Here is a 72089-nt window from a genome sequence, read left to right on the forward strand (position 1 = left end):
TCGAGGACGACCTCGACCGCGAGGGGCAGGACGTTCTGGGTGGCTCTGGTGGAAGTCCGTCAGAAGTTGAGGATCGAGGATATCGTCTCTGGCCACCCATGATCTTTCCTCCGGTCCGTACCCCTCCCAGTCGATCAGATATTCCAGGCGGTTGCCCCGACGTCGGGAATCCAGGATCTCACTCACGGTGTAGATGGAAGGTTGATCCAGGATCTCCGGAGGAGGGGTATCAGCTTCAGCTCCAGGATTATCTGTGGCAGAGGGAAAGTACGGTTTAAGGAGTGACACATGAAAGGTGGGATGGATTCTGTACCTGGGTGGGAGCTGAAGCTGATATGTCACTTCGTTGATCTGCCTCAGGACCTCGAATGGACCGATGTAGCGGGGACTCAGCTTTTTGCACGGTAACCTCAACCTGATGTCTCTCGTAGATAACCACACCTTGTCTCCAGGTTGGTATAATGGGGTGGGTCTTCTACGAACATCGGCGAATTCCTTGTGGCGTCGGATGGCTCGTTGTAGATGTTGATGAGCTGAGTCCCACACTCTCTCGCTCTCTCGGAACCAGTAGTCTACAGCTGGAACATTCGTGGGTTCCTCCGTCCAGGGAAACAGCGGCGGCTGAAAACCGAGTATGCACTGGAAGGGAGTTAGTCCGGTGGTCTCTTGGCGTAGTGAGTTCTGTGCATACTCGGCCCACGGGAGGAACCTGCTCCAGCTGTGTTGGTCAGTGGAACAGTATGACCGGAGGTAACGTCCAAGCTCCTGGATCTTCCTCTCAGTCTGGCCGTTGGTCTGTGGGTGGTATCCTGATGAGAGATTAACAGAAACACCAAGTGACTTGAAGAATGATTTCCATACATGCGAGATGAATTGTGGACCCCGGTCCGACACAATCTCCTCGGGGAGACCAAAGTGACGGAATACGTGCTGGAAGAGTAACTCGGCGGTGTTCATAGCCGTAGGTAGGCCTGCCAAGGGTAGAAATTTGCAGGCCTTGGAGAAACGGTCCACTACAACCAGCACGCAGGTGTTACCTTCAGATTCTGGGAGGTCCGTCACAAAGTCAACCCCGAGATGGGACCAGGGTCTCTGCGGGATGGGTAGTGGTACCAGCTTTCCTGTGGGCAGATGACGAGGAGTATTAGAGGTGGCACAGACTGAGCAGCTTTGGACGTACCTGAAGATATCCCGGGTCATACTGGACCACCAGTACCGAGATTGGATGAGCGAGAGGGTCCGTCTGCTACCTGGGTGTCCAGAGCCCGGAGACTGGTGAACTGTGTCCAGAAGGTGTTGACGCTGGGAGCTGGGTACGTAGATTTTACCTTCTGGACATTCCGGCGGAGCAGGCTCTTGGAGAGTGGCTTCGTGGATCCAGGTGTCAATGTCCCACTGGATGGGGCTAACGATGAGATCTGAGGGAATGATGTTTTCAGGCTCTACCACGGCATCGTGGGAGAATAGTCTGGAGAGAGCATCAGCAGGAATGTTCTTGGATCCGGGACGGTAGGTTATCTTGAACTGGAAACGTGTGAAGAACAATGCCCAATGCGGGGGTTGAGTCGTTTGGCTTCTCGAAGGTATTGAAGATTTTTATGGTCCGTGATGATGGTAAACGGATGGTTAGCCCCTTCCAGCCAATGACGCCACTCCTCCAAGGCGAGTTTGATGGCAAGTAACTCACGATTGCCTACATCGTAGTTTTGCTCCGCCGGAGACAGTTTCTTGGAATAGTAGGCACAGGGATGGAGGAGAGTGGACTCACCAGCTGCTTGCGACAGCACTGCTCCGACGCCGATGGTGGATGCATCTACCTCAACTACGAACGGGAGATCGGGGTTGGGATGGTGTAGGAGAGGAGCAGTGCTGAAAATCTTCTTAAGTTGCTGGAATGCTTCGTGGGCAGAGGTGGTCCAGACCAGATGTTTGGGTCGACCACGTAGGAGGGAGGTCAGAGGTGCAGTGATGAGACTGTAATCCTTTATGAATCGGCGGTAGAAGTTGGAAAACCCCAGGAAGCGTTGAAGTTCCTTGACTGTACTGGGTTTGGGCCATTTCAGGATGGACTGCACCTTCTCCAGGTTCATTTGCACACCCTCAGGGCTGATGTTATAACCCAGGAACTGAATCTTAGTCTGGTGGAACTCACACTTCTCAAGCTTGAGATACAGCTGATGTTGGCGCAAGACTTGAAGGACCTGACGGACGTGCTGGCGATGTTCGGCCTGGTTCCGGGAATAAATCAAAATGTCGTCAATATAGACGACCACAAACTTATGTAGAAATTCCCGGAACACCTCGTTCATAAAAGTTTGGAAGACAGAGGGACTGATGGACAAACCGTAGGGCATAACCAGGTATTCATAGTGGCCAGCAGGTGTTATGAATGCTGTTTTCCACTCGTCTCCCTCACGAATACGAACGAGGTTATAAGCACTCCGCAGGTCCAGCTTGGAGAAGATGTGAGCCCCACGGAGTTCCTCGAGGGTGGCAGGAACGAGTGGAAGAGGGTATGGTTGTTGGAGGATGTTGGCATTAAGTTGACGGTAATCAATGCAGGGACGGAGACCTCCATCCTTCTTACCCACGAAGAAGAAGCTTGAGGCAGCTGGTGAGGTGGATGATCGAATGAATCCTTGCTTCAAAGCTTCCTGGATGTACTCCTCCATCGCCTGGCGCTCCGGGTTGGACAAAGGGTAGACGCGTCCTTTAGGTAATTGAGCCCCAGGTAGCAGGTCGATGGAACAGTCCCATGGCCGGTGAGGAGGAAGTTGGGTGGCAGCTTGCTTGCTGAAGACGTCCTCGTAATCCTCATACTCCGCTGGGATCTCCACATTACAGTCAGTCTCGGGACTTTCAATCTTGGTTGATGCGACGGTCAGTGGAGCAGAAGCTGGAGAGGGTAAACGGGTAAAACAGTTCTTCAGGCAATGTTTACTCCACCCGATGATATCACATGGATCCCAGCGGAGTTCTGGATGATGACGATGGAGCCAAGGACGTCCCAGAATGATGTCAACCGTGGAGTTCTCCAGTACCAGAAACTTGATTTGTTCTTGATGAAATAGACCAACTTGCAGAGTGATGTATGGTGAAGAATACCGGATCCGCCCACGTCCGAGTGGTTTTCCTTGGATGGTCTTGACAGAAAGTGCAGGGCTATGGCGGTGACGTGGCAAGCGTAAGAGATCTATGCATTCTTGTGAGATGAAGTTTCCCGATGAGCCTGAGTCAAGGAGAGCAGAAACACAAAGATCTTGTTCAGCAGTATGCAGTGTCACAGGTATAAGAGTCAGGTGAGCAGTTTCAATGTCTGATTGAATAGTACTCACCACCGGACGTGGGGGTCTAACAGGACAGGTTCGTAGAAGATGACCAGGTTGTCCACAGTATAAGCAGAGTCTTTCCTTGATGCGGCGTTGACGTTCTGACCATGAGAGACGTGTTGAATCGATTTGCATGGGTTCTGGTACTGGAGAGCAAGCTGCCACCATAGCAGACTGAGGAGCGGTTTCAGGCGGCTGGCAGGTGGCTAGGCGCTGGGATACCCTCGTAGCTCGCTGTAGAAAGGTCTCCAACCCGATGTTGTCGTCATAGATGGCCATAGCGGCGCGAATATCCGGGTGGAGACCATGACGATAGGCACCCAGCAGCGATGTCTCATTCCAGCCACTAGCCGCCGCCAGCGTCCGGAAATAAAGGGTGTACTCGTGGATGGAAGAAGAACCTTGTTGCAGTCGGAAGAGCTGATCAGAAACGGTGAGTACATCTGTGTTTGAACTGAAAACCTCAGAGAAATGACAGGTGAATTGCTCAAAAGACTGAATTATAGGAGTTTTAGCTTGCCATATTGACTTCGCCCATTGTAGAGCTTTTCCGGTGAGTAGGGAAATGAGAAACGCTACCTTCGATTCATCCGTAGAAAATTGCTGTGGTTGCATCTTGATGGATAGTTGGACTTGCAGTAGGAAACCGCTACACTCAGCCGCTTCACCCGAATATGTGTTTGGTAAAGCCATGGGACTTCCTGAGGCAGATGGCGGCGCAGGAGATGGTGTTAGCGCCGCTTTGAAGGCTTTGATGAGTTCGGTGAGTTGATCTGGTGCAGGTGTTTCCTCGTTGTCCATTATGTTGTTGGTCTGATCTTCTGTCACAGCACAGAGGGAGGCAGAGACGGAGGTGAGTGTATAAGATAAAAGGTAAGTTTATTAACAGGTTTGGTAAGTATATTGAAGCAGGTATTGAGGTGATAGTTCTTATCTGAGATGTCCAGCGTTCAGGCAAGTAAATCCAGCTATGGAACCAGGAAACCATAGAGTCCACGGGAAGAGCATACAGGGGTGTGATCGGTAGATCAGACAACGAGGAATGAATCTGTCCGGGTATATAAAGGGGAGCTGATTGGATCCAGGTGAGTAATTAGTAATCAGGTGACAGTGAACGTGTGTGTGTGTCTTCAGGGGGCGTGGTTAGTGGATCTTGCTGTGGTAGAACTCAAATGTATTCTGTTCTGTTTTTAAAGAAATTAATACTTTTATTCAGCATGGTTGCATTAAATTAATCAAAAGTGACAGTAAAGACATTTACATTGTTACAAAAGAAAACTAAAATAAATGCTGTTTTTTTTTTTTTTTACTTAACATTCATCAAATAATACTGAAAGAAAATGTATTACTGTTTCCACAAAAATATTGCCCAAGAACTCTGTTCAACCAAAACTGTGAGCACCAAATGATTTCTGAAGACGAGAGTAATGGTTTTGCCATCACAGGAATAAATAACATTTTAAAAAATAATTTCAAATAAAAAACAGTCTAGATTGGAATAACTTTTTTACATTGATTTTAGTGTATTAGTTTATAAAATAAATACATCCTTGGTGAGCATAAGAAACATCTTTGAATTTTTTTTTAAAAATCTTACCGACCCAAACTTTTGAGAAGTACTCTTAAGTAGCTGTGTTCTTAAGTTTGCCCACTCAAAAATGCAGTGTGAACTTTTTTCTTGTTTATGTAATTTAATTTATATTTCATGTAATTTGTCTTCAATTGGCTGACTGAAAAATAAATAAGAAAAAGAATCAAATAAGCTAAATTAAAGACCAAAAATGAATTAATACAGCCTAAAACACATACTGTCATAGTGCTGGTCCATTTCAGTTTGGCCTGCTGATGTGCTTGTGTTTAGCTGCAGGCCTGGCTTCATCCCAGACCGAGATGACTAATTAGTCTCTTACATTAGACATTAGAAATTCGTCAAAGAAAGTCTCACTGAGCTATTAGAGGGGCTCATTTTAATTCATTAGATGTCTTTTTGGCGGAGAATAAACGATAATTAGCCCAATGATCATCCTCCTCTGTCTGTGGAGACTATATATGTGCCTTTAAGGAAGAAAAAGGACCGGCTATGAGTATGTATTCAGTTTCATAAGAACAGATGGGCATCAATCTTCCCCTGCTGGGCTGTGCATGAACCTGATCTCTGTCAGATTCTGTTACGAACTCTTGACAGTACAGGTGAGCCGCCTCTGTATGCTCTGGACACACTTCATTTCTGACAAGGAGGATTTTAAGGTTGGCTGCTGCTACTCCCAAATGATGTGTTTGGTGCCTCACATGAACTCGTATATCCACACTATTCCGCAGTGAAATCAAACTCAAGGTAGAAACATAAGTGGACCAAAAAATAGGCCTTGTTTGATTATTTTTGTGCAAACCAATTTGTAATATTGAGTGTTTGTAATGAACAGACCGTTGCACACCAAAATCACTGCACCACAAATACAACATAATGAAGTTGTCATTGATTTGTGTGTATCTCTTTGTGTGCTTTCACAGATTTCATTTAAGACTCTGTCGTTTTCTAAAGAAGCTCTCAAAAAATTTCTGAAGGACAGAAATACTGTGTGAATTTACGAGTTACAATAAGAAAGTGTTTTCTGTTCTGGAACGCTTGCCATTCAGTTGAATGAACGGTTGTGTCTCAATAGCATTTACAACAAAAGCATCTTAATTTAAGTTTGTTCTTTCTCCTTTTAAGTTAACCATCACATTTTTAATCATCTATCTCTAAATATGACACATCTAATAATTTAAGTTTACAAACAGTCAAAAGTTTTCAATGTTTTAAATATATATATATATTTGAGTCCAGCAAAAATGGTACAATTTTAACATATTTTGACTATTTAAAATAACTGTTTCTATTTTATTATATTTTAAAATGTAATTTATTCCTGTGATTTCAAAGCTGATTTTTTTGCATCATTACTCCAGTCACATGATCCTTCAGTAATCATTTTAATATTCTGATTTGCTGTTCAAAAAATATTTATTATTAGAATTTTAAAAAGAAAAGTATTGATTTCTAGAAATATGTATAATACAGGCTCCAAGCTTTTTAATGGTATAGCATTACAAAAGCTATTTATTTCAGTTAAATGCTGGTCTTTGGATCTTTCTATTCATCAAAGAATCCTGAAAAAATGTACTCAACTGTTTTAAATATTGATTTTTAAAAAAAAAAAATCATTATAATAATAATACATGCTTATTGAACAGCAAATCAGCATATTAGAATGATTTATGAAGGATCATGTGACACTCAAGGCTAGAGGAATGATGCTGAAAATTTTGCTTTGATCAGAGGAATAAATTATATCTTAAAATATATTCAAATATAAAAAAAATACTGTTTTTGCTTACTATGGATAAAATAAATGCAGGCTTGGTGAGCAGACTTTAAAAAAACATAAAAAACTGGTAGTGTATTTGTATAAAACAGGATTCTGTTTACATGAGCTGTCCATGGTGCTGATTTTGGTCCATTTTTTTCTTGTGAATAATATGCCTTTCTGTCTCCTTTTAAGTTGTTGTTGTTCTTCTTTGTTGTATTAGTACTTGAGAATTAGACTTTGTAACATCCAAGTACAACAACACACCTACAGTATATACATCAGAGACTAAGAACTAGGCACATTCTAATGAGGGAGAAAATGCATTCAGACTACTTCCAAACAGAGACATTCAAAGAATGAAAAAAGATCCTGCCGTTGTTTCTAAAAAGTTCACCTTCAGGATAATTAATGATTGTTTGCAACCTTGTTGCATGGAGACTTTTGGATGCGCACGGCAGCGCTCATTTGCTGGAATAAATAAATTCTTGACATATCATTTGGAAAAATGGCCCTGGTACCTGGCGGCGGGTGTTCATGCGTGTTTGATCTATTCAAATGCCAGGTCTTATTTACTCTCTCCAAGAAACCTTGAGAGCTTGAAATGACAGTCTCTCTTCATCTAAATCACGACTTCACGCTAGCGTTTGAAGAAGAGACGAAGAGGAACTATGCATTCTCTCTCAAACAGCTGCTGGAGTGCTGAACGGTCATTGACTGGAGCACATGTGACAACGATCTCTGCTCTGCTCACGCACTCCACCGGCTCGCCTTGTTCATGGATGAACCACTGCGCTGGTGCGGTTAGTATCCTAACAAGAGCTGACAGGCTTACTGTTAAACAGACTCTGCAGAACTCAAGTGTGTTTGGAATTGCTTAATCTTGGTTGTCTGTTGCCTACCCCCCGTTACTGATTACTAATTTGTCTTTTAGCAGTTGATTTTATTCAGTGCGACATGTAGTCCTAGTCTAACAGAAATCAAATAATGGCCATCAATGACATTTATCTGTGAATTAGACTCTCATTACATAGGTATTGATTCGAACCTTACTTGAAACCGTGTTTCTTTACTTAAAGATGTATTTTTACTCATTTGAAATCAGAAAATGTGTTATTTTTGAGGAAAACATTCCAAGATTTTTTTCCATATAATAAACTTCAATGGGAATCAGCTTCAAAGGGCTCTACATGATCCCAGCTGAAGAATAAGGGTCTTATGTAGCAAAGTGATCGCTCATTTTCTATAAATACAAATTTATATACTTTTTAACCACAAATGTTTGTCTTACACAGACGTAGGTGGAAGTAACAACGTTACAAAGTAGACGTGCAAAGAAAGTCAAACGTTCTTTACAAAAAAAAAAAAGGCAAAACAATGATGTCGGACGATTTTGAAGTTGGAGGAGAAAATGAAAAATGAAAATGAATTTTTCCAACCTGATCTCATGACAAAAAAGTACCTGTGGAAACTCTTTCGCAAGACACAAATTACATACCGCCATGTACGTTTCATGACATTTGATGTGAAATGTACATTGAGTGGCTCTAAAAGAGTGTTCATTTTTCCCACTGAACAGATGAACGTACAGTACACTTGGTACATTTTATGTGGCTTTGGTTTTGTACGTGTCACTGTAGTTATGACTTGAAATGTCTGTAGAGTGGCTCTATAACTCTAATACTCCATGATGTTTTAAAATAAGCAACCCGATAGTATAAACAAAACCGAATGTTACGTAAAAACGCAATCGCAAACATGGCATTTTAGCTTGTTTTTCAACCTAAAATCTTTCAGGTCTTTCATTGAGTCTTTTTTTTCACGGGATTTGTACCAAAGGATTCTGCATCTGAAGTCCAATTCCATGCCACCAGAGCTATCAAACAAGCTTGTTATGTCTGGAAAGCGAAAGATATGGAGCTGTGATCATAACTCTGTTCGAAAATGATTACAAGTGCTTGCTTTTTTATAATTTCTATTATTAATTTCAGTTGGAAACTGCAGTGATATGTACTTATTGGTACGTATTCCGCGTCTTGTGAAAAAGTTCCCATAGGTACGTTTTCATTATGAGATCAGGTAGAGGTTTTTTTTACCTATACCCTACCTTTTTGAAGTACACAGATGAAGATCTAACTGATGCACGTGACTTTTCCAATGTGATTGCATAATGCACAATGTGGCAGAATACTTATATCAAGTAATCTGACAATTTTGTGTTGTGTTCTTTGTAATCTGCAGTAATCTCTGTTCCCTCTGACAACAAATCAGACTCCAAATGTTAAAATTCAGGCACTGTCTGACCTGAATTCAATTTTAACCAGCATCTTGTGACTGTTTATTGTATTGTTTAGGAGCCTTTTGTATTTGTGTAGTGGTAATATGGACTGTAATGTTTTCATCCTCTCATAATGGTAGTCCACTAATGAGGCTACAGCTGGAGGGGAGCTTGGGGGCACTAAACATGTCTGCTTCTCTTTGATCGGCTTTAATTATGTACATGTCACGGCTCGTGAGATCTCTGACAAGTGGTAGGACAGCAGTTTAACACCCTTCATCTCTACCATATTCTCTGTTTCTTTTCATCCTCGCAGCATGTTTTCTCACGTCTCTTGTATTGGGTTTGCATCTGAGGCATTGATCCAAACTTCTAAGGCCGGCCTAGTTGTTTTTACACTATTGTTTTTCCTTTTGATGCTCTCTGATTGTCACATTTTGTCACCTTAATGATTGTAACATCCTTCAGGATGATTTTAAACAGCTTGATAAAGAACACACCTGGCTTCACATACATTAGAGAGGTTGAAGAAACAGGTATGGCTAGTGAATGGTCATATCTTAATTTAAACTAATCCATAAAAATCCTATTTTTGGTGTGTTGTTGACTGGTCTCTGCTCTTTGCCCTTTTCTCCATCCCCTCTTCAAAGTCCCTGCAGCGGCATGAGTCTAGTATTCACCAAAATGAGTTGTGACATGAGCTGTTCTATCTTGTTATGTTAACACCCAGAGTCCAACTGGAGTATGTGGCCTGCGGAGCCCAAACACAGATTAGCACACTAATCCAGCCTACAGGTTTGAGAATGGAGGGCTGCTTTAACTATCAGGAGTGCTGATTCAGATTCAGTACTTACCACATGATTCAGCACAGGGAAAGACAGGGAAGCTCTTCATTATCGTTAGTTCAGATTACAACCACATATCCACCTGCACAAGCTTTAGCTGCTGATTAGTTTCAAATGAGGGAGAGAGTATCTTTCTACGTAGGATTTAAAAACACCAACCTGATCTCTTTTGAACTTTTTCGCAAGACCTAAAATATGTACCGCCATGTACGTTTCATGACATATTCGATGTCCACTGAGTGGCACTAAAAGAGTGTCAGTTTTTTCCCTCTGAGCAGATGAACGTACATACAGTGGTGTGAAAAGTGTTGCCCCCCTTCCTGATTTTTTTATTTTATTTTATTTTTTGCATGGTTGCCACACCTGTTCGCAATCAAGAAATCACAGGACCTGCCTGACAAAGTGAAGTAGACCAAAAGATCCTCAAAAGCTACACATCATGTTGGTATACAAAGAAATTCAGGAACAAATGAGAAAGAAAGTAATTGAGATTTATCAGTCTGGAAAAGGTTATAAAGCCATTTCTAAAGCTTTGAGACTCCAGCGAACCACAATGAAAGCCATTATCCACAAATGGTGAAAACATGCAACAGTGGTGAACCTTCCCAGGAGTGGCCGGCCGACCAAATTACCCCAAGAGCGCAGCGACGACTCATCCAAGAGGTCACAAAAGACCCCACAACAACATCTAAAGAACTGCAGGCCTCTTTTGCCTCAGTTAAGGTCAGTGTTCATCAGGGCCGTGCAGAGACCTTTAAAGGGGCAGGTGCTCAAAGTATAAAAAGGGCACCTGGAACAAGATATTTAAGAGCCCCTCGGGTCCATCACCTCATTGTAGGCATCCAGTTACTTACGTAATAAGTAACAATGTCATTAATAAGTCAAATAATGCATTATTCAAAGTTTTAATTGCATTTATGTTTAGTTCAGGACTCAAACAATAGAATTAGTAATATTTTTATCACTATAAAAGGGGCTCTCTAAATAGGGCTGTGCTCAAAACATCAGTACAGCAATACTGTACTGTATATTGTGACACATTCCTTGCTGATATACATATCATTACAGAGGCTTCTAGCAGCCAATGCTGTGAAGCAGTTCTGAGAAAGAAATGGAACATAAAAGACCATTTTGATGTTTAAAAGAATAAAAAATATTTTCTTTGGACCTTTTAATTTTGATTAAAAATTGTTGTGTATTAAATTGTCAAACCTAAAGATTTTCTTCTCTCTGTTTAACACAATAATAAAGAACAGCTGTTATATTAAACTCTGTGTGGTCACTATTGAAAATATCTGTGGCCCCTGATGTATTGTATTGTAAGATTGTAGACGGTAGAATATTAAGGCATAAAATGGCATGATTTATAATTCAGATACAGGTTCACACAAAAACAAAATATATTGTACAATGGAATGTCAGCCTTTACACCATTAAAAGGGATAAATCAAGTTTATAATTTATTATATTTTATTTAAAACATAAATAGTACTGTCTTAATTGTTTAGATTTTTAGAAGGCACAACATCTTTCACATTGTGTTTGCTGCATAAAAACTAGGTCGATAATTGCAATAATTTGACCATAAAGAGCTGAAAAATGTGGAAATAAAAATTAATTCTCTGTCACAAGGGGGCGCTTTAGGAGCGCTGAAATACTACGGTTTCCATGGGAACGGCTGAACACAAAGCAGCAGCATTAACGCAGTTTTATCAGACGTGAAATGAAAATGCAAACGACACGTTTCTGAGGACAGTCAGTTCCCTTCAGATTCATTCATATAAAGACATCAGTGCCAAGTTTTGACTTTGAAACGTGCAGCGTGCATATTTATTCAATGACATCATTGCCTTTTGAAGTTTAATCCAGCCCTATCGCGATTCTCGTCTTTCCGTCCCCAGGCCTCCTAAATTATAATTAAATCTTTTCTTATACTATTTAACATATATAAAACTTTTTATGGCCTTAAATTTGACACAACCTAATTAAGGAGTTTTTAAGGACCTGCAGGAGCCCTCTCCTTTACGATAGATTTACGATTTTTTTTTTTTTACATGAGGACATTAACATTATCGGCAGCTATTTCAGAGCAGACTACACATGCACAAACTATAAAAAAGTATAAATACTCGTGCATAATCTCTTTCCTTCACGTCATTCTTATGATAATAAGTAAAGTTAAATCTGGTGAAAACACCACTTACCAGCAGCCACGAACGTGTCTATCCTTGGGGTTATAATGCTGCCTTCATGTCGTAATTATGGTAAATACCAAAATCCGACATCTAAATTGCACATGAACACCCACTCATGTTGTAATTTCCACTGGAAAGCTCGAAATTTTTTATGATACCCGAGTTGCCGAGATGGGATAAACTTTGACCTTTCAACATGGCGGACAGCAACAAAACTATACTGAATGATAAGCATTGCATAATGTTAAAAGTTATCTGCTGTTTAGTTGGTTAGTTTGTAGCCCCCATAATGCTGGGGCATAAAGGATTTTAATAACGTCACTATTTAAACGTAGTGTTGTCTTTAAAAATACCGTTAAGAGAAGATGCTAGCTCGTCGTGGCTCGCCTCCAGTAAGGTGCTGTAAGGTACAGTGTTCTGAAGGAGGCAATTTTCTCATGTTATTTTATTTGGTCTGTTTTACCAAAGTAGCATGTGAGGACAAATTGCGAGTCCGCCATGTTTCTCTTCACTACGACAACAAAAGCACCTGAACACAACACACTGGTAATTTCCACTTCACAAGTGGAAAGCATCATCTTTCCCATATCACATGAAGGCAGCATAATATAAACATGATCGGATCATCCTGAACTTCCGGGTGGGGTCGTCACGTGACGAGGGTCATTCTATTACAGCTAAAACATTATTAATTAATTTTACTAAAAGTTCGATTGGGCAGGCTGTCGCGAATTCGATATTTTTATAAATATTTTATTTTTATATTATTACATTAAAAAAAAAATCTTAACAAAAGGGCACTTTGATCACTAGGAGCCAAAAGGGCAGGTGCTCAAGCACCCTCCGCCCCCTCTGCACGTGCCTGGTGTTCATGACTCCACCATAAGAAAGAGACTGGGCAAAAATGGGCTGCATGGCAGAGTTCCAAGACGAAAACCGCTGTTGAGCAAAAAGAACATAAAGGCTCGTCTCAGTTTTGCCAGAAAACATCTTGATGATCCCCAAGACTTTTGGGAAAATACTGACAGGTATGTGGACTGACAAGACAAAAGTTGAACTTTTTGGAAGGTGTGTGTCCCATTACATCTGGCGTAAAAGTAACACAGCATTTCAGAAAAAGAACATCATACCAACAGTAAAATGTGGTGGTGGTAGTGTGATGGTCTGGGGCTGTTTTGCTGCTTCTGGACCTGGAAGACTTGCTGTGATAAATGGAACCATGAATTCTGCTGTCTACTTAAAAATCCTGAAGGACAATGTCCGGCCATCTGTTCGTGACCTCAAGCTGAAGCGAACTTGGGTTCTGCAGCAGGACAACCACCTCTGAATAGCTGAAGAAAAGCAAAATGAAGACTTTGAAGTGGCCTAGTCAAAGTCCTGACCTGAATCCTATTGAGATGCTGTGGCATGACCTTAAAAAGGCATGCTCGAAAACTCTCCAATGTGGCTGAATTACAACAATTCTGCCAAGATGAGAGGGCTAAAATTCCTGCACAGCGCTGTAACAGACTCATTGCAAGTTATCGCAAATGCTTGATTGCAGTTGTTGCTGCTAAGGGTGGCCCAACCAGTTATTAAGTTCAGGGGCAAACACTTTTTCACACAGGGCCATGTGGGTTTGGATTTTGTTTTCCCTTCATAATAAAAAACTTAATTCAAAAACTGCATGTTGTGTTTACTTGTGTTATCTTTGATTAATATTTAAATTTGTTTGATGATCTGAAACATTAAAGTGTGACAAACATGCAAAAAAATAAAAAATCAGGAAGGGGGCCAACACTTTTTCACACCACTGTATGTTATGTTTTATGTGATGGTTTTGTATGTCACCGCAGTTCTTACTTGAAATGGTCATTAAGTTGCACTATAACTGTAATGCTCTGTGACGTTTAAAAATCACGTACCATCTGAATTACACCTAAACCTACCCGAAAGTATGAACAAAAGCGAATGTGACGTAAAAACGCAATCGCAAGCATGCCATTTTAGCTTGTTTTTCGAGTTCTCATCTTTCAGCTCCTTCATCGTGAGTCATGTTTTTCATGGGATTCGTAGTCAAAGATTCCACATCCTAAGCTGTAACCAAGCTGTAATCATAACTGTGTACGAAAATGATTACAAGAGCTCACTGTTTTACCACCTCTAGTGTTCATTTCTTTTGGAAACTGCAGTGATATGTACTTATTGGTACTTATTTCGTGTCTTCCCACAGGTATGTTTTTGTCATGAGATCAGGTAGCGAAAAGCTGTTAATGCAAGATTACGGTTTCAATACAAGTAAAGCTCAGTCGATCACATTTGTTACGTTTTGATTATCACAGACAATTATGATGTTCCACAGTTACAAATGTGTGATTGGAGTAAAGCATTTAGAAGTAAACAGTTCCATCTGTTTTTAATGTATTTTAAACTGTCATTTAATTATGTGATTGTCATTACTTCTCAGTCTTCAGTGTCACATGATCCTTCAGAAATCATTCTTATGATGATCTGTAGCTCAAGAAACATTTCTTTTTATCAATTCTGAAAGCAGTTGTGCTGCGTAATATGTTTGCGGAAACCATGATTCCTTTTTTCAGGATTCTCTCATAAATAGAAAGTTCAAAGGAACAGTATTTATTTGAAATATAAATCTTACTGACCCCAAACTTTTGAACAGTAGTGTATGTATTTAACATGTAATTTGTCAAATTTGTAATTTTTTTCAGTGGGACAAAATTTGCATTCACATTATTTGTCACCCACCGGTTGTCAGGTAAAGATGTAGCATGTTTTGTTTTAATCATCAGATATTGCAAATGTGTGCAGACAATAAAAAGCAATTGGGCTAATGTCCTTCTGCTGATTCAAGACAAGCAATCTGACAGACTACCTGCTCAGCTCCATGTAAATAATGAAGTTGCTTCTCTTCTCAGCATGCTTACAAAGACATTGTGCAAATTACACTGTCATTACAATGTAGGTTAGTAAGTGATTCTATCACATTAGTTCCGCATTAACACTAGGGAATGACAAGCATTTGCCATGTTTACTTCCATTATAAAAAGTAGGATAAACTGAAATAATTATATTATACTATTTCTTTTACTTCCATTTATCATATTTTCATTTTCATTTGATGGATTCAGCACAATGAAGGTTAAATCTGTGAGGGTGAAAATGTTCTATTAGACTGGGTTTGATGAGTTAATCATCAATGTCTTTCATTTAGCTAACTAATGTGGTATTTTAAGTGAAGCAAAATTATGTATATATTAAGATTTTAATTCAAGTCTACCTGAGGAAAAACTGAAACTAAACTGAAATGTTAAGTAAATAAACAACAACACGTCAATGACCTTATAATACATTCACTGCATACAAAAGTCCACATTCTGCTCATTTTATTCAGCAGAGCTAATCTCGAATCTGCAGAGTTCTCAGAACGCCCCGCGACAGGCACTTCGTCCGATTCACCAGAGGGGCGCTGTGGCGCTGTCCACGTCCGACTGATCCGAGCTGACGACCTGATAGCCTTCACCAAACAATTAAGAGATATTTCTGTTAGTGTCGTCTCAAGAAATATCCTTTAATTGTAAGGTAAAGGTTATCATTATTCATCCTATAGAGGGAAATGTCAGAAAGTGTTCAGGAACATTTCTGCAACAAACGTGACTTGAGTCCCATTTACGTTTTTTTCTATTATGGAGATGAAGAATTCGTTTTATGAGCTGTCAGAAGCGTTCAAACGACTCACCTTATCTGTATAATGTTTTATTGTATAAATATGCCATAGTATTCGACGTTAGATAGTCATTCACTATTCACAGTCATTCAGTCTTAATCACCCACTTGTTTTCCTTCGTTCCTTGGTTGCTACAGACTCCGTTTCGTTTCTCAGGGTGCTACCGGGGTCTATAAAAAGCAACGGGCAAAATATCCACCGATAAACGAAGCGCCCCCGGTCGCTCTTCTCACTTCTGGAGTCGCTGTCAGCACGGCGAACTTCTGTGGAGAATCTGAACCGTCCGTATCAGCAACTTTTCTTTCCCTCCAGCAGCCCTGAGTTCAAAAGCAGTTAGGTTTTATGCCTCTCAGTTGAAAAACATAGTTTAGTATTAAATGTTTGAGGAGATTCTCCTTCTCAGTCGTCGCCCGAACTTCACGCACTCGGGGCTGCGCTAGACCTCCCGCCGCCACTCCGCTGTGGCGACTCTCTCTGTTGCGCGCAGATTTCATTTCTCCTTGGTTTTTACCTTACCGTTCCGATCTTTCGATTCTTCGGTCACGTGGTGGAGCGAAACGCGAAAGACTGCGAGCTTTGAGAGAGAGTGAGTGAGGAAGAGGGAGGGAGAGAGAGAGAGGGGGGGTCTCTCTCTGCGCTGCAGTTAGCAGTATCCAAACCACACTGAGAGCTGGAGCGCACGGACCCGTTGCTTTGCCTCTGACCGTGGTACCCCCGTCGTTTCCCTTGCTCTCCTACCCCTCCTCTTCTGCTTTCCTTCCCTTGAGAGCTTCTTTTTTCCCCGCGAATATCCTTTCTCACTTTCAATTTTAATAGATCTCGGAGAAAGATAGAAGTGACGCATCCTTGATCTCCTCCACAGTGGACGTTCTGGCGCTCGCTCTTTTTCTCTCCGGAACTGGATTTTTTAAAACGACGTGGACGCGTGGATGATACACCGGGGCGAGAACTGGAGATGGAGTTGCTCGTGATCAGCCTCTCCTTATGGATCCTGCAGTGCCGCTCAGCCCGCGCGGACTCCATTATTCACATCGGTAAGCACGGTCTCGGACAGACGCACCGAATCACGGATGGTTTTCTTCAGTACCTCGTATTTTAAAGTCGGAAGCGTGTAGATTTGACTTGATAGAAAGCGTATTCGCTCTCCTGAACTGTTTGACATTTGATAAACGGCTTTAACTTGCTAGGAAACATTAGCAAACAGGTCCACAAAGTGCATTTCAGTTGATGCTGAACGCGTAGCCTCCACGAATGATTTTAGATACACGTAAAAGCAAATCGAGACGTCTATTCTCGGTCTGTTTCAGGGTTAACTCCAGTCCACCCCTCCCCAGCCTTAAGCCTGAACTTTCTGTTGAACGTGACGGAAATTTTAATTTCATTCATTGAGGTACTGAACGCGCCACAAGTCTCTTTCCGTGCCCGCTTGGCGTTTCTTACCAGAACTTAAACTTATGTTGATGTCTTTCTTGTGTACACTGTATGACATTCATCTCATAGGCTTTTTTATTATCAGTCGTTTGTGTTAGTGAGCTTGGCAGCCTTGTGTCAGTATGCACCATTCAGTCCTCTCCCATAACTTATGCTGGAAACAAATTTGGTTTGATTGCTGACTCAATATAGGCTCAAAACACCCCTAAATATGTTACTTGCAGAAATGTGTTTGTATTAGCCAAAACAAAACTGGTTCATGCCGTATTCTGATGTGTTATAAATCTGGTGCTCTTCTGTTGGTAGGGAACCTCTCTTTTGTATGCAGTGGATGTTCTCCATCATCCGGTGCGCTTGACTGTTCTGCTCATCACCAGGATCACTCAAAATTGGATTTGAAGCTTAGTTTTATAAAAGGATGATGTTAAGTCCCAAACATTGAAGCATAGAGACTATTATAACACAAATTCGCACTTCAACAGAATCATCCTTTACTGCAATTATCTCATGCTCTGACTTACTGTTAGCTACCACTTAGTCTACGTTTATAATTCTTCTCAGGTTTTTCTTGCTACACTATCTGGTAAGGTCTAAATGGTTTGATTTAACCATTGATGAACCATTTTGGTTCCCCAGTGAACAGTTCTTAAAAAGAACCATATTGAAGAACATTTAAAAAATCCAAATAACCTTTTTTGAATATAAAGAACCTTTTCTACATTTGAAAGGTTTCATGGATGTTCAAGGTTCTTCATGGAACCATTGATGGCAATAAAGAACCTTGATTTTTAAGAATGTTGGTACAGATTATAACTTTTCCCTGGGTTTAGGTAGTTTTAGGTAGTGGATAATAATCTTCCAATTGTGTACTGTATAGTGCATGAGGTAAAACCCAATTTTGTTGTCTAGAAGTTGTTCAAAAATACATTATATTCGACAGTAGCCTATTAAAAAAAATGTCTGCCGAACAAAGTCAGTGTGGTGCAACATGCAGGAAGCCATTTTTGCTGTCATGTGACAAGAAAACCATAAAACATAGAAGCCTTTTTTAGACACTTTTGATTTTATTTTGACTTAAAGAAAACTGAATTAAAGAAATATTCTTGATATATTTGTAAGGATGTGTAAAGTGTAAGGAAAGTATTTTAGCATTTGTGACCCTGGTCCACAAAACCGTATCATAAGGGTAATTTTTTTAAAATTGAGATTGAATTTCTGGATAAATAAGCATTCCATTGATGTATGGTTTGGATACTTTGGATGAGATACACCTATTTGAAAAATGTGGAATCTGATGGTGCAAAACAATAAAAAATCTAAATATTGAGAAAATCACCTTTAATGTTGTCCAAATCAACCAAAAATTAAGTGTTGATATATTTACCTTAGGAAATGTCTTCATGGAACATGATCTTTACTTAATATCCTAATGATTTTCGGCATAAAAGAAAAATCAATCATTTTGACCTATACAATGTATTTTTGGCTATTGCTACAAATACACCCGTGCTACTTAAGACTGGTTTTGTGGTACAGGGTCACATTTCATCTTGGTTACACCACATAAATCCATATAATAATTAAATCAAACTATAGTTTTGTAGAAAACATGTAATGTTTTTCATACAGTAAATGTATGAATCCAAGATTGCATACAGTAGTTTTAGACTAAATTTTAAAAAGATGTCTCCTTTTATAACCTTAACCATCCTTATTAGTCTTCGACCCGCATGTGTTGGCGAGGTGATTAAAATGAGCGCACTTTTGTTGCCTCAGTGCACGGCATGAGGCCTCAGCGGCTGTTTGTTGATGGCTAACCGTGCATGTAAATAAATAAAGCCCTATTTGCTTCTCCTACACCTTTGGCACTTCAAGCCGGCTGCTCTGTGCATTTTATCACTGTCGCCTTGATCTCAATATGTCATATCATCAGTGGGTCACTGTTTATAGTCCTGCACAAATCAGCCTTATTGATTGCGTCCAGACACATTCTGATTTAATACTAGACTGTATTTCCAAGTGTCAAGGACTTGTTAGCGAAACAGCACTTTATGGGTTACTCAGTCATGTGAAGTCAACATTTAAAGCGCTCTGTGCAATATTACGTCTAGGATTCGTCCGTAAACAACTGGAATACTTGAATCAGATAAGTCGTTGCGGCATAGAAGAGTAAAACAATTTTATATAATGACCTCTAAACTGGATATTTCAGCACCGGCAATGGCAACAGACTTGTGCACTCGTGTCATTTCCGGTCTCTCTCTTTTCATATCAGTGCAAATTAATCGTTTTTAAATTAATACTGTAAGAATGCATCAGTGGATGTCTTGTGGCTAAGCCGCTTGTTTTCATTTGTGGAAGCTTTAAGCTAATCTACCAGTAAGATATTAAAATACTTTTCTCAAATCAATACTTCTTTATTTTGTAAGCAGCTCTGCAATAAGAGCATTAATCCCTTACTTCATTAATTTTTTCCATCCATTTCATTCATCTGGCTGGGATATTTAGTATGACCTGTCCACTTTTCATGACTTTTCAAGGACGCAGCAAACTCCAGGAACATATAAAAACCGCTCATATTTACCACAGATGCACCTAGTCACGTATGAGATCCCCTTGACATAAAAGATCTTCCTGTAGGCTTACAACCCACTGTGTTTCCACAGACTGCAAAACGCCCTTGACAAATTAGGGATGCGTGTAGAATATTTACAGCGCTTCCAGCACTTGCGCTCTCCATGGTGCTGAACTTGCTCCTGGAATGCTGTTGGCTATTGACAGGTGAGGAAGTTGCTGTAAATTGTAACTGAGGGTTATATGGTCCATTCTCGATAACCTGAATAATGGGTATAATATAGTTTTAACAGGTTGATCCACCTGATGAATGGACTTTTCCTTCATTTCTACCCCTGAAACGGATCTGAAAGTTTGGGATGACTGTGAAATGGCTTTCATTTAGAGTGATGTATTAATAACGAACATTCTGTTTCATCCAACAGGAGCTATTTTTGAACAGAACGCCATACGGGACGACGAGGTTTTTCAGCTTGCCATTTCAGACCTGAGTTTGAACGACGACATCCTCCAGAGCGAGAGGATTACCCATTCTATCAAACTTATCGAGCCCAACAACCCCTTCCAGGCGGTACAGGAAGGTGAGTGAGTGACTGGTATCTCTCAGCAATCGATTAACCATGCCGTTCTACTTTATCTTTATGTCTGATCCGTTTGCTCGAGCAGTTAGCCGATATCACTGGACCTCTTTGTGAGGCTCTAACGTCAACAAGTAGAATGCTTGCAGGTGTGGGATTTCCACAAGTGTTGATTTACTCCTCTCAGTCTTTATTTCTATTTAAATCTCTTGCCTTCAATCAAACGTATGTGTTGTCAGTGTGTTCTGATGATGAAACTAAAATAGCCACCTCTTGGAATCAGGATCCAGTGGAAGAATAGCCATGTGGAAATGTGCTGAGGACATATGTGGTAACATGCTGAGTGTGTTTGTGTCGCACAGGCAGGTTGGATCAGCAGTGGCGCTTACAGACATTGATGTATGAATGTAGCACGACTTGATTTATGTTATCAAGCATGAAGGCCAGCTGTCATCATCTGTCCAGTTGAGACGTTTTCATTGCTTTCCTCATATGAGCAAATCCTCAGTTTGATCGTGGCTACCTGAGATGAGTTTTATTAGCTGTTATTATAACGACTAACTTCTCTCATATTGTAGAAAGGGCCTGGGGGCAGACCTTATGAACATCTTAATTGGAAGTTATTACATTTTGTAAAAATTAAGTTCGTAATTAGTGTAGTTCCTGTACTTCTCAAATATCATCTTCAGAAGTTTTTGTCAGTTCTTGAAGATTTGCTTATGAAAAATTTGTGAGACATTAAAAATGAGAACCCTGTTTAAATGAAAGAACTTCAAATATCTTTAAGTTATTCAAACTTTTAAGACAGCTATTTACAGTGATTTTAGGAACATTCATTACAGGAAATCAATTTCTTAATTAGTTTTCTCTTTAAAACTATGTTTTAAGTCTTAAGTCCCACTGCAGTTGCTAATTTTATTTCTTAAAACTCATTTTTGATGATCAAAATGACATATTTAAATATTTTCCCAGTGAAAATAATTTATTCATGCATTTAAAGGGATAGTTCACCCAAAAATGAAAATTCTGCCATTAATTACTCACCCTCATATCTTTTCAAACCTGTATAACCTTGGTTCATCTTTGAAACACAAATGTATAATATTTAGATGAAATCCAAGCTTTCTTACCCTGCATAGACAGCAACGGAACAAGATAGAATAGTCCATGTGACATCAGTGGTTCAACCTAAAATTTATGAAGCTAGAAGAATACTATTTGTGTGCGAAGAAAACTAAAATATTGACTTTATACAATAATTTTCACGACAGTACCATGCATATTAGGGCTGGGAAAATAAGTCGATGCATCACAAATCGAGAAATGATTCTGCATCGATTCAGAGATTTTCCGAATACATCACGATTTTCTCTCGAATTGATTCTGAGTTTAGTTTTTAACAGCAGATTGCACTGCATGCTTTAGAAACAGCCGTACCTTACAAGTCCAATTCCTTACACACACTTGAACCTAAAATTATTATTCATAAAATTCGAAAGGTTGAAGCGAATTACAAGGATGTTTACATAAATCTTGCATTATAAAAGCATTCTGAGACTCACCCGGCATTCCATTCGGAAGTGCTCATTCCTATGCCCTAATCCCTTCAAAGGGTTTACCCTCTGGAGTGAGAGTTTCGAAGGGTTGAAGGGTGTAGGGGACCAAACAACCGTTACTTGAAGTGCCCTTCTCCATCATCATCCAGTGCCCATACAGAGGCGTTGTCGTCCAGCAAAGAATCTGCGCAAAGAATCATGGGAGCCCGAAGTGTCCATCAGTTGTACCCTTCGAAATCCTTCTTTCCGAAGGGCCCTTTATAGTGGCTAGTTTTGAGTACTTTGGTTTGGAATGACACTTCAAAATGGCGGCCATGATTGTTTTCACTCTGAAGTGCCCTTTCGGAGGTCTATATATCCCGTTTGGAATGCACCGTCAGCCGAACGCACAAAGGCTCTTTTTCGTGAGCATTTGAGCATGCGGTTAAATACTTAGAGTGCCACCTGCTGTTAAAACTCCAGAGAGAATCGCAATGCATTCGGAATCGATTCATGAATCGCGATGCATTGATTTATCGCCAAAGCTCTAACACATATGCATTTTGATGTAGATCCTAGATATGTTATGCCTTGTTTACTAGCAGAGGAATGAACATGCATGTGTCCTTGTACTCTTGTGTATTTACGACAAAGACTGAAACGGAAGAGAAGAAATTGTTGAATAAAGTCATTATTTGTTTTTCTTTGCACACAAACAAAATTCTTGTAGCTTCCTAAAATTACGGTTGAACCACTGTCACATGGACTATTTTATCGATATCCAGACTACCTTTTAGGGCACTGAACGTGGTAGTTGCATTGCTGTCTATGCGGGGTCAGAAAGCTCTCAGATTTCATCACAAATATCTTCATTTGTGTTCTAAAGATGAATGAAGGTTTGGAACAGTATGAGGGTGAGTAATTATTGACAGAATTTTAATTTTTGGGTAAACTATCCCATTAAAAGAGCTTGAATATAGTAAACATGGATATCATTTTTACATTATACCACAGCCATATAACCTGTATGTTTGAACCAGAAGCTGATTTCAAACAAGAACACGAAGAGCGAATTATACAGGGTCGTATAATTGGTATCATTAACCTTTGGCTTGATACGTTATCAAGCAGCTAATAATGTGTTGCTAATGTCACACAAACCATGTTCCCGTTCGCCATCTCAGACAGCTATCTTCTAAAAATCAACATCCTTTGGTAATAACGCTTTGCTAATGACATGAAAAGCCCTACTCTGCAAGTTGACGGAATTGGTTACATGTTTGTGATAGTCGGAAACAAGGGCTGCATCAAAAAGTCTTTCTAAGGAGAAAATGTTCAGCAGTGGTGTTAAATGATGAATTTGCATTTGTTTTTAAGCATATTAAAAATGCCAGATAGACATGTAAACAACATTAAAAACATGATTATCACCACAGGAGGTCTTTAAGAAATGTTTTTTGGGATTTTTTTTTTAAGCGAAGAAATCGTAAGTGAGCAGTTGAGAAGAATTTTAGTCCTAAAAATGTTAAATCCGGCCCCAGAGTGTGTTTGGAAATGACAGAAAGAATGATTGCCTATCCTGGGGACATCGAGTATTGCGCTTCTGTCTGATTTCCAGGGGCTCTGGGATCGATTAGCCTCCCTGGTTTTGAGTGACAGTTGAGTGGTGATGACCTTTCACTTTGCTCTTTAGCTCACATTCACCCCACTGAGAAGAAACTCACCTGTCAAATATACACTCAAACACACACACATACACAGAAATAACCACTTAATCTCCTCTATCCACAACACACACAGCTTTGGCATAGCGTAGTTCCAGCCTTTTACCCACCGGTCAATAAAATGACTTAAGATCCTGTATGTGGAATGATGACACACAGCGGGAGTTTGTGGCTCAGGTGAGAGTTTGTATTGTAAGGATCCAGCTGGGTGTTCATCTCACCTGCATTTGTGCCGGCATGGGCATTAGGTCTAATTACAGCTGTGTGACCCACACACACACACACACACACACACACACACACACACACACACACACACACACACACACACACACACTGGTTTACATGTTTTATGGGGACATTCCATAGGCGTAATGGTTTTTATACTGTACAAACCGTACTTTCTATGGCCCTACACCTACCCCACACCTAAACCTAGCCCTCACAGGAGATTGTGCACACTTTTACTTCATCAAAAAAACTCATTGTGCATGATTTATAAGCCTGTTTCCTCATGGGGACCTGAGAAATGTCCCCACAAGGTCAAAATCTACTGGTATTACTATCCTTGTGGGGACATTTGGTCCCCATAACATGATGAATACCAGGCACACACACACACACACACACACACACACACACACACACACCATATCATTCACTCGCACATACATCTTCTATAGTAGATAAGTGTGTGTGGGTGCAGAGATGCATGTATGTGAGTGTGTGTTTTTATGAAACGTGGTTCAATTCTTACTTTTCTTTTTAGGAGCAAAAAATCTGATACAAAATTAGACTTCCTATTACGAGGTGATATTTGACTGCTTAAATTGATTTACAGGGGAATTTTGTTTTTACCCTTGTAATGGCATTTTTCCACTTTTTTTTAAAGTATATCATCTCTTATGTCAAATGTTTAAAAGGTTATATATTTTTAAGCTTTTTAAAATTTGTAATTAAAACAACAGAATATGATCAAGTAGCATAAGAATGAGTTACCAATCAAATGAAATCAGTATTAACAAAATTAATTTGTACTACAGAGGTGGCACAGAAGAACACAAAGGTGGCTTGTAGTTGTATTTTCATGTTCAATGATGCTCAGAGGTGGCATGAGTGCAATCAAATTCATAAATTCATGTTGAGATTGATGTTTTAACTAAAACACTTGAACACAGAAATATTAAATGATTTAAATAGCTGAAAAGATACTTTAAAAGGATAAAATGTCAAAAAATGACAATTTGATGTTTATCTGCTTACCCCCAGGACATCCAAGATGTAGGCGACTTTTTTCTTCAGTAGAACACAAATGAAGATTTTTAATTCAAACCGTTGCAGTCTGTCAGTCATATAATGGCAGTCAATGGTTACCAAATTTTTAGGAGTAAAAAAAACATACACAGACAAAACCAAATTAAACCCTGCAGATTGTGACGATACATTGAGTTCTTGAGGCACATAACCATCAATCTGTGCAAGAAACTGAACATTATTTATATCATTATTTACCTCTGATCCACCAGAACGTTCAGCTGTATGGAGCACGTTCACAACAGCCAGTGCCTGACACATCAACGCTCCCAGATAAGTTTGCACAAGGAAATGTGATCTTTTCGTTTTTAATTGGTTGCCAGAATGAGGATAAGCACTAGTAATTACCATTTTGAGAGTGCATCATGTAAACACTGAGTGACGTATATGTGCAACAGATCGCTTCCTGGGGATAAGCAGATAAACATCAAATTTTCATTTTTGGGTGAACTATCCCTTTAAATATTAAACATCACTGAGTTACTACTGAATCATATCACTCATTTGATTGATCAATATCTCATTTACAAACTCCCTTAAAACTTATTAAAAGCTGTCACTCATCTAGCTCACAAAGTTCCATCAAATTCAACGAAGCTCTATACACTGCACAATCAATCTCTTATTTACACTTAGTAAATAATGAAATTGTTTATGAAAGTATTGATGAGATATGTCTGTGATACATTACTCAACAATGCAAAAACATGTAGAAACCTTTGAAGCTCCCCTCAAATATGCTGATCGGGACAGTCGCACATTGTGCTCCTAAATATTTTTTCATTATCGCACGCAGTAGTTTTCAATCGCAAATGTGTGAAATGGTCACACTGTAGAGCCCTGGACCAGTGCATTTTTTTTGGTAAGAGACAATAATGCAAGATAGCAGATTCCTGTTGTGACGAGTCAAGCTAATATTCAAGTGGCAAATGTGGCCTTGTTGTGTCCTGCTGTGTTTTTTGAGGAAAAAGCGCTGACGTGGAGAAACCTGAAGGGGAAATCGCTTGAGAAGTGTCACGTCCTGTGTGAAAACAACTTTCAGCGAGTCCTCTGAATGGCTCTTTCTCTTTCTTTTCAACTCTTTATCCCCCCCCCCCCCTCAGCTATTTTCTCTCCTGTTAAGCCTTTGTAAAGATCTGTTTGGCTTCTAGGCTGCAGGAAGTAGGAATGGTCATCCTGGATGCTTTCAGATCTTTCTTTGCTCGAAAGGTTTGACAGTCCCTTTTTGTAAAGATCACGGATTTCTCCTTAATTCTTACTCTCATCGTCTTTCATCTTGTTTGTGGTGCCTTTCTTTTTATAAGTCAATAATGACAATTTTCATCCTCTAAAAGGGTTTAGGATGCTTATCAAAATACCTGCTATTTCAGTTATCGTGGGGAGATTTTCTAAATTGAACAGGTCGGAAAAATACATGCTTCCGAAGGCATCTTCATGAGGTTGATGATGGTTATGTCATATTGGGATTGCAAGGGTAGATAATGTAACAATTGATACAAGCTTGCAAAATGTCGCAGGTCAAATTTTGTCACATCGCTTCATTCTGGTAAAATACAGCGTTCATCAAAGTGGGCTTTTAGTACAGTCTCTGGCAAAATTGCACGCACTTCTTGTGACAGTTGCTTAGAGCAGCTTTGTACAAGTCTGTAATTCTAAGCTTTTAGATGATTTTTTTCCAGCTTCAAACACTTTTAAGGTTTCTTCAGACCAGGACATAATTTCCATAAATGACTGGCTGCTTGACTGTGCAGCTGAGAGAGTATGGAAAAATGTGTGTGACATAACTTACATTTAAAAAAGAAATATTTAGACTTATTTTAGTCTTTTTTCTTCAGTGGTAATTGATTTAGTTTATGCAATTTTTTTCACACATTTTTCCACCTGGAGTAAAAGTAAAAAAGGCGTTAAAATTTAGAATTTAAAAAAGAAAAGAAATCACAAGTCACATTGATGATTTGCCTACCTGATCTCATGACAAAAACGTACCTGTGGGAACATTTTCGCAAGACGGCAAATACGTACCAATAAGTACATATCACTGCAGTTTTCAACAGAAATGTCGAACTTGTAATCGTTTTCATTCACAGTTATGATTACAGCTCCATATGGTTAACTTTCTATATATAACAAGCTTGCTCGGTAGCTCAGCCAGCACTGAACTGGAATTAGGATGCGTAATTCTTGGGTACGAATCCTGTAAAAAACATGACTCACGATGAAAGAGCTGAAAGATGAGAGATTGAAAAACAAGCTAAAACGGCATGATTGCGATTGTGTTTTTATGTCACATTCGCTTTTCTTCATACGATCGTAGGTTTAGATGTAGTACAAATCGTATGTTATTTTAAAAGTCACGGAGCATTAGAGTTATAGCGACACTCAACAGACATTTTAAGTCAGAAGTGCGGTGACACGTACAAAACCAACGTCACATAAAATGTACCATATGTACGTTCATCTGTTCCGGGAGGGAAAAAAATAACACTCTTTTAGTGCCACTCAGTGGACAGTGAATATGTCACGAAACTTACATGGCGCTACGTATTGTGTCTTGTGAAAAAGTTCCCACAAGTACATTTTCGTCATGAGATCAGGTCAAAAGTTGCATACATTTTTTAGAGGAAAAAAGTCACAATTGTTAGATATACAATAAATTCACAATTCTGAGAAATAAATTTGCAGTTGTGAAGAATAAAGTCACAATTCTGAAAGTACATTTGTAATTGTGAGCAAAAAAAGCCACAATTGAAAAAATAAATAGCCACAACTGTTTACATTTAAGTCATAATTTAGATAAATAAATGTGCAATTGTGAGCAAAAAGTCATAATTAAAAAAAAATAGTCACAATTGACTCTACACAGGGAGTTTGATTGACAGGCAATCTGACCAATCATAACGCAGATTCATCCGTTTTTGTCTGACAAACAAACCACACAGGACAGTAGATTAATCAGGCCTGGTTCTACGGGGGTGCTTGAGGGTGCTAAGCACCCTCAAACGAAATCAATAGCACCCTCACTTAAAGCTGTAATAATGTTATTTTATTGCAGATTTAGATAACAATCCAGTGCATAATCGTTAAAAAAACGATTTATTTTTCGGCTGTAAGCATTAACAATGCCCTACCATATTGTAACGCATCAAAGCAGTCAATCAGAGCGTTGCATTTCAGCCCCGGCCGACTGGCCGACTTTTTTACACCTCTAGTTGCTGGGCTTCAAGGCCAATTTTCACGTCAAAGTTCAGAGGCGGGCGGGCACCGGTTTATCTGTTTTTGGTTTCTCCTTATTTTAATATTTTAGACATCCATAAATTATGGTGAAGAAAAAAATGCCGCGCTGGTGAAACAACAGGAGACTTCACTTTTGCTTTCACTTTCGAGACCGTTACAGACGGCAGCGCAGGTGGAACAGATCCGCGCTCAAGCACACAATATGCTGAAAATTGCCACAAAGATAAATAAATAACACTGAATGTGTCGGGCCGGAAAGAGTAAAGCTTATTTAAATTATATATTAATAAACTAGTGTATTCTGAGTCAGCGTAACAAAAATCCTTTTTGGATGCGCCTTTAGAGAGAAATTTATCTTTACGGATTACATAATGAGAGAGTTTTTGTCTTCTATGTGTTTTATTTCGTAATGATGTAAAACTATTTTATACGTTTTGTTAAGTGCACACAAATAAAAGTACGCTACACCCTTTACAGTACCGAATGATGTATTACTCTTACCTTTGTGAGCAAAAATGACAGATCATTTTAAATTGCTTCCACTGAAAAAAATGCACTGGCGCCCATGTCCTGCGTCTTTAGCTTCCACTCTCTGCATAAACTATTGGATATGCGCCTAATACCGCACATTTATATAGGTTTAACGTTTAAACTAACATTGTTTTATACTTGAACTATTTTATATCTATAGATTTTAGGCAAATCATGATGATTTGAGTAGGCAAACTGATCAAACAGACAGTCTACCGCTGAGCGCTGTTCGTTAAAAATAATAAAAATACAATAAAAAAACCAACTTATATTTACGAACAAATATGCTCCAAACGTTTTTTTCTAAATTAACTTAATTAAAAATAAAACGAAACTAATTATAATCAATTTGCCATTACATACCAAACTTAAGTATTTTGATTTTAAAATCTGGCTCAGGACGCGCGACATCAGTGGTAGACCGGCTCCAGAATTAAATCCCTGAGGCTGCTTTCACATTTATATTTTTGCCCCGTACATTACTTTGATATCACTGTGTTAGTCACTGCTATTTCAAGAATGAATCCAGCATAAATATTCAGATGTAATTCCCTAAACATGGCAGCGTGTATGTGTCCGAAAAAAGACAGTTTCATACAAATTCTGAATGGACTGTAGTCTGGAAAGTGTAGGCTACAATACTCGGTCCCTTTATTATCATCACTAAAAGCACTAAATATAGAGATCTCACAAAATTCCGTTATAATAATCAATAAAGCTTTCTAAACTACACAATGAGTCTTGTATTTATCGCGCCATCCCCCCTCCTACCCCTAATGTCGCCTGTGGGTATAAGTTTAGAGCACCCTCATTAATTTAGGAAGCACCCTCAGTGATTAAGTTCTGGAACCGGGCCTGAGATTAACATTGGTGGATTTGAACTTGATAAATGGTGTGTATTGACCTCTTTTCGCTGTTGAAACAAGTTACCTTCTGATGTTCATTCATTTTTATTTCTTGCTATAACTAGTAAAGAGGAAGAAATGATCATTTCATGTGCCGCTTGAACTGAGTCGCTAACAGTGATCTGTCACGACACATCAAAAAGCTACAAGATGTATTTATTGTTTTAAAGGTCCCATATTGTACACATTTCTGGAGGTTTATTTTAGTTGTTGATGTCCTTAAGAATATATATTTGCGGTATAAGTGCCAAAATAAATCTCAATATATTTTTACAGCTCCTTTTTTAGGAGCTCTGTCAAAAACAGGTCGATTTTGGCCCATCTAATTAATATTCATGAGCCTCTCTACTGATTGGCCAGTTGTTTTCTGAGTGATACACACAGCCAGGCCAATCACAGGTAACTACGTCATGTATTGTTGTAGCTGAACCCAGAGCCACAGAGAGAGCCTAGCCTGCTGATACTCAACAGGATATTTCAGAATGATCATTAATGTTTTTTCTTTTTCAAACACCTAATGCAGTAAGCTACATAACTGTTGCTTTAGTAAAGCCCCTTTCACAATGCGCGCTGATTCTAGAAAATTACGGGAACGAGCGCTGTGTGAACAAAAGCCAGAACCATAAAGGCAGTGTTGTAGTGATTGATGCACGTTATTATGCGACTCTTCACGATGAAAAAATACGTGCAAAGTGGAATGAAGCGGCAATCGGGCAGAGCCAGCTCCGCACTATCAGCGCTGAAGCACAGTTTGTTCAGGTTAGTTTCAGTTTAGTGAAACGTACGCGTCGCATTACATCTCACATCCAAACGTCACATGTCTTTATGGGTTGTGTGTAAAGCACGCACAGATTCCAGAAAACAACTGTGAATGAACCAAATCAAACAACTCCGGAACAAATCATGGGAAACATTATCCGTGTATTTACCGGAATCGCTGTGTGAAAGAGGCTGAAGTTGACATGCCACTGGTCTCTTATATTCACATTGTTTTGAAGCCTGTGCAATGATGTAGTTTCGACATGAACAGACTGAACAGGGTTTTCTAGATTAGTTTCCGTGTTGTTGTTCTTAGCAATGTTATGGACACGATGTTGTCTGGGTTTGACAAAAGGAGGGTGGGACGTGATTGGTGCTCAGGGTGGTGACTGAAGGCGGTGACTGAGTAGATCGGACGTCACATCGTTACGGAAGTCACAGCGTCTCGTGAAAAGAAACAGCTACTTTAAGCAGGCTGTGTGCAGTTTACTGTGGATTGACTGCTTTGAAACTCATATGGTAGTTACATCGCCCCTAGACCTCAGTTATCATGAAAAAAGCCAGGAAATTTCGATTTTGACAATATGGGACCTTTAATTTCTTACAAAATAACAACATTTGAAAGCTAAGACTTTGATTCTACAAAAAGTAACCTGCTCTGTCTTGTCTGTTGGCACATTGTCAGTTTTCTCTTCGCTCTGCAATGTATTTTTCACTATGTAAGAAAATGATGTGTGGTGTGAAAGCACCATTGCTTGTCGGATGAAGCAATGGTAATGAAGGGGGGTGGGTCTATTGTGAAGGGTTAATTGTTAGGTATACAGTAACATCACAAATCTGAAGAATAGAAGTTTTTGATATGCAGCAAAGCTGCTTTTTCTATAAACAGATGAAAACGAGGCTTCACGCACATGTTATTTCTTTCATATTCGCACAAATACATTCAAATGACACCTACAAGATTCCTTGGTCCCTGAACTATTAGAGATAAGTTTCTCAGGCAGCTGTACAAAATCGGTGCATGGGTACCTGTCCTCTCTCTCTTTTTCTCTCTCACACTCCTGCGCTTTCACTGTCTCTTATCTAAAGCTGAGTCAGGAGGTGGTCTTAGTTGGCAATTCACATTCTGACGTGCCCTTTCAAAATGGCAGCTTGTCTACTCCGGGTCCCTAGTGCAGCTACGGCCAGTGTCTCATATTAATGAGATCCAAAATGGCTACTGCCAGGATCTCAGTATCATTTATAATGTAGTCTGAGCCACAAATCACTGGACATCTCATTCATATCAGATCTCAAATGTCTGTAGCCTCAGAGGGGGAATGATATATTCTCTATGACAGCAATGACAAGGTTCATTATGGGTTTCAATAATCATAGCCGCTGTTTGTGATAGCCTGTACTCTCCCTAAGTGAGAGGAATGCTTTGCAGTGGCATTAAGCCTATGTTGTTCTCAGCGTAGTAATTTTGTGGTTCCACAAGTGCCACTGAGATCTTTGTTTAATGTTGATGTTAACAGCCCACTTGAAGTGGTCTACTCTGCTTTAGTTGCTATATTTTGACTCAAAGCAACTTACACTATATTTTTGTGATTCTGTGGCATTCCCTGTACAGCCTTTTTTCCTATTTTTTTGTTACTAACCAAATTTTTTAACAAGCATTCCCTTGCAGGCCTCTAGGGGTCACCAGACCCAGACAACACATAATAACAGCAGGCAAACAGCAGTGAAAGCTTGCATATGCAATGTAATATTAAAAGAAAAATAATATAATTGACCCACAATAATATTAGAGATTAATTCAGCTTACACCACTGTAAATATTTTCAGCTGAATGCGCTGTGTTAGATGTTTAAAAATGCCCTGGGAATAATTTAAAGAGGTCATCTTGAGTACGCACTAAGGAGTGAGTATTAAACACCTGCGTTACACAGAGCCCGCACGTGCACATGAGGACAAAGCTCGGGCCTCTTGTGGCGTCCGGCACCATGAGCTCTGTGTAAACAGCATGCTTGATTAAAGGACGAATATAGATAGAACCTTGTTTAATTAGAGTGAGCTCTGGAGACAGAACGGTTGGTGAGATCCATTCAGGACCCTAGAGCCTTTCCCATCATTGTTGAATGACCAGGTTACTGGCCATGAACTGCTCTCGCTTACAATGAATAAAAAACAACCATCAGATAATTAGCTGCCTGGAGAAAAGCGCTGCCTCTCCATCCCCCTCCCCGTCTGTCTCTCTCACTCACTCTGTCTTTAACAAGTACAGTATCCTGATATGCTTTCATTAAGCAGATTTGCATTGCATGGTTATTAAGCTAAAAGGATTATAATTGTCTCTCTAGTGGTGTGGTCTGGGTAAGAGGAGGTAAAGCTTGTGGTTTGAGTCACATGTGATTTATCAGATGGTTGGAACAGATGAGAGAGTTAATGGTCGGAGAGTTTGAGCTGCTATTGTAGACCTGATGGGGAACACTCTTTGTCTTTCAAATTGTCCTTGAAATGGCCTTGCAGTGATGCAGGAGTTGAATGAAAGCACAAATGGGTGATGTGAGCAACCGGATGTAAATGTGCAGTTAGGGCTGTTAACTGGTCAACAAAAGCACACAGGAAATTACATGTCAGTAGCTGTGTTACCATCTGAGTTGCAAAATAATTTTTATCAATATTCAGGATATTGCAAAAAACTGTTGAATAAAGGTGCAGTCAAATTTATCTTTGTATGGTAATCCAGTAACTTAAGTAGGAATCCATATTATTTGGAATTCTGTGCAAGGGCGATTGTTTTTCTTGTGCAGATTTTGCTTTGGGTTCAGGCACATTTGGCTCATTGACCAACAGAAAGCCGCTTGGTATGAAAATGATTTCTGTGTGAGCTGTGGTTCATGTGTTACTATGCAATTGACAATGGGATAATGGAGTTTTTTGCCCACATAAGCTGTTTCCATTACCATATTTTTATGTGCATTTTGAAGTATTGCATAAAAAAATGACCCCCCTGAACCCATCCGGGTCACGGCACCAATGTAACCCCCGGGTCCTAACCACCCCCCACCTCATTATTGTTCCGAGAGGTACTCGAACTTGCGTCACCGGTATGGGAGGCGGGCACACTACCAAGGAGACTAAAATCTGCAGCCACTTGTGCACCAATTGAGATCAAGGGAGTGAGGTTTACCTGAACAGCACCTACTGCTGGCTGGCCTCCATTACACTCCCACCCTATACCTCACTCCCATCCGGGTCACGGCACCAATGTAACCCCCCTGGGTCCTAACCGACCCCACCTCATTATTGTTCCAAGAGGTACTCGAACTTGCGTCACCGGTATGGGAGACGGGCACACTACCAAGGAGGATAAAAACTGCAGCCACTTGTGCACCTATTGAGATCAGGGGAGTGAGGTTTACCTGAACAGCACGTACTGCTGGCTGGCCTCCATTACTCTCCCACCCTATATCTCACTCCCATCCGGGTCACGGCACCAATGTAACCCCCTGGGTCCTAACCGCCTCCACCACATTCTTTGTTCAGAGTGGGACTTGAACCCGTGTCACCAGCATGGGAAGCAGTTGCACTAACAAGGAGCCTAAAGACTGCAGCCCTAACCCCCTGGATCCTAACCGCCCCCACCACATTCTTGTTCCGAGTGGGACTCAAACCTGTGTCACTGGCATGGGAGGCGGGGACACTAACAAGGAGGCTAAAGACTGCAGCCACTAGTGTCAGTTGCTAGTGTGTGTCTTAAGATCAGGGGAGTGAGATTTACCTGCACAACACCTACAGCTGGCCTTCTTTACACTCACCACTCTAAACCTAAACCAATGTAACCCCTCCCTCCGGGTCCTAACTGCCCCCACCTCGTTCTTGTTCTGAGTGGGACTCGAACCTGTGTCACTGGCATGGGAGGTCGGGTGCACTACCAAGGAAGCTAAAGACTGCAGCCACTAGCACGCCTCTTGAGATCAGGGTAGTAAGGTTCACCTGGCCTGTTATACTCACCCCCTAAACCTCACTCCCATTTGGGTCACGGCACCAATGTAACCACCCTGGATCCTAATTGCCCCCACCTTGTTCTTGTTCCATGTGGGACTCAAACCCGGGTTGATGGCATGGGAGGCAGGAACACTAACAAGGAGACTAAAGACTGCAGCCATTAGCATCAGTTGCTAGTGGGCCTCCTGAGATCAGGGGAGTGAGGTTTACCTGCACAACACCTACCACTGGGCTCTGTTACACATGCACATAAAAAAAGTGTGACTTAGCACAACAGGACTGCATAACCTGACTAACCATTGAACCAATCTCGTTCCACGGCATCTGAAATGTTGTTATGGCCATTCTGAAATGCCAGAGCAAAACAGCAGGCATCCACCTCTGAAAGCAAGGGCCGCATTTATTCTGATTTGTCTGCTCGTTCTGAGGCACAAGTAATTTATTACATATGAAAATGATTATGTTTAGTGGCTTCTTCTAGTTTTCTTATTGATATTTAGTGCCAGTTTGTCAGGAAATGATTTTGTTCTCTTTGACTCGTTGGATGTTGCTTATTCGCAAATGTTTTGTGCAATATTCCAATTTTGCACACAAGTTAAATTTGCAACCCAGCAACAGTTTCACAGGAATTTACTAATGTCACTGCACGTTAAAGCCAAGGATCCATATTATGGGTTCAAAGGAAATATGTTGTAATTTCTGTAGAAACAGAAATAGAAATAGAAAGACACTGTGGCTCATTTATTGAGCATGAGGACAAACTTGTTGAGGCAAAGTCGCATTACTTTTTTTTGAAGCACATCCTTTTGAATTCTATTATAGTTTATCAGTTTTCTTACTGAGTATTTTGGAAAAGTGCACAAATAAAATTTTAAAACATACAGTATGGATGGAAACCCATCTATTGTAATAGTGATGTTGTATATTGTTTTAAACCAGCACAGGTAACAGCATAATGGTGCTGAGTTCAGGAACTCTCATAATGCAGTGCTCTTTACAGCCCTGATGAGAGATAAACTACAGGACTTTTGGATTTGAAATGGATTAAGCTTTTTTTTTTTTTTGTCTTTTATAGCAGTCCAGTAGTTTTGAGAGATGCTCTGGTGTTTTTGTCAGCAGGCATTGAATAATGGGCTGTCGGGGTGATTTTTAAATTGAATACATCATATTTCATCATTTTGCCTCACACTGAGGTAATGAGATAATACACTCTGGGTTTTCTTTTGCATGTATTTTGCTGCATTCGAAACTGTTTATGGACAGGAAAGAGCCTAAATTTGCAAATCTGAGCAGCAAAGGGATTTGATAAAACAGAGAGACATTCTTGCATGCAGCGTCTAAAAAAAGTTTGATCAATTTTGAACACGTCAAGCTGAAATACTGAGCACATAAGTATTAGTTCAGTGGAAAATCTGATGCCTATATCTCTAATGGACTTTATCAGTAGCAACATGCTGCCCACATCCAAAGCAGAGTGATAAATCACAATTATTAAGCACTTACCAAGTGTTTTTGGCATTTATACACTACTGTTTTGGGCGAATATATACTGCTGCTCAAAAGTTTGGGATCAGTACGATTTTTGTATGTTTTTTTTTTTTTTTTTTTTAAAGTTAATTTTATTTGATCAAAAATACAGAAAAAAATAATATTATGAAATATTGTTGCAATTCAAAATAACAGTTTTTTATTTGATTGAACTTTAAAATATCATTTATGTAATGCTGAATTTTCATCAGCCATTACTCCAGTCTTCAGTGTCACATGATCCTTCAGAAATCATTCTAATATACTGATTTATTACTTTTATTATCAATGTTGGAAACTGTTGTGCTGCTTACTATTTTTTTGGAACCTGTGATACTTTTTTCATGATTTTTTGATGAATAAAAACTTTAAAAGAACAGCATTTATTCAAAATAGAAACCTTTTCGAACAATATAAGTCTTTACTATCACTCTTTATCAATTTAACACATCCTTGCTGAGTAAAAGTATTAATTTCTTTCAAAAAGAGATTAACAGAAAAACATTACTGACCCCAAACATTGAACAAGGTGTTTATTGTAACAAAAGTTTTCTATTTTAAATAAATGCTGTGCTTTTTAGTGTTTTATTTATCAAAGAATCCTGAAAAAAAGTATCACAGGTTAAAACAAATAGTTTCCAACATTGATAATAAATTAGCATAGTAGAATGATTTCTGAAGGAATACTGGAGTAATAATGTTTAAAATTTAGCTTTGCATAACAGGAATAATTATATTTTAAAGTATATTAAGATAGAAAACCACTATTTTAAATTGCATTAATATTTCACAATATTACAGTTTTTTCCTGTTTTAATTTAAATAAACACAGCCTTGATGATCAGAAAAGTCTCCTTTAAAAAGCATTAAAATCTTACTGATTCCACACTTTTGAGTGGCAGTGTACTTTAAAAAGAAATCAATAGTTTTATTGAGCAAGAATGCATAAAAACATATAATGTAACAAAAATGTTTAAAGAATTCAAGAATCCTTAAGGAAAAAATGCATTATGGTATCAACAAACACTATAAGCATAACTATTTCAACATTGACAATAATGACATTATTAGAATAAAGATTCTAAAGAATCATGAGGAAAAAATTAAGTTAATAGAAAATAATTCTGTCAAATTATAATAATTTTATTTGGTGATCATTAGAGAATTCTATCCTACCATCCTACCAAAGTTAAGTGTACTGTATGTTCTGATTGTACTTAGTTTCCAGACCAGACTGTGGAAAGCACAGTTTGCTCAAAAACTCAAAGGAGTTTCTTAAAATATACTGTACTCGAGTTTAGTTCAAACTGGAATGCTGTGCCCTCATTCTTTTTGCTGCTGTTCTACAGATGTTGAGCAGAGTCATTGGAGATATTTCAGCTCTGAACAACGTGAGAGTTCCTCTCCAAATGTCACAACCAGCTTGGATTTCAACCAGCCATCCTAATTGGTATATCATGCATTAGCCCTGAGCTCCCTGAACTTCTGGACTCAGTTGGCAAAAGGAAAAGAAATACTCGAAATTGTCAGTGCTGTGCCAATTTGGGTCCTCTGTCTTGCATGATGAACAGTGTTATTGGTCATGGTTGATTCAGATATGAACACACAGACTTTCTTGTCATAATGAGTGAGCATTTTTCTCACTTCTCTCTCTGTCTTCTCTTAATTCAATTCGATTTTCACTTTCTGTTTAGTGTGCTTAATTGGCATGACAAATAACATTACATTTGCTTTACCAAAGCATATTCCCTCTCTCTTTCTATCTGTCTTGCTCCTTGCATTCCCCCTCTCTGTCTTCTCTTTTACCTGACACACATTAAGTCCTGCAGATGCAATACCAGTCACGGATTGTCACAGATTCTATCATTTATGATAGAATGTTATTATCATTTTATTTATTTTTACCCCTCAGTGTACTTTCACAGATTATATTATTTTCAAATCAGAAGGAATGCAGTTATTATTTAATGTTTGGTTTCTTAAAACTCTTCTTAGACTGGGCATGAAGGTTTGAGCTCTGAAATTGACCATATATTTTCATAGCACATCAAGCTTGTATATCTCGAAAGATCTAGTTCAACTTGATTATTATATTGATGTAATTGTGCTCATTTGGTTGCTTGACCTCTTGAACTTTTGTGGCACGAGTGTGCGAGGACATTGAGTAATATAATGCTGAGTAGATGTAATCTTGACTTCCAGGTCAAATTCATCAGGAAAATTCGCTTCAGCATCTAACCTATTGATCCCTTTGCCACCATTATCGGCTTGTTTATTTGACCCGAGAGAGAGCGAGACCGACTGTTTTAGCTACTGAGGAACTGAGTGGAGTGACATTAATGGAATTCAGAGAGAAAGACGAAATACACTCAGATAATCCCAAATCTCTTCTGCCAATCAAGCCTTGCCGCTTTCTGGAACCTTACAGCGGGTTACGTCACTCTCATTCACCGCTGCTGTGAGAGGCTCTATATACTCAAACTCTCCTGCGTGAATGAGTAAAACAACCTCTACAGTCACAGTCCTCAGCTAAACCTGCTCTCAATTCAATTCTGATTCATTTGTGCAGCACTTTATGTAATGGCACTTGCCATAAAGCAGCTTTACTGAGATTGAAGGTGAAGGTGGCAGAAACTCTGACGGAGAAAGAAACTAAGGAGGTGACAGAGGTTCAAGTAATATCAATTTTTGATCATGTTATCTACTCAAACTCAGTCAGGGGATCAAATTTCAATATTTGAATCAAGATGTAGAAGTATTATATGTATATTTAAAGTCAAAGGGGTTTTACATCCAGCGATTCTCCATTGTTTTTTAAAACTGCATTTTATCTGTGTTTGTAAACAGATCTGTTGGGTGCGTTATTTTAAGAAGGTATTTGTAGCTCCATCTCAGCAGGTTCCTGTGGATCTCATTTGCGCTGTTCATCTGCAGGAGGTCTCGTCAAGATTTTCTGTATATTTAGGTAAAACATTTGTTATTGTTTTTCACACCAACAAAACACTGGGTTGAAGTAGTAGAAATAGTTTAACCAAAAAATTAAAATTTCCTGAAAATGTACTCACCCGCAGGCTGTCCAAAATTTAACTGAGCTTGTTTGTTCATCAGAATAGATTTGGAGAAATTTAGCATTGCTTGTTTACCAATGGATTCTTTCCAGTGAATGGGTGCCATCTAAACAGCTGATGAAACCATCACAACAATCCATGAATCTATCAACTAACATTTTGTGAAGTGAAAAGCTGCTTGTTTGTAAATCCATCATTATGAGGTTTTTAACTTCAAACCATTGCTTCTGGCTAAATCTATAATATTGCTTTCTCCACTCAGAAGGTAATCTTGCCTAAATCAGGAGAGAAATCTGCACAGATTAAACAAAATCAGTCCAAAACGGTTCGTAGTATTATGGAATATTGACCTGTATTGAATGATTGGTAAAAAAAAAATAACTGTGTAAATGATTGGAGAAGACAGTCTGAGTAAGACTGAGTAAGGATATTTTGGTTAAAACTGGCAAAAAATGTCAAACAACTTAAAATAAAACATATGCAATAGACAAAAGATGCAAATTTGAAGAATGAATATTTGTGACCCAGGACTACAAAGCAGTCTTAAGTAGCATGGGTATAACAATAGCCAAAAATACATTGTATGGGTCAAAATGTCTGATTTAGCTTTTATGCCAAAAATCATTAGAATATTAAGTAAAGATCATGTTCCATGAAGATATTTTTAAAAAATTCTACCATAAATATATCAAAACTTAACTTTTTATTAGTAAGCATTGCTCAGAACTTCACAACTTCAACTTTACAGATTTTCTCAATATTTAGATTTTTTTTGCACTCTCAGATTCCTGATTTTTAAATAGTTTTAGCCAACAAACCACACATCAATAGAAAGCTTATTTATTCAGCTTTCAGATGATTTTTACTTCTCAATTTCAAAAAATGGACTCTCATGACTGTTTTTGTGGTCCAGGGTCACATTTGTTCTACTTAAGGTACTAATATGCACCCTTTTGTGGTCAATAACGTACAAAGAGTAGTGTGTCTTTAAGAATAGTGAGCCAGTGTACTAATAAAGGTACAATTTTTGCACATGTTTTTTTTTCTCACAGGATTGAGAAGGTCAGTTTCAGACTAGAAAGCCTCTGTATGCTCTTGGTCCAGCTTACTGACTATTATTATTCACCTTTTTCTTCCTGTAAGAGAGGGTGCAGCAATTTGTAAATTTTATTGGTCTGGCTTATAGTCTCATCTGCAAAACAGGTTGTATTATTCATATATCAGAAGCAATCTGATACTTTGGCCACCCAAAAAGCAAGTACAAAACATTATAAAGCTTCAAATAAGAACAACAGGCCAATTATATGTACAGCTTATGTTGGTCACGGCTGCAAGCAGTCGGTTAACATACTGATCTGACTGATGGAAACTAGGCGAAGTCAATATGAGAGAAGTTTTGGAAGCTTGATGGAGCCGAAAACCTGCCAGTCAATCAACATGAGTCTACAGATCTTTGGCAGTGTCACGTCTGTGCATGACACCTCTCACAGATGCCATCTGCTCTCTCACATGGCCGCCTGATCTGCCGTGTCATGATGAATATCATCAGAGTCTCAAGCCCTGTGTTCTAAATCACCTTTTCTGTCTGTCATTTCAGCATTACAACACCTCCTCCTCTCCAAATCTATTTTTTTTCTGAGCATTTTCATCATTTGACAGGTAATTTGAGAGATGAAAGATTCTAATTCTCAAGCGCAGATTCTAGTCCAGTGCAAAGTTGAGATGATGATGATACACACCTGTCACAGCACCTGTCTGCTTAATAGGTTTGTGCAGCTAAGCCATTATGTGTATATGATTTTGTATCTGATGTAATGAATAAATTATCTGTATTTGTATTCGGATATAATAGGATGTGGGTGGGGCCTAAATCAGAAATGTATCTGATTTTAAATGAGGTATCTCCAACCCTGCTCCTGGAGAGCTACCTTCCTGCAGACTTCAGATTCATAACTGTTTACAGTGTAACAATAACTTGTTACAAGAATTAAACTACACTGATTGTGTTGTATATTTCGATTCACTGAAAAGAGCCTGTTCATATGAATAATGTGTTTCAGTAATTAGGCTACACTGGCCAAACTGTATGTTTTGATTAACTGAAAAGAATCGATTTATTAGAATATTTTGTTATAGGAATCAGACTACACATATTTTGCTGTATATTTTGATTCAGCGAAAAGAGCCTGTTCATATGAATTCTTTGTTTCAGTAATTAGACTACACTGGCCACACTGTATTTTTTGATTCACCGAAAAGAATTGATTCATTAGAATAACTTGTTACAGGAATCGGACTAAAATGATCATGCTGTATGTTTTGATTCACTGAAAAGAGCCTGTTCATATAAATTATTTGTTTCAGTAATTAGGCTACACTGGCCACACTGTATGTTCTGATATACTGAAAAGAATCGATTTATTAGAAAAACTTGTTACAGGAATCAGACTACACAGATTGTGCTGTATGTTTTGATTCATTGAAAATAATTGATTTATTAGAATAACTTGTCAGTGTTGCATAATCAGACTAACAAATAGTCTTTTCTTTGAAAGAATTAGTCATTTGTATTCGGGCCATTTCTATATCCTGTTGTAGCGTGTGGTCAAAATCTGGGCTTCTAACCTAAAGGCTGTAGTAGTAAAACCCATAAGGCCAATCTATTACTTACACTACATGAAGTTAGACAGAAGTCACGGCACTATTGTGTCATCGAGCAAGAAACTTAACCTCAAATATGCTCCAGGGGGATCATCCCTCCAATAAGTGTCCCTGAATGTCACTTCGGATAAAAGTGTCCTCTAACTCAGCATTAGTAATTAGCCAGGTGAAAATATACTCTTTGATTCTGCAAAAAATATGTCCTGGGGTGACAGAACCCCACCAGAACCCTTGACCCTGTCAGATGCATCTCACCCATAAATGTGCATGTTTGCATGCATGCTAAAGGCCATGCCTCCTTTACCGTGAGCCAGACGCTCTCATTAAAACAATGTGCCGTGTGCTGTGTACACCTCTTGGCTGTCAAAAGCAGTTTGTGTATGCACTGTTTGAGAGCACGTTGGGATAAAAGATTGATGCGTAGTAGTTTTGTTAAGCATGTTTTCCCCTAACATCCCCACGCTCTTTAGTAATCCACAGGGAATGCATACAGGAGGTGACAAAGATTCTCTGTAACAATGTGAATGATTTATAGAAGTGCTAATGGCTGAGGAATGTCGAAGTGCGGCGTAATATATGTGTGTGGGAGAGAAAAGACATGGCTGCGTCTCTTTAAGAACTCAGGGCCTATGTAAATGATTCATAATTATTCTCTCCAAGATCATAATAGTGTTTTTTTTCACTATCCCGTTGATCTCACACTGTTATGCTAACGGGAGAACATGTGGAGTTGTTTGTCGAATAAACAAATGCACAAAAATGACCTGCGTGAGATTTGCAAATTCAAAGGATTGCTTGAATAACCTGTTTAACTCCAGTTTGGAATCATGGTGTGACTCACCGAGGGTTTGCGAAAAGCACAGATAGGAGGGTGGGAAACTATACTGTGTACCATTACAAGTGTAGATTTCCAGTGGAATAGGACACCATATGATGTTGGATTTTCAACTTGACTGGCCAGTTCTGGCTGTGCCCGATTCACCAGTCCGGACAGAATGAATGAGATAGATGAAGTGTCCCTGCCGGAGCGACAAGTGCAGCGGGGGCGGCAAGCAACCCGAGACGACCCACAACTCCCAAGCGGTTAGTGTGAACACCCAGTGGGCACAGTTACCATGCAACAGAAGCCCTCTATCCGAGACATGACCGGCCCGTGCACAGAAGCTGGAGAAACCACAGAAGCCCACAGCAGGCTAGTGGAACGTAGCAGCCTTCTTCCACAACTAGAGACGCATAACGGCAGGAAGCTCCCGCCTGAAAGTGTCGTTTTTTATAGATTTGTATAATGCAGACAGTCCATGATAAAGTGGAAAAACAAGATGAACAAACAACTCCAGTAAAGCGACAGTCTGGAACTGTCCCAAAATGACCTGGATACAGATTTCCAAATTCAATTTTAGTCCAGTAGTCCATTTTTATTGCATATTAAAGTTATTCTCTCTCTGCTAATGATGTAAATTATGCTGCATTAGCAGAGACCAGTAATTATAAAGGGTTTCACATTGATTCAAATCAGAAAATTGTCTTTTTCAACTATTCAAAAGAACCTATTCATAAGATTATTTTTTCTTCTCTGGGGAATTGGGCTATACTTCTCTCACTGTATGTTTTATTTCACTAAAGGGAACTGGTTGAGATGAATAATTTATTCACTGAAAAGAATTGATTCATTAGAATAACTTGTTACAGGAATCAGACTATACTGATCGTGCTGTATGTTTTGATTCACTGAAAAGAGCCTGTTCATATGAATCACTTTTTTTTAGTAATTAGGCTACACTGGCCACACTTTATTATAATAACTTGTTACAGAACTTGGACTACACTGATTGTGCTGTATGATTTGATTTACTGAAAATGATCTATTTATTAGAATACTTGTTACAGGAATCAGTCTACACCAATCATGCTGTATGTTAACCTGACTACACTGATCGTGCTGTATGTTTGGTTTACTGAAAAGAATCAATTCATAAGAATAACTTGTTACAGGAATTGGACTACACAGATCGTGCTGTATGTTTTGACTCACTGAAAAGAATTGATTCATTAGAATAACTTGTTGCAGGAATCGCTCTACACCGTTCGTGCTGTTTGTTTTGATTCACTGAAAAGAATCAATTAATTCGAAAAAACTTGTTACAGCGATTGGACTACCGATCATGCTGTATGTTTTGATTCAGTGAAAAAATCATTCATTACAATAACTTGATACAGGAATCGGACTACACCAATCGCGCTGTATGTTTTGATTCACTAAAAAGAATTAATTAGTTAGAATAACTTGTTACAGGAACAGGACTGCACTGAATGTGCTGTATGTTTTGATTCACTGAAAAGAATCAATTGATTAGAATAACTTGTTAGGGAATCGGACTACACCGATCGTGCTGTATGTTTTCATTCACTGAAAAGAACTGAATAATTAGAATAACTTGTTACAGGAACAGGATTGCACTGAATGTGCTGTTTGTTTTGATTCACTGAAAAGAATCATTCATTAGAATAACTTGTTACAGCAATCGGAATAGACCAATTGTGCTGTTTGTTTTGGTTCACTAAAAAGTATCGATTTATTCGAAAAAAAAAAAAAAAAAAAAAAAAAGCTTGTTACAGGGATTGGACTACACCGATCATGCTGTATGTTTTGATTCACTTAAAATAATTGATTAATTAAAATAACTTGTTACAGGAATGAAACTACACCAGATGTGCTGTACAGGTCCTTTTCAAAAAATTAGCATATTGTGATAAAGTTCATTATTTTCTGTAATGTACTGATAAACATTAGACTTTCATATATTTTAGATTCATTACACACAACTGAAGTAGTTCAAGCCTTTTATTGTTTTAATATTGATGATTTTGGCATACAGCTCATGAAAACCCAAAATTCCTATCTCAAAAAATTAGCATATTTCATCCGACCAATAAAAGAAAAGTGTTTTTAATACAAAAAAAAGTCAACCTTCAAATAATTATGTTCAGTTATGCACTCAATACTTGGTCGGGAATCCTTTTGCAGAAATGACTGCTTCAATGCGGCGTGGCATGGAGGCAATCAGCCTGTGGCACTGCTGAGGTGTTATGGAGGCCCAGGATGCTTCGATAGCGGCCTTAAGCTCATCCAGAGTGTTGGGTCTTGCGTCTCTCAACTTTCTCTTCACAATATCCCACAGATTCTCTATGGGGTTCAGGTCAGGAGAGTTGGCAGGCCAATTGAGCACAGTAATACCATGGTCAGTAAACCATTTACCAGTGGTTTTGGCACTGTGAGCAGGTGCCAGGTTGTTTCTGAAAAATGAAATCTTCATCTCCATAAAGCTTTTCAGCAGATGGAAGCATGAAGTGCTCCAAAATCTCCTGATAGCTAGCTGCATTGACCCTGCCCTTGATAAAACAGTGGACCAACACCAGCAGCTGACATGGCACCCCAGACCATCACTGACTGTGGGTACTTGACACTGGACTTCAGGCATTTTGGCATTTCCCTCTCCCCAGTCTTCCTCCAGACTCTGGCACCTTGATTTCCGAATGACATGCAAAATTTGCTTTCATCCGAAAAAAGTACTTTGGACCACTGAGCAACAGTCCAGTGCTGCTTCTCTGTAGCCCAGGTCAGGCGCTTCTGCCGCTGTTTCTGGTTCAAAAGTGGCTTGACCTGGTGCCTGTACACGGTGGCTCTGGATGTTTCTACTCCAGACTCAGTCCACTGCTTCCGCAGGTCCCCCAAGGTCTGGAATCGGTCCTTCTCCACAATCTTCCTCAGGGTCCGGTCACCTCTTCTCGTTGTGCAGCGTTTTCTGCCACTCTTTTTCCTTCTCACAGACTTCCCACTGAGGTGCCTTGATACAGCACTCTGGGAACAGCCTATTCGTTCAGAAATTTCTTTCAGTGTCTTACCCTCTTGCTTGAGGGTGTCAATGATGGCCTTCTGGACAGCAGTCAGGTCGGCAGTCTTACCCATGATTGCGGTTTTGAGTAATGAACCAGGCTGGGAGTTTTTAAAATCCTCAGGAATCTTTTGCAGGTGTTTAGAGTTAATTAGTTGATTCAGATGATTAGGTTAATAGCTCGCTTAGAGAACCTTTTCATGATATGCTAATTTTTTGAGATAGGAATTTTGGGTTTTCATGAGCTGTATGCCAAAATCATCAATATTAAAACAATAAAAGGCTTGAACTACTTCAGTTGTGTTGTAATGAATCTAAAATATATGAAAGTCTAATGTTTATCAGTACATTACAGAAAATAATGAACTTTATCACAATATGCTAATTTTTTGAAAAGGACCTGTATGTCTTGATTTACTGAAAATAATTGATTCATTAGAATAACTTGTTACAGCAATCGGACTACACTGATTGTGTTGTATGTATTGATTCACTGAAAAGAATCCATTTATTAGAATAATTTGTTGCAGTAATTAGACTTCACTGGCCACACTGGATATTTTGATTCACCCAAAAGAATCGATTAATTAGAGTAACTTATTACAGGAATCGGACTAAACTGATCATGCTGTATGTTTTAATTTACTGAAAAGAGCCTGTTCATATGAACTATTTGTTTCAGTAATTAGGCTACACTGGCCACACTGGATGTTTTGATTCACTAAAAAAAAGAATCAATTCATTAGAATAAATTGTTACAGGATTCAGACTACACTGATCATGCTGTATGTTTTGATTCATTGAAATGAAGCAGTTCATAAGAATCATTTGTTTGTAAATTAGCTTCACTGGTCATGCTGTAAGTTTTGATTCACTGAAAAAAAAAACAGTTCATAAGAATAATTTCTTTCAGGAATCAGGCTAAACTGGTAACTTACTAAAAAAACATTTGTAAGAATCTCTTAGTGTTTTTGTGAATCAGCTTCACTGGTTACTCCTAATGTTATTGATTCTCAATATAGAAAAAAAATTGTGTTACAAACACAATAGTTGTGTTGTATGCTGTTTTTCCATGCAGCATTTATTGCATCCTATTCTAAATAGACTACCGACTTACATTTGCAACTCAAAATATGATTTCTTTTGTCAAGCGCTGAAGATTCAGCAGCGAGGGCATTGATTCATCGGCAGGGAAGAGCCACTGCAGGACACAATGACACAGGAAACCTTTTAACTTTATGAATAGCCCACTTCCAACTTTGAATGGAGCGCAGTTATATCTGTTGGCTGTACATAATGTTGGCATGTCCTGGAACATCTTGGCAGAAGATACGTAGTGGTCTCTGCACTATTAACAAATTGTCTTTAAACAATGGTGTAACTGAACTCCTTCAAGCCTGAGGACAACACACACAGACACATACACAGACACATAAGCAGTAAGTGCAGTACCTTCAGTGCTTGCTTAATACCACATTAACAGCAAAATTTAATGAAAATACCTGCACCTTAAATAATACTCAGCAGGAATGTCTAATGCACATGTCTGCGTCTGCATTATGCATAAACGCATGAATAAAACAGACATGGTAGAGGAAGGAACGCTTAGATGACACACATCTACCTCACTGTGCGTGTTCAGCATAAGGTTTTACGCCGGCTCTGAGACATTCTGTCCAAAAGTGTCCAGAAGATTAAATTAGATCATCTTACTGCAATGTGTTTGTGTGTTGAACCTCATGAGTGTTTAATAATACACGTGTGAGTATGTGTAGCACATGCTTTTCCGGGTAGAATTATGAATGGAAACTTTGGAGACCTTTGTAATTGCATTTGAAACTGACACTTTAAATTCAGTGCACACACTTTAAATTGTTGGGGACTTTTCGTTGACTAAAATCTAATCCTTGCCAAAACCTTTTTCTCATTAAGTGTGCTATGTTAAGTTATTCATTATTTCGAGTCAAGTCAAATTAGCTTTATTGACATTCCGCAGTATATAGAGTCATACGAAGGAACAAAATGTCATGCCTCACAGGATTACAGTGTTGTATAAACATCATTAAAGGTTTAGTTTACTTTCAGAATACAAAATTTCCTGATAATGTTATCCAAGATGTACATGTCTTTCTTTCTTCAGTCTAAAATTAGTTAAGTTTTTTTGAAGAAAACATTCCAGGATTTTTCTCCATATAGTGGATTTCAATAGGAATCAATAGGTTAAATGTCCAAATTGCAGTTTCAATGCAGTTTCATTTTATGTGTCAAATTTGTCAAAACACTTCAAATGTTTATTGTAGGCCCTGGTTATCGTGTTGAAATTTCTCTTAGAGTCTTGAGAATCAATACAACCTTCAGATGATAAGACTTCTTTTTGAAAAAAGACGGCTAATGCACACAGCCTTATAAATAACAAGGACGAACTTAAACATTTACTAACCATCTCCATGAGAAAGAAGACGAGACAATCTACTGTGTAAGAAAGCGAGAAAGATAATTCACAGAAGACCATTAGACCCAACTGCACTGTTTCTTAGACACTGGAACCTGTCTTTTTATGCTCAGTCTTTATAAAAACTGTGCATTTCTCTGTGTGTATTCATGAAAGAGAGAATTAAATCTCTTTGCACTACTCTTTTATTGAGTAGTGGAACATAGAATGGGATCTCGTCTCGCCTCGTCTAATCTTGTCTCCTTTCTTCTCCTGTTTGAGTGTCAGAGCTTGAGCGTTTCTTTCCTTGGTTTTGCGTAATACTTCAACAGTTGTGCTCTGCTGCCACTACTAACCTATGGGTGGTTGTTATGGTTACAATTGCTCAATCGATACACTTGAAAGAATCTTCACCTGCCATCAGAGAAAGAGATTTTAAATGTACTATCAACCGCAGCACTTTAGCTGCTAAAACAGTGTAGAAATATATTTAATGTTAATGGCAATCTTCACATTCGCATGCATGAGGTCCTTGTCATTTCTGAATTTGTAAATCAATAGTGAGGAGCAGCGTCCTGACAGAATCACGAATGCTTTCTTCTGCATCTGACAGATGAATCGATGGGCTCTTTTTCTCAGATAGAGGAGGTGGCTTTGCTCTCAAAGATTTGAGGCTGATACGAGAGGCGATTGTTGAAGGTCTCCAATGACCACAAAAGAAGAGGAGATTTAGTGCTTGATCATTTCCATTTCCGCTTCTGTTAGATCTAGCCATGAATCAATTTTCTTTTGCGATTAGATAAGTCTGAGAGCAAAGAATATGTGTCTGTCAGAACAAGTGTCTCAAAATCGAAAAAAGAACTGTAACGAGTAAGAACTTTATAATCCTTTTTCGTAAAGACGCCATTCAGGGTTACTGTAGAAACATCGATATTTTCAATATTTTTTGAACATACAGAACCTCAGAAGAGTCATAGGTTTTTTTGCTAGCAGGGCTGAACAATAGTAATGGTTCACTGGTTCAGGGTCAGCATGAGAAAGTTTCAGACCAGTTGACAGAGCTGTCACTTGCTCTTCTGAGCCACTGCTGCGCTGACACAAAAAATGTAAGATTTATTGATCTTGTACATTGATTTTTATGTCATGCGAACTTAAATGTTTGATTTTCTGTGATGTATTTAGCATTGTTGTTGCAAATTGTGCTGATTTGTCACTAAGATAGTTATCTGGATGAGGTTTTGTCATATTATCAAAAATGACTAGTTCAGTTGAAAAGAAAAGAGTTTTTTGAGGAAAACGTTCGTAGATTTTTCTCCATATAGTGGAGTTGAAGATCCAAATTGGAGTTTCAATGGAGTTTCAAAGGGCTCCACATGATCCCAGCCAAGGAATAAGGGTCTTGTCTAGTGAAACAGTCGGTCATTTTCTAAAAAATAAAATAAAATGTTTATACTTTTTAACCATAAATGCTGTTCTTGCAATAGCTCTGTCTCCACATCTTCAATAATTGCATAATCACGTTGGAAAGGTCACACTTTATAAAGCGAACGTGCAAAAAAAGTCAAATTCCTTTTACAAAAAATGTAAAAGTAGTTGAAGTTAAAGTTGGAAGAGAGAATGAGATGGAGTTTTTCGCCCTTCCTTTTTGAACGGAAGTACTAAACAATGTGACTGTGTAATGTGTGAAGTTATAGAGCCATCGCAGAGCTAGTGCGAGATGAGCACCTGTGGTTGAAAAGTACACTTTTTTTGTGTTTTTTTAGAAAATGTCCGATTGTTTTGCAATATAAGACCCTTGTTCCTCGTCTAGGATAGTTTGAAGCTGCATTGAAACAGCAATTTGACCCTTCAACCCACTGATCCCCATTGAAGTCCACTATATGGAGAAAAATCCTGGAATGTTTTTCTCGAAAAACCTTAACTTCCTTTTGACTGAAGAAAGAAAGACATGAACATCTTGGATGACATGGGGGTGAGTAAATTATCAGGAAATTTTAATTCAGAAGTGAACTAATCACTAATGTTTTCCATTGTATGTCATTGCCATTCATAAAATACATAAAAATAAAAATACAGAAGTACACTCTTAAAAATAAAGATTCTTTAAAAGGAATATTTACAGTGATGCCATAGAAGAACCATTTTTGGTTCCACAAAGAACCATTCAGTCAAAGGTTCTTTAAAGAACCATCTCTTTCTTACCTTTTTATAATCTGAAGAACCTTCTCTTGCCTTTTGTGAAGCAGAAGGTTCTTCAGATATTAAAGGAGTAGTTCATGAGTAGTTGTCTTTCTTTCTTCAGTCGTAAAGAAATGTTTTTTTTTTTTTTTTGAGGAAAACATTTCATGATTTCTCTCCATATAATGGACTTCTATGGCACCCCCTGGTTTGAATGTAGTTTTAGTTCATGCATCTTTTCTGCAAAGATATTTAACAAGTGATTTGTTGAACATTTACATCATGTTGACAACTTTATGTGTGGTGCACTTGGAATAGAAATGTTTTTAGCTAGAGGGTTAATAAAGAAAAAGTTGAACTTGAATCATGTTGTAGTTACATGTTCAAGTTGACTAGTTAAAAATCTTTTAAAAAAAATCGAGAATCAGTCAAACCTTCTGAAAAAAATCGAGATTTAAATTTTTTGCCATATCGCCTAGCCCTATTATGGAAAACATTTTTATTTCTGTTTACTTTTCCAATCAGATTTACATGTAGACACATTAATCCCATAGACTTTAAAGGTGGAACCCAGAATTTGTCTTTTTTTTCTTGTACTAAACTCAATTGAAACCTTTGGTTGTTTGGATGTTTTGTAATCTACTGATTTTGATCTGCGGTGTAGCAGCTCAAGCACTATTTTAACACTCAGGACAGACTTGTTTGCCACGAAGGCCCACACACTCTAGCTCTGCACCTCCAGAGATGGGATATTACTGTACATCACCTGAGTCCTTTTTAACAGCGCAGAAGCTGTGATAGCAGATCACAAGAGGGTCAACCGCAAACAAAAGCGTCACGTCTCTTAGGAAAACATCTCTGCTTCTTGGTTTCTCAGTTCCTTCTGAAACCTTCCCTTGGCGTAAAATGTTTGTAATAATTTCACTGAACTCATTGTGTTTGTTTTGACATTTAGTGTAATGGGTTTTTACGCTTGATTTACCCAAACCAAATCGGAGAGCGCCGAAGAGCGATCTAATGTTTTCATTCTCGCCGTAAGTTGCACATCAATCCAGGCTCACCTGTGTGATATTCAGTGTCCCCCTAGCCACGTTTATTTTGAATATGAGGTCGATTTCCTACATAATTGCATATGCGATTGGATGCGGTAATAACGACGGGATTGGATCGGAGTAATTTTGAGTTTCAGGACTCCCAATCACTACGGTAAGTGCGTTTGTGTGTTTGTGCGTGTTCATGTCACTTTTATAGATCCATAAATCAGGTCTGCGCATCTTTATAGACCTGCAGGCTCTCGCTGCTTCCCCTGGGAGCCTTCGTCAGTTCATCAAGTCCACCGAGTCTTCATCTTCCTCCCTCTGCAGAGTTCAACACTGTTCAGCTGTTCATATTGACATATTATGTCACGCTTTCCTCAGAATCTTCCCTTCCAGATATATTCATCATCGTTCTCTCAATCTGTCTGTAAATTTGTGGCCTCGGAAGCTGGATGTGTTTAATACCGTGTAAGTGTTGCAGTCTTTGGCCCGTAGCCGTAAATGTCTACCCACAAAGCCCTGTTACAGCACACTTTGTTACTGCCCTCTCCTGCCCTCCTCTCTTCTCTCCGGCAATAAAGAGTTTCTAAAATAGGCTTTGTAATCTCATTAGTGCAGCGGTGCATCTAGCTCACGTTAAGGAAGTCCTCCTCAAAATTGCGAAGGAGGGCAGCTTGGGGTCGGAATGGTTTTTGGGATTAATGTTACGGATGGTGTGATTTGAAAGACTCGAGCCCGGTTTGTCGGATTACACGCTGATTAGTTTAAGATCAGGAAGCTCTCTAAATAACCGGATAAAAACGCCACTGGCTTTTGTCTGATAAACAAAACACTGGATTTGTGGTAAAGGAGATAACGGACAAATGTGTTGGCAAATGTGTTCTCTGGTGCTGATTTGTGAACTGACAGCTGACTGTCCATGTGACACTAAAGCTTGTTGTGTAGTGCAGGAAAAAGCTGGAATGGTCATCTGACATCAGATTAATGAAAATCCAAACTGTATTTCTCCAGGTGATTTTTCTCTGACCCAGAGAACATGATTCAAATCAGTTAAGCAACTATTAGGTGAACATAATTAATGTCAGTTCATGAGTGTGTGTGTGTAATGAGCTGGTTGACTTTCTGCTGTGGAACAGTTCTGCAGATTTAGAATTCTGGAAACATAATTCAATGGTTACAGTATTTAAATTCAGCTGGCTGAGCACTGGGAGATTTCACTGTTTGTATCATTTTGCTTTTCTATCTTCCTTTGAAACAAACTGTTAGTGGTGAGGAATTTTTAGTAACTCTTTCTGCAGATTGCATTGTCATGCCAGGGAGTGGCGACAAAGGATTCACTAAGCAAAAGTCATTGATTCAGTTTTTCAACCACGTTGTTCAAAACATTAAGGAATACAACAAGCAACTCTCTTCAGACTGTCTTTTTCACTGATCAGTTGAATCAATGATTCAGTGAGTCACACATAAAAGAGTCATAGTTCATATCATGACTGAATGAATCCATATTTTTGAACAAATCAGTTGAATCACTAATTCATTTGTGGACAGAAACAAGTTATTCTTTTTATGAGTGAGTCAATGAATTGGTCACTCAGCTGATTTGTTCAAAAGTACTGATTTATTTAGGAATGAAACAAGTGACTCTTTGTGAGTCATTGAGTTGGTGTGAGCCATTGTGTGAATCAGTGAACTACATCTGTAAATACATTGGTAGTACATGTGCACTACTAGTCAAAAGTTTTTGAACAGTAAGATTTTTAATGTTTTTTAAAGAAGTGTCTTCTGCTCATCAAGCCTGCATTTAATTAAACCAAAGTACATCAAAAACAGTAACATTTCCAATATATTTATTTCTATTTCTATTCTAATATATTTTAAAATGTAATTTATTCTTGTGAATGCTGGATTTTCTGCATCATTACTCCTACTCCATCTTCAGTGTCCCATGTTCCTTCAGAAACCATTGTAATATGCTGATTTGCTGTTCAACATTGATTATTATTATTTTCAGCAACATTTCAAACAGTTGATTACATTTTTTCCAGAATTCTTTGATGAATAGAAAGATTCAAAGATGTGGCTGAAATAAAAAGTTACAAGTTTTGTTACATTATACACTATACTATTAAAAACCCTAGAGTCAGTAAAAATTAGTGCCGTCAAATGATTAATTGTGATTAATCACATCCAAAATAAAAGTTTTTGTTCAAATAATATATATGTGACCCTGGACCACAAAACCAGTCTTAAGTCGCTGGGGTATATTTGTAGCAATAGCCAAAAATACATTGCATGGGTCAAAATTTTTGATTTTTCTTTTGTGCCAAAAATCATTAAGAAATTAAGTAAAGTTCATGTTCCATGAAGATTTTTTGTAAAATTCCTACTGTAAACATATCAAAATGTAATTTTTGATTTGTAATATGCATTGTTAAGAACCTAATTTGGACAACTTTAAAGGTGATTTTCTCAGTCTTTTTGATTTTTTTGCATCCTCAGATTTCTGATTTCAAATAGATGTATCTCAGTCAAATATTGTCCTATCCTAACAAACCATACATCAATAGAAAGCTTATTTATTGAGCTTTCATATGATGTATACATCTCAGTTTTGTCAAATTTAACCTTATGACTGGTTTTGTGGTCCAGGGTCACATATATGTGTACTGTGTATATTTATTGTGTATATATAAATTTCTGTTCTTTTGAACTTTTTATTCAACAAAGAAACCTGGTGCTGGTAGCCAACGTTTGTGTAATAACGAAAACATTTATTTCAGTGAAAAAATAAGTCCAAAACTCTCTATTTTAACATTTTGAACAATAGGGCTCTACAATCTTTTGCCTTTTTATTTTTTATTTTTTAGAAATTCTTGTGTGTTTTAATTTTTCTGATAATCAAATGAAAGCTCGGTCAAGAACAGGTTGATTTTGGCCCGTCTAATTAATATTCATGAGCCTCTCTTCTGATTGGCCTGTTGTTTTCTGAGTGACGCACAGCCAGGCCAACCACAAGTAACTACGGTCATGTATGCTGTAGCCCAGAGCCTAGCCTGCTGTGGCTTGGTCATACTCAACAGGAAATTTCAGAATGATCATTAATGTTTCTTTCTTTTTCAAACACCGAATGCAGTAAGCTACGTAACTGTTGCTTTAGTAAAGCCCTTTTCACAATGCGCGCTGATTCTGGAAAATTACGGGAACGAGCGCTGTGTGAACAAAAGCCAGAACCAAATGTCATAAAGGCAGTGTTGTAGTGATGATGCACGATGGAAAAATATGTGCAAAGTGGAATGAAGCAGCGATCAGGGTGCTCCTCACTATCAGCGCTGAAGCACAGATTGTTCAGGTTAGTTTAAGTTTAGTGAAATGTACGCGTCACATTACATCTCACATCCAATTGTCACATGTCTTTATGGGTTGTGTGTAAAGCATGCACAGATCCCGGAAAACAACTGTGAACCAAATTAAACAATTCCGGAACAAATCATGGGACACATTATCCGTGTATTTTCCGGAATGGCTGAGTGAAAGAGGCTGAAGCTGACGTGCCACTGGTCTCTTATATATTAATGTTGTTCGGAAGCCTGTGTAATGATGTATTTTCGACGTCTATCGACTGAACAGGGTTTTTTCGACTTGTTTTCGTGTTGTTGTTGCTTAGCAATGGAATGGACGCAATGTTGTTGGGGTTTGACAAAAGGAGGGTGGGACTGTGGTTGGTGCTCTGGGTGGTGACTGAATAGATTGGGCGTCACATTTTTACGGAAGTCACAGCGGCTCGTGAAAAGGCATAGCTACTTTAAGCAGGCTGTGTGCAGTTTACTGTGGATTGACTGTTTTGAAACTTATATGGCAGTTACATAGCCCCTAGACCTGAGTTATCATGAAAAAAGCCAGGAAATTTCGATTTTGACAATATGGGACCTTTAAATAGGAATATATAAACACCTACATTATACTGTACAAAAGTACAAGACTAATATTGTTCTATTACATGCTAAACCATACTTTTATTTTGTCAGGTTGCCGTGAAGTTTATGCGTGTACAGTATGATATGATGCTAGTTTTCTCAAATAAAACGGTAAAAGTGACACTCACAGCAGCTTTGGAGATTGAGTTTATCTGTTCATGTGAGATGCAAATGGCAAAAATTAGCGGGAGCGTCACGTGTGCTTCAGTATGCGTGTAGTAAAAAAAACGCATCTCCACCATTCATACATACAGAGGCAAACGGAACATGCAGGATTCTTATTATAACGGTCTTTTTGCATTTCAGTTTTCACAGACACTAGCGATTTGAATTAAGTGACAGACCAACTTTTGATTTATTAATCCAAAAATCGACGAATTACGTGGCATTTTTGTTTTTTATGAATGGAGTCCGCGATCCAGTGTTTTCGTGGAGGAGACATTGTAAACTTGCGACAATGTAGAGACAGAAATTATATGCCTTCGTTGAATAAGAGATATAACATAAGGCAATTTAGTTTGTTTAATAAAAGAACAATGTATAGACCTGTTCTATAGGAAAGATAACCTTAAATGACTTCTATTGTGATCTGGCGCTATATCGAAAATAAAATGAACATGACGTTCAAGGGGGGCGGGCCGCCTCCCTAAGATAATGGTAGGGAAAACACTGACACAGGTCTTACAGGTTTGTAACAACATGAGGGTGAGTAATTAATGACAGAATTTAAATTTTTGTTTGAACTATCCTTTTAATCTAAATCAAATATGCAAAAATGTGCAGCTTTTCGCAGCTACTTCTGCATACTGAATATGCATGTCTACATTATCATATATCTGATCTGTGATTTTTTTTATTTGGCAGATTGTCTATCCAGCTAGTTTTGGCTGTGGAGTGGTCTTGTATTAATTTGCACAGTATATGATTAGCGTTCTCCATATGTCCAGGACTTACATGATACACATATGGCCACACATGTCATCCAATCAGGAGGTAGTAAAGTTTTCATAAGCATATGACACGGCTCATTAATAGTTCACAGACCGTTCATAGTATTTGCGCTTCGCTAATATCAGTGCTTGTTGGCGCTGTTTAATTGGCCAAAGAAAATGCTCTGTTCTTTCTCTCTCGGTGACAGTATTTTCTGGCTTCAGTCTCTATGACATTGGCATATAAAGAAGTGTGAAAATGTTCCAATTCTCCTCCTGTCTCCTACAGATAGCAGACATTTGCCATTAACACAATTAAGTTCGTTCACAGTCTTTTCTTTAATTAACATAATGTAATAACATAAAAGAACTCTTCTGTTTTTTTGTCTCCACAAGGCCATGATGGCATAAAATCCATGATAAAGGCTGCGTTATTTCAGGACAAGGAAAAACTTAGTACTAATGGAGCCAGAAACTCTGCAGGTAGTGCCGTCTTTTGTGAGCTATTTCTTTTCGGCAACAGCTGAGCTGCATCAGAAGGTCCACAGGTGCTGTGTGAGGTTTCACACACAATGGATGTACATTTGTATTGCATTATAGTGTTGGCTGTTTTTTCCACATGTGAAGTGTAAAAGCCTCAGCAGGTATACAGCTTTAATGAGCAGTCGATCACTACACTACTGTTCAAAAGTTTGTGGTCAGTACGATTTATTTTTTACTTTTTTTTCTCAAAGAAATTAATACATTCATTCAGCTAGGAAGCTTTAAAGTGAAAGTCAAAAGTAACTGTAAAGACATTTATAATATTACAAAATAAATTATGTTCTTTAAAACTTTTTATTTATCAGATAATGCTGAAAAAATGTATTATGCTTTCCACAAAATATAAAACTGTTTTCAACAGTGATAATAATAAATGTTTCTTGTGCATCAAAACAGCAAAATGATTTCTGAAGGATCATGTGACACTGAAGACTGGAATAACGGCTGCTGAAAATTAAAATTCTGTCATTAATTACTCACCTTAATGTCGTTCCAAGCCTGTAGGACCCAGAACAAAAATTAAGCTACTTCTGGTGAAATCTGATTGCATTCTGACTCTGCATGAACAGCAACTACCATGTTGAAGGCCCAGAAAGGTAGTAAGTATGTTGTACACCTGTGAAAGCATGTCGAAGACTGACATGGAAGAGAAGAAATTGTTGAATAAAGTTGCTATTTTTGTTTTTTCGCTGCACACAAAAAGTATTCTCATAGCTTCATAACATTACGGTTAAACCACTGATGTCACATGGATTATTTTAATGATGTCCTTACTAGTGTTGTCACGATACTGGAATTTCTAAATTTCTAACGTTTTCGATACCACAGAGAAAAAAACTGCCACAATATTAAAGGGGTAAATTTCTTTTTTAATTTAAAAATAAATGTAACAAGATAACATGACAATGAGGAATGTGCATATGTACACTACTACAGCCCTGTTCAGCTTCTTAGCTTCATTTGAGTTTGTTTCATACTTTATTTGCTGTTCAAATACAAATACAGCTGGTAGTGTAGGTTGTGAGTGTTTTGTTTTTGTTGTTTAACAAACTTTTTTTTCTTTTTAGATCACACTTTTAAAATTAACTGAACTATAACTAATCTTAGAACTTAAGTTAATGGTAATAGATATTTGTTAACATTAGTTAACATGAATAAACAATGAAAAATACTTCCAAAACATTTATTAATCTTAGTTAAAAGTTAATTTAAACTAACATTTACTGTACTGTACTAATACATGAATTAATTAAAATAGTTTTTATTGGACCAGAGCTAACAAGATCAGTTGCAATTTTATTACCTACTGTTATCAAAAATTTAAATATACTGTAACAAATGCTCATCATTCATAAATGCTGGTTAATTTACATTTGACCACAGTTGATGTATTTACTTGTCTAAGATTCCTTAATCAGATTATATTAACGAATTACTGTGAAAAAACGAGACAACACTCATATCAGCTAGGCAGTCTTATTTAATGATTCTGTAATGTTAAAATGAGAACAGTTACCAACCTCTCGAAATTCTTTATATAGATCCAGGTGTCTGTCTTTCAGGTGCTTTGCGAAATTAGTAGTGTTAGCGTCTTTTGTTAGCACTGCTTTGTAGCAACTCTTTACGTTTACGTTTTACGTTGGCTTGCTTGTGTACTTCGGCTTTCCGTGTTCATTTGCTTTATATCCAAAATATTTCCAGATAGCACTGCTGCTGTGTTCTTTATCAGCCAAAGCCGGTGTCGCCGCACTCGCCTTTCTATTCGCTTTACTTATGCTATTTAATCAGAGCGAATGAGACGAGACAGGCACTGCAGTCACGTGTGGTGTTTGTCAGCGCGCCTTTGGAGAGAAGTGAAAGTGACAGCTCGGCTAGTATCGATACTTTGGGAAATTAGTATTGGTACCGTTCAGATATTTCAGTATCGATATTTATCGAAATATCGATATTTTTGACAACACTAGTCCTTACTACCTTTCTAGGCCTTGAACGTGTCAGTTGCATTGGCCAGAAAGCTCTTGGATTTCGTCAAAAATATCTTAATTTGTGTTCTGAAGATGAACGAAGGTCTTACGGGTTCGAACGACTTGAGGATGTGGGTGAACTATCCCTGTGAGAATTTAGAATTTTAAATATTTCTTAATTTTACATCATAACGTTAAACATTTTTTAAAACGCTATGTTTTGAAGAACCATATTTTCAATGTGAACTTCTGAAGCCCAGAGTAAGTAGCCCCAGAAACAGCTCAGCAATTATATGAGACCAAGCGCTGTATTTCCTTTTATTTTACTTTGAAATCTCGGTTAAGTGGCTTTGCATTACAGGGATTTCTCTTTTGCTTTCTCCCCCTTCTCTTCATTATCATTAATGACATCATCTCTAGATAGGACTGAGCAGTATTGATCAGAGCTTTGTCGATGCTGCCTGATGTCGCTTCTCTCATTTCCTATACACTGACAGAGACGCTCAAGAATGTGTCAATCAAGCACTCATCATCCAGCCTAGATCTCCCTCTGGTCCTTCGGGAAAACACCATTATTCCTCTCTCTCGTGCTCATTCTTTTCTACTGCTTTCTCTATTTTTCTCCATCTGGTTGGTTTCATTGATTGAAGAAACTGATTGGACAGGATGGCTGCAGGAGGTGATTGAATGAGTTGATAAGATGTTTGGGGTGATGTCATTGGACAACATGATCTTAGTATTCAAAGGTGTTCAAAGGTTCATAAAAATGCAATGCCGTGTGAAAGTATTCATGCCCCTTCATTGTTTTCACGTTTTATATTACAGCCTTATGTTTAACTGCTTTAAATGACCTTTTTTCGACACCAATCTACACTCCATACACCATAATAACAAAGCACAAAACAGGTTTGTAACAACTTTGCAAATTTATTAGAAATTATAAAAAACTGAAATGATTCCATTGCATAAATATTCATACCCTTTTTGGGACACTTGAAATTTAGCTCAGGAGCATTCATATCACTTGGAGATGTTACTACACTTCAAGTGGAGTTAAACTGTGGCAAATTAATTTAAATGAGTATGATTTGGAAAGGCACATACTTCTCAGAAAAGGTCTAACAGCTGAAAATGCATATCAGAGCAAAAACCAATCCCTGAGGTCAAAATAACTGCCTGTAGAGCTCAGAAACAGGTTTGCGTCAAGGCACAGATCTGAGGAAGAGTTTAGAACAAAAATGTTGCTGCACTGAAGGTTTACAGAAGCATGTAGCCTCCATTATCAACAACTAGGACTCTTCCTAGAGCTGGCCTCCTGGCCAAACTGAGCAATTGATGGAGAAGGGGTTTGGTTATACTGGTAACCAAGAAGCTGATGGTCACTCTAGTAGCAGATGGATAAAACTTACAAAAGGACAAACATCATTGCAATACTCCACCGATCTTTATGGTGGTGTTGGCCAAACTCAATCCTCTCCTCAGTGAAGACACATGAAACACTTGGAATGTGCAAAAAAGTACTTAAAGGACCATCAGACTGACAAACAAACTTTTCTGGTCTGATAAACCTCAATTCCAAGCATCGTGTTTGAAGGAAACCAGGCACTGCTCATCACCTGCAGAATACCATCCCAAAAGTAAAAAAAAAGTGGGCTTGGAGTAGCCTCATGCTGTGGGGCTTTTTTTTTTTTAGTGGCAGGGACTCGTCAGAGTAGAAGGAAAGCTCAGTGCTCCAAAATATTGAGATAGTCTTAATGAAAACCCAGTTCAGAGCATTCAGAACCTCAGACTGGGCAGAAGGTTACACATTTCAACAGGACAATGACCCATCCAAGCTGACAGAGCTTGAGAGACTTACTTTAACTAAGTACTGAGTTAGGGGTATGAATACAATGCACTTATTTCAGTGTTTTATCTTTAATAAATTAGCAAACTCATCACAAATCTATTTTTTCTTTGTCATTATGGTTTATGGAGTGTAAACTGATGTGGAGAAAATAATTCAAAGCAGTTTAACATAAGGCTGCAGCATAACAAAACATGAAAAACAATGAAGGGGTATGAATACTTTCGCAAGGCACTGTAAGTTCTTATTGGAGCAGATGAGATATTCAGGGTAATGTGATTGGCTAGCAAGATTACAAACCAAATCACTAAACCAGCAGCAGTCCATTTTCCGCTGTCCTACATTCTTTCATTTCATCATCCAACTCCACAAACACCCATTTTAGGTCATACTTTTGAGGAAATCAAACATGGCATCCCAGAGCGCACCGAATGCGAATTCAACAATAGCATGAGAAATCCTCTGTAAAAGCACAAGTACACTTGTCTGTTTCAAAACACTGTGTTTATGTGAGCAGTACCAGACAAAAGCACTTTTAGAAAACAGGCTTTGAAGTGACCTGCACAGCTTTAGAGCGGGTCGATGCTAACAGCATTAAATGTGCTCTGAAATGGCTGCTTGAGGGATGGCGATATCCCACTGTCCTGTGGTTTAAAGTGATCAGCCGCAGTCGAACGCTGCCCCTGATTAGACTCAGAGTGCTTGTGCTGGTATCATTTAAAATGAGTTACATTACAGACCACAAACCCCTGTTGCTTTTGCATGTCTTTCCAAAATCTGTTGGTGAAGTTATGGAACATTTTGGTTTGTTTCGTTATGAAAGACCCTGGTGGGCTGACTTAGAATAGAGCTGTCTGATTCCTTCCTGCCAGAACGCTCATAACTCCAGGCACGAACAGCCTCGACTTTCATGAATCTCAATACATCATGCTGCATGAGCTTTAACGTTATTTCTTGTCTAATTTTAACCAAGATCTGTTCATGTTGAGATTTGAAATATGCTGGAGGACTTGAACTTTTTTTTCAGTGGTACATTCTGGGGGTCTGAGAAAAATTTGAAAGAAAACAAAACATTTGGCCACATGTATTATTTATTAAATAAATGTAACACAACATTTTAACACTGCTTTGGAATCATATTTATTATTGGAGTAAAAAAAAAAACATCAGAATTTAGCTGAAAACCCTTGCTGTATTGGAATGATTTCATTTAGAAGGCACTTATTAAGTATTACTATTATTTTTAAATTTCAATAAAGCAAAATTGCAACTGTATTTGGTTTTGCAGGTCTTAAAAAATCTTAAAAAGTGTTAGTTCACCCTTCCACAAATTCAACCCTTAAGAAAGTTCTTAAATCAGAGCAGGGAGTTTTAAGTTATTATTTTTGTGATATTAAAATTTGCCTGCATTGCTAAAAAATTCTGAGAAATTAAACTAATTTAAATGAGTGTATGCTTAAAACAAGAACAAATATCTGTCAGTTCGGCATTAAAACATGTTTTCCCTTTAAATTAAGATTTTTCTCATGTCTGTTCTTTTGACCTTTATGGAACTATTTAAAAAATATACATTATAGTTTAACTGAAAACTCTTGGTCTACAGAATGATTTCATTTAGATTGCACTTATTAAGTATTTTCTTTAGTTATTTTTAATAAAGCAAAACTGAAACTGTATTTGACAGGATTTTCTTAAAAAGGTTTACCTTAAATTCACCCTTTCACAAATGAAACCCCTAAGAAAGGTCTTAAGTCAGAGCAGAAAGGCTCATTAAAACTCACATGCATTGCTAAAAATCAATATTTTCTGAGAAATTGAACAAAATTAAATAAATTTATGTTTAAAACAAAAAAACAATATCTGTCAGTTGGGTATAAAACAAGCTTTCCCTTTGAATTAAGTTTATTTTTCTGATGACTGTTCTTGTTTTGATCATTTAAGCAGAAAGGCTTAAATTATTCAGTTTGTGGCATTAAAACGTGCATTGCATTTTCTGAGAAAGTAAACAAAATTAAGTGAGTTTATGCTTAAAACAAGAACTAATATCTGTCAGTTGGGTATAAAACGTGTTTTCCCTTTGAATTAAGTTTATTTTTCTGTTGTTAGTTCTTGTTTTGATCATAAACTCACTTTTGATCTATATAGAGTTCTGAAGATGTCAAAATTAATCGGTTAAGTTAAATTATTCATTAAATAAGTTAAACACAATATTTTAACACTGCTTTGGAACCATATTTATTATTGTGTTTTTAAAATACATTCGAATTTAACTGTAAAAAAATTAGTGTACATTTATTATTTTTTTTCTGTTCTAAATTTATGAAAATAAATGTTTTCTGAGAAATTGAACAAAATTAGGTGAGCTTATGCTTAAAACAAGGACAAATATCTGTCATTTGGGTATAAAACATGTTTTCTCTTTGAATTAAGTTTATTTTTCTGATCAGTTTTTGAGCAAACAAGACTTACCTTATGTCGTTTTGCTTCTCAACTACATTTTGATTAAGAATCTTTAGACAAGACAAGAATACCAAAAATTTATTATGGTCCCATATTGTCAAAATCGAAATTTCCTGGCTTTTTTCATGATAACTGAGGTCTAGGGGCTATGTAACTACCATATGAGTTTCAAAACAGTCAATCCACAGTAAACTGCACACAGCCTGCTTAAAGTAGCTGTTCATTTTCACGAGCCGCTGTGACTTCCGTACAGATGTGATGTCCGATCTACTCAGTCACCGCCTTCAGTCACCACCCCAGCACCAACCACGTCCTACCCTCCTTTTGTCAAACCCAGACAATATCGTGTCCATAACATTGCTAAGCAACAACAACACGAAAACAAGTCGAGAAAACGTACTCGGTTACTGACGTAACCTCGGTTCTCTCTAGAGAGGGAACGAGTACTGCGTAAGAAGTATCTTACGCTAGGGGAAAATCCTTTTCTGCGAGATATTGAAGCCAAAAATTATCCTTAATTTTGAAATAATGTAAAGCGCGTTGCAGCAGCATACAGGCATAGGCGAAACAGCTTGCGCGCCTATTGGCTGCTCTGCAGCAACTGCAGCAGCCTATTAGAGCGAGGCCTGACGCGACGCCAGATCCAATGGGGGCATTTCGCGCCCTTTGCGTCGCTTCGCGCCCTTTTCGTAGCTTCCCGCCTTAAAGGGCGTGGTCTAGACCTATAAATATCGCTCATAGGCAGCTATTATCTGGTTTTTCATCATCAAAGCAACCAGAGCGTGCGCATGCACGGCAAGATACGCAGTACTCGTTCCCTCTCTAGAGAGAACCGAGGTTACGTCAGTAACCGAGTACGTTCTCTTACGAGAGGTCTCTCGTACTGCGTAAGAAGTATCTTACGCTAGGGGACCCAGTGTAAAACGCCGTGCATGCTGAGATCTGACACCAAAGACCCAAGGGCGAAAGCCCGGGGTTCATACAGTTCATAATCACCTATAGAACTCACAGGGAGTCCGGGGAAGAGGGAGGGGCAACGCCGCACTCTTCCAGATAGTGCAGCGTCACTCAGACGCTAAGTAAACGTACATACAGGGCGGGGTTACGGCCTGAGCTGACGTAAGAATAAGGGTCTTCACACAGTTTGCCCAGACACATCTTGTGCTATCACTTTCACTGTCGACCCTAGAGCTGTGCTCAGTAGACGCAGCATTCCGAGCTGATAACATCAGGTCAGACAACACTGAACATCTAGACTGACAGCAATCTGGCCTGTAAGGCGGGAACCTCCAGGTTGTAAAACCTTATAAATGTAGACGGAGAGGCCCAGCCCGTCGCTGTACAAATATCTTGCAAGGCAATCCCACTCGACCACGCCCACGATGAGGCCACGCCCCTCGTGGAATGTGCTCTGACACCTAGCGGGCACTGCATGCCCTTGGAAGCATATGCCAACGCAATAGCATCAACTATCCATCTGGATAAGCTCTGTTTCGACGCGGCCAGTCCCTTGGGACGCCCGTAAAACGAAACAAAAAGCTGCTCTGTCTGTCTAAAAGCAGACGAGCGAGACACGTAAGCTCGTAATGCCCTGACTGGGCATAGGAGGCTCGCGTCCGTTTCCTCATCATTGACCGGTAGGGCTGACAGCGCGATGACCTGTGCCCTAAACGGTGTGTTGAGTGATTTTGGAACGTAACCATGTTTGGGTTTGAGTATGACTTTAGAGTCATTAGGTCCAAATTCCATGCACGTCGCGCTCACAGAGAGTGCGTGCAAATCCCCTATGCGCTTCACTGAAGCGAGAGCCAGCAGAAACACAGTCTTAAGAGACAGGTATTTCAAATCAATCGTCTGCAGAGGCTCGAATGGTCCACCTTTCATGGCCTCTAGTACCACAGAAAGGTCCCATACGGGGACTGAGGGAGGTCTGGGGGGGATTTAGTCTTCTAGCTCCCCTCAGGAAGCGAATAACTAAATCGTTCCTTCCTATTGACTGACCTAGCGTTGTGCTCGAAAACGCTGTTATGGCCGCCACATAGACTTTGAGCGTGGACGGGGTTCTGCCCTTGTCCAGCAGCTCTTGTAGAAAGGAAAGCACCTCCATCACACCACAGTTAGTAGGTGACGAGCCGTGGGCTGGGCACCATCCCGAAAACACTGACCATTTTGAGGAATAGAGCCGTCTCGTAGAAGGGGCTCTAGCCTGCGTGATCGTGTTTAATACTCCTTTAGGGAGTTCATCATATATTCGCTGGTGGCCCAGACATGAAGGGACCACAGCTCTGGGTGAGGATGCCAAATCGAGCCGCTGGCCTGAGAGAGAAGGTCTCTCCTCACTGGTATCGGCCACGGGGCAGTGCTCGTCAGCTGCATCAGCGCTGGGAACCAGGGCTGGTTTTCCCAAAACGGCGCTATCAGCAGTATTGAACATCCTTTTTCCCTGACCCTCTCTATCCACTGAGGTAGGAGAGAGATGGGGGGAAAAGCATAGAGATGACGGCGGGGCCATTCGTGGGCCAGCGCGTCTCTGCTTTTTGAGTAAAATTCCAGACAGTGAGCGTTGTTCGGAGACGCAAACAGGTCTACTTCCGCTCTGCCGAATTTTTTCCCACAGTATTTGTACTGTCTGTGGGTGTAGAGACCATTCGCCTGCTGGAACATTGTTCCTGGACAGTCTGTCTGGCCCTATGTTTAGAAGCCCCGGCACATGCGCTGCTTTCAGCGAGCGCAGGTTGCGCTGAGCCCATACCAGGAGGCGTTCTGCAAGTCTGTATAGGTTTTTGGACCTGAGACCGCCCTGGCGATTTATATAGGAAACCACTGACATGTTGTCCGAGCGGACTAGTACATGGTTTCCTTTTATTTGGGGACAGAAGCGCATCAGCGCGTTCTGTATACTGCCAACAGTTGATATGCAGGAGCTTTTCCCGTTCTGACCACTGGCCAAAAGACGGTCTGCCCTCGAGCAGAGCCCCCCATCCCGAGGTGGACGCGTCCGTAGACACCACTTTTATTCTCGAGGAAGTCCCCAGGCTTACACCTAACTGGTACCAGTCGATTGCTCTCCACGGATTCAGGGCTGTGACACATTTCTGATTGACCGTGATACGAAGCCGACCGGGCGCCCACGCTTGACGCGGGACGCGCGCTTTCAGCCAGAACTGCAGTGGGCGCATACATAGCAGACCCAGCTGCAGAACTGATGACGCTGAGGCCATGAGACCCAGCATTTTCTGAAATTTTTTGAGCGGGACAGACGCGCCGCAGCGGAACGAGCCCGCTGTGCGCTGAATGTCTGCTGCGCGCTGTGGTGACAGCCGCGCTATCATTGACAGCGAGTCCAATTCTGTGCCCAGGAAGGAAGTTTTCTGACTGGGGGACAGTGAGCTCTTCGCCCAATTGACTCTGAGACGCAAATTCTCGAGGTGATCGAGCGAGACTGCGCTAGAATCAGCCAATCGTCCAAATAGTTCAGTATGCGCACGCCTTTCAGTCTGAGAGGAACGAGCGCTGCGTCCATGCACTTTGTAAATGTACGGGGTGCCTGGGACAAACCGAACGGCAGGACTGTGTACTGATATGCCTGGCCCTCGAAGGCGAATCTCAAAAATCACCTGTGACGTGACGCTATCTGTATTTGTCTTTCAGATCCACTGACACGAACCAGTCTCCTTGGCGAACTTGCGCGAGGATTTTTCTGGTCGTGAGCATCCTGAACCGACGCTTCACCAGCGCTTTGTTCAGTTGCCTTAGATCTAATATGGGTCTGTGATCTTTTTTCGGTACCAGGAAATATCTGCTGTACAGCCCCCCTTCGCTTTGGGCTTGAGAAAGGGGCTCTATGACCCCTTTGCTCAATAGTTTCGCCACTTCGGCTCGAAGCAGGTGTGCTGCTTCTGTCTGCATTGTGGTCTCGACGCGCGCCGTATAGCGGCGCGGGCGTCTGTGAAACTGTAGCGAATAGCCTCCTTTTATAATGTCCAGCACCCATTTCGAGACCCCTGGAAGCTTTTCCCATGCGTTTGCATGAATAGCTAGAGGCTGAATACGAAGCGCGCTCCGTTCTTTCATTAACAGAGTGGTTTCGGTATGCTGTGGCACCAGAGACGTGCTCGTGACATTCGGGGCGTGGGGCACGCTGATAGCGGGAACTATTATGTCTGTGTGTGGATGTGGTTGTGTGGCAACAGGCACATTTAACACACTGCAAACACCGTTCGCCTGCATTCACGTTAGTTTCGTTTTACAGAAACCTTTTGACGTGCATAATGTGATGTCTGTGGGCACTGTTAAGTGGACACGTTTACCACATGTGAAGCGCAATCGATCTGAGCCGATTTTATGTTCGCAGGGTCTGTATGACAGGTTGTGCTTGTGTGTAGAAATGAGCACTGGAGGAGTGGGCATTTTTGACTACACGTGAAACACCATCGGCCGTGGCCGGGACTCCAGAAAATACACTCTATTGGGGGTTTATCTGGGTAGCCGTGAAAACAACCTTTGTGTGCAGGCAAGCGGGCGACAGAACCGGCTTGTTGGCTGCAGCAAACACTGGAACAGTCACATTTAACACACTCCAAACATCGTTCGCTTGCATGGAGCGAATGCACGCTGATTTCATGCAAAACGTGCTCGTGATATTTGAGGCATGGGGCACGCTGATAGCGGGAACTATTATGTCTGTGTGTGGATGTGGCTGTGTGGCAGCGGGCACATTTAACACACTCCAAACAACGTTCGCCTGCGTAGAGCGAATGCACTTTTGGTTTCGTTTTCACAGAAACCGTTTGACGTGCATAATGTGGTGTCTGTGGCCACTGTGAAGCGGGCATATTTACCACGTGTGAAGCGCAATCGATCTGAGGCGATTTTATGTGCGCTGTGCTTGTGTGTAGAGATTAGCACTGGTTAGTGGGCATTCTTACACGTGAAACACCATCGGCCGTGGCCGGTTGTGAAGCGCAATCGATCTGTGTCGATTTTATATGCGCTGTGCTTGTGTGTAGAGATGAGCACTGGTTAGTGGGCATTCTTACACGTGAAACACCATCGGCCGTGGCCGGTTGTGAAGCGCAATCGATCTGTGTCGATTTTATGTGCGCTGTGCTTGTGTGTAGAGATGAGCAATGGTTAGTGGGCATTCTTACACGTGAAACACCATCGGCCGTGGCCGGGACACCAGACAATACACTTTATTGGGGGTTTATCTGTGTAGCCGTGGGAACGACTTTTGTGTGCAGGCAAACGGGCGACGGAGCCGGTTTGTTGGCTGCAGAAAACACTGGAACAGTCACATTTCCTGGAACTGGACGAGCGAATAACTTTGATGGGGGTCCGGCAACCGCGGGACTCGTACACCGTCGTTTTCCCAGTTGTGCTAGGACGATTTCGGAGGCTCAGGTTTCAACTCAATCCTGGGCCGCGGGCCGCGTCTGGCGGGGCGGCGGCCAGACGAGAAAAACGTCAGAAAGCGTTAACCACGGGTGCCTCTCAGCAACGGTGAGAGACCATGTTACGCAGCGCTGACGCGGCTAGGCGGCGGCGAAAGCGCGGCGAAGCAGGTTTGACGTCTGATGGCAAGCTTTAGAGGGGAGGGCCGACTTAGCACGCCGTCCAGTGGAGGGCAGACATAAGTGGGCTGCTATCGCCTCTTCTGAGCAGCATGCGCGTTCCCGCTTTGGCGGGAAACGGAAATCCTCTTCCTCCTTCATGGCCCCCCTCGTCAGCGGCGTCGATGGAAGCGGTGGCATACAGCGGCCACTTTACGTCGGGAACAGAGGCTGACGAGGTCGATGAAGCAGGCGGGCGAACCGGCGAGCTTTGTCGGCTGGGGGAAGTGTCCGGGGCCCGCTGGGCACGGCGCTTTTTACGGCGCTACACCGCGGCGGGCGGGGGAGCAGTCTCAGTGAAGAAGGCAAGGCAAGTCCTCAGAGTCACCATTGGCATCTGCACGAGCCGTATGAAGGCATCTTTAAAAAGACGCTTTGCTCTTTTTAGAGAAACAGTGTGTATCGCAGCGGCGACACACACTGTAGATTATAAAGGATATAGGCGCCGGAAAGCGCAGCAGGAAGGCACGGAAGGCGGCGTGGCCAGCAGCTTCAGTGGCTCGTCCCGCTGAGATGCTTGCAGTCAAACGGCGGCTTCTTATCCGGCTCCAGCGATGCGTGTGCTTCGCTTGAAGGATGAAAAATCAGATAATAGCTGCCTATGAGCGATATTTATAGGTCTAGACCACGCCCTTTAAGGCGGGAAGCTACGAAAAGGGCGCGAAGCGACGCAAAGGGCGCGAAATGCCCCCATTGGATCTGGCGTCGCGTCAGGCCTCGCTCTAATAGGCTGCTGCAGTTGCTGCAGAGCAGCCAATAGGCGCGCAAGCTGTTTCGCCTATGCCTGTATGCTGCTGCAACGCGCTTTACATTATTTCAAAATTAAGTATAATTTTTGGCTTCAATATCTCGCAGAAAAGGATTTTCCCCTAGCGTAAGATACTTCTTACGCAGTACGAGAGACCCAGTTCAGTCGATAGATGTCGAAACTACATCATTGCACAGGCTTCCGAACAACGTGAATAAAGAGACCAGTGGCACGTCAACTTCAGCCTCTTTCACACAGCGATTCCGGTAAATACACGGATAATGTGTCCCATGATTTGTTCCGGAGTTGTTTGATTTGGTTCATTCACAGTTGTTTTCTGGAATCTGTGCGTGCTTTACACACAACCCATAAAGACATCTGACGTTTGGATGTGAGATGTAATGCTACGCGTACGTTTCACTAAACTGAAACTAACCTGAACAAACTGTGCTTCAGCGCTGATAGTGAGGAGCTGGATCTGCCCGATCGCCGCTTCATTCCACTTTGCACATATTTTTTCGTTGTGAAGAGTCGCATGATAACATGCAACATCACTACAACACCGCCTTTATGGTTCTGGCTTTTGTTCACACAGCGCTCGTTCCCGTAATTTTCCAGAATCAGCGCGCATTGTGAAAGGGGCTTTACTAAAGCAACAGTTATGTAGCGTACTGCATTTGGTGTTTGAAACAGAAAAAACATTAATGATCATTCTGAAATATCCTGTTGAGTATCAGCAGGCTATGCTCTCTCGATGGCTCAGAAAACAACAGACCAATCAGAAGAGAGGCTCATGAATATTAATTAGATGGGCCAAAATCGACCTGTTTTTGACAGAGCTCCTAAAAAAGGAGCTGTAAAAATATATTGAGATGGATTTTTTTTAAGAAGTCTTTTTTAAGAAGTCAAATTTACCATAATAAAACCTGTAGAAACATTACCTGACAGCCAGTGTTCATCATAAAAAGAGTAACTTTTGATAATAAATACTTTTGTTTTTCACAAAAAGTCATATGAGTTTCAAATAAAAGGTTGGGTGGGTGATGACAGAATTGTCATACTCAAGCATATTCTCTGTGGCAGATGTGACACTTTTTTACACCTACAGTAATTGTGCATCTTAATTATCAAAGAAAACTTTTTTGAAAGCTGTATTCAGAAGGCGCTTGGCTCTGAAATCTCAGGGGACACTACGCTTTTGTTGACTTCAGATCAGAACAAAAACAGAACAGTTTTTGTGATATTTTCAGACTTTCACCCTTAATGAGAGAGTGTGTTTGTTCTTGTTGCTCTCTCTCATTCTCTCTCTTGCACTCTGGCTCTTCAGATTGCTTCTCCTTTCTGCTGGCTCTCTCCCCAGTCTCCCACGCTGTGGTGCTGTTGTGGTTTTGCTGTAGTGGTCTCCCTCTGTGTGTGTGTGTGTGTGTGTGTGTGTGTGTGTTTTGTGGTTTGAGTTTGAATTCTTTCTCAGTCTAAAGTATTTTCAGGTTTGAGGTGACCATGATCTCAGTGAGTATCTCTCTTACTATTTTCTCTCTGGCCACTAATGCATTTTACACTTGTTTATCAGAGATGTTCTTTTTTTATATACCTTATACAACCTTTTACAAAGTACCGTACTTTGGTTGCTGTCTTTTTCTTTCAGTGTTTTTTTTTTATGTGTAGCTTCAAAAACATATTTTATCTGGACATGTTCTGTCATATATTGAGCTGTGGTGCTCTTCTGTCATCTTCCTACTATTCCAGACAAATTATATAAAACCAAACCAAGCAAATATAATTAGGGGTGTGTGATATCACAATTTCTGATCGTGGGCGGTTAAAATGTCTTCACGGTCCGGCGCCTTCGCCTCAATATACTTTAAAACTTGAAATACATTCACATCAAATGTTAACTCAGCGGTAGAGTTAAGCCGTTTCTCAATATGCGTTCTTGTCTGTACTTGTGTTCTTGTGGACTTGTGAAACGTCATCATTTGTCGCCCAAGTACTGTTCCAATTCAACGTTCACATCTAGCAAGTACAGTTCAAATCCCCGGATGTGTTCTTGTTCCGCCCCTTTTATCAAGGATGCATCAAGAGGAGACTTGTGCGAACTTGAGGCAGCCATGTATCCCAGAATACATTTCGCACCAATCAGCGAGCGTTAATGGCGGAGGAGAAAACCCGCATAATTTTCAAAATATTACTGTTATTGTGTCATGAAATGTAGGTTTAAGAGTATTTCAGGCGAGAATGTAGTTGTTTAAAACTCAAATCTGCGGTTTATTTACAAAGACAGAGCCTATTTGAAAATTTGTTTCACCGATTTCGGAGATGCGAGTTCCAGGGTGCTCAGTGGTCATGTATCCCGCAGAGAGAGCCTCACCACGGCTAGTCCTTCTGACGTTTGCCACTGGTCCTGATGTCTCTGTAGTGGTTAAACAAGAGGTATAGTTTGTTTTGGGTAAATCTAACAGCTACTTTTTGGTCTCGTGAATCTATTATTTATTCCAGGTCATATCATTTTGACTGAGGACAAAGTTATGCTTCATGAAATATTTATCAATCGTAATTCAACGTTGACTTTTTAGCATGCATTTGCACAGTTAAATCTAAAATGAAAGTAAAAAGTTGAGAGAAAAACAGAGTATTTGTACTAATCATGCTGTCGCTTGTCATTAAAGGGATAGTTCACCCAAAAATTGTAATTCTGTCATTATTTCCTGACTAAGTCACTGGTCCCCATTGACATGATAGCAGGAAAACATACTTTGGAAGTCAGTGGGGACCAGCAACTGTTTGGTTACCCACGTTCTTCAAAATAACTTTAATGTTCAACAGACAAAAGAAACTCAGTAATGTTTAGGTGAACTATCCCTTTATTGTTAAGAAAACAACAAAACACAAAGAGAAAAATCTCTCACTGCTCTTGACTGAAGA

At 39.6% G+C, this 72089-nt stretch overlaps 1 protein-coding gene across 1 annotated transcript; it reads left to right on the plus strand.

The window, feature by feature from the left end:
- Positions 1-16375: 16375 nt before the first annotated feature.
- On the plus strand, positions 16376-20418 carry LOC141296189 (glutamate receptor ionotropic, delta-1-like). The gene is made up of 3 exons (XM_073827468.1): positions 16376-16752; positions 20149-20304; positions 20390-20418. Exons 1-3 carry the CDS (start codon positions 16674-16676, stop codon positions 20416-20418), a joined length of 264 nt encoding a protein of 87 aa, XP_073683569.1. The 5' UTR covers positions 16376-16673.
- Positions 20419-72089: the final 51671 nt, after the last annotated feature.

The sequence above is a fragment of the Garra rufa genome, chromosome 21, assembly GCF_049309525.1.
Source record: "Garra rufa chromosome 21, GarRuf1.0, whole genome shotgun sequence".
NCBI classification, from domain to species: Eukaryota; Metazoa; Chordata; class Actinopteri; order Cypriniformes; family Cyprinidae; genus Garra; species Garra rufa.

Bases quoted from the DNA above. Each gene is read 5' to 3' on its own strand.
- LOC141296189 (XM_073827468.1), top strand. From the start codon at position 16,674: ATGGAGTTGCTCGTGATCAGCCTCTCCTTATGGATCCTGCAGTGCCGC. The intron at 16,753-20,148 runs GTAAGCACGGTC...TTCATCCAACAG, and splicing joins GGACTCCATTATTCACATCG to GAGCTATTTTTGAACAGAAC. The intron at 20,305-20,389 runs GTGAGTGAGTGA...TTGCTCGAGCAG, and splicing joins CTTCCAGGCGGTACAGGAAG to TTAGCCGATATCACTGGACC.